Below are 60,948 nucleotides of genomic sequence, written 5' to 3'. Positions count from 1 at the left end.
ACGGTAAATAAACGTAAATTTCCCCGATCCATGATTTATGCCCGTCACCACCTTTCCCCATGCATCAGAAACACAGATCAACATAAATCGTAGAAGATTGACGACATATTAACCTAGAAAACGCAATTAACCAATCAAAAACGGCTGGATGTCCGAATTATCGGCTCAGTCGGTGTCAACGCCCGCAAATCCGATTAGAATTTCAGATCTGCGTACGTCGGCGACCATGATCTCACATCTTAACTCAGTAGCCTTCCCACAGACGGCGCCAGTTGGTATTTCACGAAACCAACATCTAAACTATAAAGTGAAATCACAAGCTATACCTAGTGCGATTGACTGAAGAAGATGAAGTAAAATGATCGGAAACCTTGCACGAAAGAGAAAGTAGCTGTTGTATTCAAAGATATGAGATAGCGTAAATACAAGACACGAGCTCATGCTCTATTTATAGAGTATATGGAAGGGTAAAATAGTGAAATCGGTGCTAGCACATTCATTTGGCGTGATCGAAGGGCATATCAGTAATTTCATCTTTACGCGGGAGGTTTCTCGCATTTCTGGTGACTCCGCCAACGGAGATGACTTCTCTGACGAAGATGACTTCTCTGGCGACGTAGACTTCTCTGACGAAGATGACTTCTCTGGCGATGTAGACTTCTCTGACGAAGAGTGATTTCTCTGGTGGCGTAGACTTCTCTGACGAAGATGACTTCTCTGGCGACGTAGACTTCTCTGACGAAGATGGCTTCTCTGGCGACGTAGACTTCTCTGACGAAGATGATTTCTCTGGTGGATGAAATTCCTCTGGTAAGAATGATTCTTCTGACCAGCTTGACTCCTCTGGTGAGGATGGTTTCTCTGATGGATACACTTCTTCTGTCATATTCGTCCCGCTGATGAGGTCGATTCCTCTGATCTGTATCCTTTCCCTATTCTGCACATATTACTCCTCATCAGGAGGCCAAAAGACAAATTTCTTTCCTGATTCCTTGCTTGATTATGTGGTTTTCTTGGACGAAGAGAAATAGTCGTAAGCACAAGGATATTCCTTTTCGTTCTTCTCATGTGATTTGGCAAGTTACTCACCATCTTCGTCTCCTTGTTACGGCGGGGAAACTCACCGATACTCATTGGCGAGGATGTGCTCCCCCGGTTGACATCATGCCACCAACTCTTCCCGTTAGGAGGACCCCTTCGCTCCACTATGATTTGTTGGATCCCCGTGGGTGAAGTTGAACATTGATGGATCCTACGATTCACAGACACGGCGTGGACCCGGTGGAGGAGTTGTTCGTGATAACACTGAAGCCCTTCTTATTGCTTTCTGCACCCCTTGTATACTATTTCCAGTCTTGAGGCTGAGTTAGCCGCTGTGCTTGAGGGTCTTAGGCTGGCTATTACTTTTGCTACTCATATATGGATTGAGTTGGATGCTGCAGCGATCGTTATGCTTATGTCTGCTGGGCATCACAGTCCTGCTAGTATCCGTCATACTGTTGTCGGGATCCGACAGCTCATTCAGCATCAGCAGGTCTGTTTCACTCACATCCATCGCGAGAGGAATCGGCCTGCTGATTTTATGGCGAGGAGAGAACAACAGGTTTCGATTTTGACTACTTTTGATTGTTTCTCTGCGCCCCGCTATATTTTAGAGCTGGTTAGGATGGACCAGCTTGGCTATCCTAACTTTAGGTTCATATTTCATGATGATAGTTAGTTTGTTTTGGTTAGCTTTCATTTTGATTGCAGCTCAGTTCTCTTCTAATTGTAGTCACTTTTGGGCTTTGGTAATGTATTTCATCTGTCAGTTAAATTTATATTATTCCTTGTTGATTTTCATGGGCGTTGTCACTTTTGGGCAGCGTCATGTATGGGATATTGGTTGATGTTATTTAATGGTTGGGGTTTGCCTAATCCCTCACCCTTTGGGTGTTTAAAAAAAAATGAGCGAATTCTTATTTTTCCCATAACTTTTGAATTTCTTATAAAAATTTATAACAGTGCAAACGATTTATAATTTTCCCTTAAATTGAAAATTCCTCCAAATTAATGCTTACGCCAACCAACAATTACACGTAAGCAACATCGTCCAGCGAGCACAGTGACTTTGTTTAATTCACACTTAAACGTCGTCGTTTTGGTGTCAATTCGTGGATTAAATTAGAAATTGAACAGTTTTTTTTTTCAAATTAGGGTTCTTCATTTTCAATTCCAAAAAACTCTCAAATTCGAATATGGAGTTCCTATGTCTACCTCACTCTCATCGTCAGGCTCTTGCTCTCATCCCGACGCGCGAATACTCGGTGACCATGGGCTTCCAGCTCTGATTCGAATTTTGCGCACAGAAAAATTCAGAGCGTAGATTTCATGCATGTCCTCGTGCTTCATAGTGTTGATATAGTAGAACGATTGTGGATTGCGGAGTTGGAATATGGCTTCTCAATAACAGCAAAATGAAGGAAAAACCAAATATTGAAATGGATTGTGGAGAAGATGATTCAGATTTGAAGACTTTGTTGCAAGAGCTTGAAGATGAACTCAAGAAATTCGAAAGTCACGGAAAAAATAAAAACTCGCTCAAACTTGATGGATTTTGACGCTATTTGCTCTAATTAATTTAGTCTCAAAACGACGACATTTAATCCTAATTTAATCTACTCAACATAAGTATGACACGTAAGTTACACGTCATTAATTTTATGACCGAAAAACGTCATTAAGAAAAAATTACAAATCAATTAAACGATTACAAATTCGCCAATTATTGGGTGCGACCGTCTCACAGGTGTGCGACGGGTCGACCCGGCTCCAAACCCGCCCTCCTGACCCGGAACCCTGACCCGCGTGGGTTTGACCCATACTCCTAATTATTACATTTGTTTATAATAATTGTTACTTTTAATAAACATAATATATACATTTGTTCATATAAATGTATATTGATATGTATAATGTTTTATATTGAATGAAGGTAAATATTTATATTAATATAAGTATTTATTTGTGCGACCAAATGTATATCTTATGCTTATTAAAAGTAAATACTCCTATTAGGGTTTAGTGGTCAGACTTAGGGTTTAGTTTACAGGGTTTAGGGTTTAGTGTTCAGGCTTAGGGTTTAGTTTACAGGGTTTAGGGTTTAGTTTATAGAATTTAGGGTTTAGAAAATAATACTTTATATTAAATGAAGGTAAATACCTATATTTATATAAGTATACATTTGTGCGAACAAATGTATATTTCATGCTTATTAAAAGTAATAATTATTATAAACAAATGTAATAATTTAGGATTCAAGATTTTGGGTCTGGGCACGGGTCGGGTCGGGCGCGGGTCGGGGCGGACCCGTCGCATTGGAGTGAGACCGCCGCATGCAAGACCGGCCCCTACAAATTTTTACAAGGAATTCGAAAAATTATGAGAAAAATAAAAATTTGCTCAAACTTAATGAATTTGACGGTATTTGTCCTTAAATTTATCCATAAAAAAAACACCCTATAATTAAATGACATGAAACGACAATGATGTTCTTAAAATGATAAAAACTTATGTAACCGTTCATAAATCGCTCAGTGGGACCATATAAATATATAATTCTGCTTGAGAGTTATGACTATACATGAGTTTATACTACCTAGCTAAATCTTCAATATAGAAACAAAAGAAATATTTCCGCCTATTCAAATTATACGTGTTCCAAAACTTTGACACATAAATAAATAAATTATTATTATTCAAATTAGTTTTAATTAATATTTCATCCGTCTCACAAAAACATAAAATTTTGTAAATAACACAAATTTTAAGAAATGTTAGATAAAAGTATATTGTGAGTGGAAAATGAGTCTCATTTTCATACAATAGAGATAAAAAGTAAATAGACTCTGATAGGGTAATATGCGAAAAGAGAAACATAATAAATGTCTATGTTTTTGTGAAATGGTTTAAAATGACAAAAAAAAAATTATATTTTTGTAAGATGAATGGAGTAATAATTATTCGGTTTGGACAAAAAAAAAAACTAATTAGTGAGGAGTTGAACACATGTTTCAATTATTTGAGAAGCAATATTATGCTTTGAACAATTAACGAGGACTTGAATAGGGGGGCAAATTCGGTACTAAAGCCAAAACGATTAAAAAATTATCTACACCCAATTTAGTGGTCACGCAAATTTTTGTAATACAATTATGGGGCAAATTCTATTCTACCCACCTTCCTCAAACCACATTTTAAAAATACCCACTTTTTGAGATACATTCAAGCCATAACCATTTCATTATTTTAATATTTGTTTGGTTCCCAAAAGATGTGCAGGCAATCATTAGGAGTAAGGTAATGATTGAGATCGAGTGTACCCGCTTTGTTTTCCGTGTTGAATATAAGTTCTATTTCTTGTACTTTGTTTCAGGTTTTTCAAAATACGGAAATTGCGCATAATGTGCGCATTGTATATGTTAATTACCGCATTTATCTCCTAATGTGCGCATTTTATTGGATCCCCGAATTTGCGCATTGTATATGTTCTCAATTCCATAATTTGCGCATTGTATGTCCTTATGTGCGCATTTTATTTAATTTCCTACTTTGCGCATTCTATTTCCTATGAATTAAATGCGCATTTTATAAGATTAAGAGTAATATTGTATATTAAATGCGCAAGTCATTTTATTTAATTTCCTACTTTGCGCATTTTATTTAATTTCCTTCTATTAATAGCTTAAGCGAAGGTTCTATTTGTGAAATAGGAAATAGAATGCCCACTTTATTTAAGCGCATTTTATTAAACCTTATAGAACCCCACTTTATTAAACCTTATAGAACCCAACAATTTTTTACATGAATGCGCATTTTATAAGGTTCTACTAAACCCCACTTTATTAAACCTTAACACATCCCACAATTTTTTACATGAATGTACATTTTATAAGGTTCTATTAAACCCCACTTTATTAAATCTTATAGAATCCCACAGCTATCCAAGGTTCTATTAAATGCGCACTTTATTTTATTTCCTTATTTCCTATTAAATGCGCATTCTATGTACCTTGCTTTTGATTTTCTTTGCTCGTGAAGATGTACTATAGCTTACACTATTTATCTTGTGAATGAATTGTCCACATCAACAAGTACACTTATCTCACGGGTGAGGTATTTCATGCTTTCATATATTGGTTTGGTGGTGGGTATGGGAGACAACCTCGTTCTTTTGAAACATAATAAATGATGTGAACTTTTATCCGAAACGTTCGAAACACAACAAATTTGAAGTTTCTACCTTTGACGAAGTGAAGAGATTTGGTGAAGAGGTGATTGTAATTTAATTTAGTGGTTATTAAGCAAGCAAATGTTGTTTTTTAAATGACGCTCGTTTCATTTATTTTTATTTGATTTTACCATGCTCGTTTTTTTTATGTGCGATGAGGATACATGTTTTTATTTTTCACATAGTGTGGATACATGTTTTGCATGTGGATAAATGTTCCTCGCCAAGTAAACGTGTTATTAGAATTTTAGTAAATAATTTGGACACAATTTAATCGATTTGAAATCAGTCTACGAATTTGCGCATTCATTTGTATAAAACTATGCGCAAGTAGAAAATACAATGCTTTTAGAACCAATCTCAGGCAATTTGAGCATTTGAATCTAAATACCTCAACCAATTTGCGTAATCATTGTAGTTTATGTTTGTTAAATTTGTGCACTATTTGATTGTAGTAGATTTTAGATAAAACTTTGCTATATTTAATTTTGTACCTTTTAATGCGCATAAATGTTGTAGTACCTTTTAATTATTCGCATAATCAATTTTGATGGTAATTGTCCTGTTATTTTCGTAGATGACGGAGTGGAAGAATATTATTGTGAATTATGGAGGATATTGGGATGATATTCTTTATAATGGTGGGAGTGCGACCTATTGCTATGTTCGAGCTGATAATATAAATCTTTTGGAGTTAAGACAAAGTATCAATTATTATTTGGTTGCGAACTCCTTCAATCCAAACTACGATCTGTATTATTTGTCAAGAACCCGAAGTGGTCGCATGATTCGCTCTTTGTTAAGTACCGATGATCAACTTCGCCGATTATGCATTAATGAGGTTGAGCCACAAGTTTTTGTGATTGAGAACAGAAGGAATTGTGCACCGCAAACAGGAGTTTACCGACCTTCAATGGATATACCTACTTCGTCCACCTTTGAGCAGACTCCAGCACCTGGTTCTTTTGATGAGTCCATCGCACACCAGATGAGCGAATTTGATTGGTTAGCAGATTCAAGACATAATTCGGGCCTGAATTATGATGTTCCACGAGCGTTTGCTGAAGATGACATTGAGGATGATGAATACGTCCCATCAACAGAATCCGATGGGGATGACGAGGAGGAAGAAGAAGAATCCGATGAGCGGGAGTTTGTTCGAGTTGATTATGGCACTTTTGCAGAGCATATTGTGTGGATACGCCGAGAGGGGGGAATTGGCGAGCTTATGGCTATGATAATGCAAACAAACCCAAGAGGTCTAGCTGCAGATTTAGGGGAAGAAACTGCGCAGGAGATGAGCAATTGGTTAGTTCCTGTTATTCCAGAAGATTTTTCAGAGAACTTGTTTGCCAGTAAGCTTGATGAAATACCAGATCCTGATGAGCTAAGCGAAGGTTCTATGTTTGAAAGTAAAGAATTGCTCAAAATAGCTGTGGGGTTGTGGCATGTGCAACGTCGAGCAGAATTTGTCATCCCTCGATCTGACTTGGATAGGATTAGCTTCAAATGTAAATATCAAACTAGTTGTCCTTTTCAGATTAGAGCAACTCAACAGGGATCTTTTTGGTTTATTCGCAAGTTTGGCCCAGCGCACACTTGCATTGGGGACTTGGTAAATACCGGCATGCGAAAGGTAAATGCTCGAGTCATTGCAGCGCACATTGCAAAGAAAATGCGCGAGGATGGTGAAATTGTGAAGCCGAAGTCTATTATAGCCGACCTACAGAGGGAATATGGTGTGAAGACCAGTTATAGTGTGGCACTGCGTGCCCGTAAGGTTGCTGTGGAGATGATTTATGGGGGGCATAAGGAATCTTATCCATTACTCCCCGGGTATTTGCACATGTTGCGGACGTGCAATCCAGGCTCGCTGACGGACTTGGAAATTGATTCAAATGGTCGGTTCAAACACCTTTTTGTGGCACTCGGTTCATGTAGAGTTGCATATACTATGTGCTTAAGGCCAATCATTGTGGTGGATGGCACACATTTGAAGGGTCGTAACAAAGGTATCTTATTTGTTGCAGTCATGAAGGATGGCAACGAACAAATCTTCCCATTGGCATTCAGCGTGGGTCCTATAGAGAATGATGAATCATGGTATTGGTTTTTGTCTCGGGTCAAGACGGCTTATGGTCAGAATGCTGAGACGTTGATTGTTTCTGATGCACATATTAGCATACAAAATGCTGTAAATGCGGTATTTCCTGGTGCAACACATGGTTTGTGCTACTACCATCTACTGAACAAACTCACTCGGTTTGGCAAGGCAGTAGTTGCTCTATATCAGAAAGCCGCTTATGCATATAGAGACACTGAGTTTGATGCTGCGATGGCTCCATTAAGGAAAGCCGTAAACTTATCCATCTCCGCTGTCGAAAGTAGAATGGGTTCTCCAGATGCCGCATACGGTGACTCCAATACTTGTGATGGGAATCTCTGACGTGTACTTCTCCTAGGCAATACCGGTGTCTCAACGCGTTGGGATGGCTCTCTAAAACTAGCCAACTCCTATTGAAATACAAAAATAATGGAAATAAACACATAAAACAATAATTGCTTTATAAGCTAATATTATATTTATACCTCTCCCATGAAATCCAAATATACTCTCATTTGATCAATTGGATTGGAGCACCGAGGGAACTCGGCATCAGTGCCCAAATAAGATGTGCTACCAAAATCAAATTGAGAAAACTGTGGCACATATGGCGATGGTGTAACATTATCAACACGAGGAACATCGCCTTCCTCGGTGCCCTCGTCGGGTATATCATCACTCTGTCTTACATCGGGTGCCGGTGTAGGTCGATGAATAGGAGAACGAACAGTCGTAGCTCGGACACTCTTACAACTAAAAAAACCCTTCAACTCCTCGAAAAACCCCTTCAATGTCCCCTTGACCCGTTCATGTAAAGCATCGCTGTGCCTTTTCATTCTCTCCTCGTGTGCCTCATCCATCCTCCTCACAACTGTCTCCATATATTCACGGTCTACACGCCGGTTAGCATGATCGCCGCTACTAGATGATGAAGATGTAGTAGGTGGCCGAACACGCTTTTCCCTAGCTCGTCTACGACGACCCTCTTCATGGGAAGATGAACTCCGCGCCCATGTGTCCATCACTGTCGCAGCCAAATCATGCGCAGAAATAGGTATATCATGCAGAGCTCCTCCTTCCTCTTGTTCTTGCTCTTGAACATGAATGTCGTGTGAAGGCCCATATGGGAAATCCTGATTAGGAGCTTCATCATGTTGTGCCCCCATATACACACGAGGTTCATCATGCTGTGCCCCCATATACACACCAATGGTAGATAAGTAGTACATAGTGCTGACTTCAAATTCGTCCGCGACCAACTCCAATATCTCTTGCTCCTACATAAAAATAAAAATATAAAGAATCATTTCTGTTTAAAAATTAAAAATAACTCCTAATTTAATTTGTAAATGGACTTGGTAATACATCATGGCATTAAAATAAATCTCTAATTCAATTTCTTGAGTAATTTCGAATTTCTTATTTTAATTTCTAAACGAGGACTTCGCATTTCAAACATGAAATTTCAAGAATTTAAATGCCTCACATATTGCAAACATTATAATGGCCTTTTCTGTCAACTAAACAAAATAAATGTATTTATAAGAAAAATTAGTGTAACAAAATTCTATTTACAAATATTTAATCGCACAACAAATGATTACATAAATTAATAAAGAAAACATCTAAGTACCTCTTTCTCGAAGAAGGGCCGTAAATCCTTCGTAGCCGGTCTACTACGAAACTTCCACTTCAAACATCTAGGGTGCGCAAACTCAGCAACACAATTACCGACCACATTACCTAAATCGGGCATAATCTCAAGCGACCACACATGCAACGCCCAAACAGGTCCATACAATTTATGATGTTTTTTAGACTTGCACTTTGTCGTATAGTAACACAATCTATTATACGTATACGCCCCCCACGGAAATTGGTTAAATGCATCAAAGATCATCTACCAATGCCCAAACCCAATGCTCAATTGTTTTATCAGTCTCATAACCTACAAGCATGCCATATAGGACTATAATGTAGGCAATCCTCAAGTATAAACTACCATTCTCATCATCAATTTCAAAATTCTAAAAAAGATCAATGAGGGTTGATAGTTTCACATGAGACTCACCACAATTAAATTTATTAAACACTTCCACTCCACTCAAATTATGATTACGCGACATATCTACATTAAAATCACCAAAATTAAGACCAGTCACTAAAGCATAATCCCTCTTTGAAAAATGAACTATCGTATTATTCAATAAAAAGAAAAGACCATCACGGCTTGACTTTATTTGGCGAGAGACTACTTGATGAACGGCCATTGCACATTTCGGACCAGGATTCCAATCCAATAAATGACCAAAACAACCCCGTAAAAATCTATTTAACAATTGTTCACCACCTTTATCCTTTAAATTTTTCTTCACTTTGTCTAAATACTTGATTTTATAATAAGTGCCCACGTCCGAAGTTACATTAATAGTGCTTCGTCTCAATAGAGCCCCCTGTTACAAGCAAAAAAATATTTGAATAACAAAAATAACTTCGAAAACATTTCCAAAACAAAATTCAAAATAATGCGCAGACAATACTATTCTGCGGAAACAAACAATGCGCATAAATTATTAACTATGCGGAAAAATCATATGCGGAAAAATTATGTTACAAATCAATTCAAAACTATGCGGAAACATCTATGCGGTAAAAGTAAACTATGCGGAAACATAATTCGGAAACAAATCAAACTATGTATCACAAATCAATTATTTAACATCTATGCGGAAAACAAATCAAACTATGCGGAAACATCTATGCGGAAACATCTATGCGGTAACATCTATGCGGAAACCTTGCCATGTTCTTCAAAACAAATCAAACTATGCGGAAAATCTATGCGGTAAAATTAAAAACAAATCAATTATTTAACATTTATGCGCAAACAATCTTCACCAAATTTGTTATAATAAAATCCCACAATTTAGCCAAACAATACGCAAAATGGCAAGGATTTGAGAATGGCTAAAAAGGTATTGACTAAAAAGAAAAAAAAGCACAAACAATACGTAAAAAAATAACAATCTTCAACCCATTAGTAAAAAAATCACAATTTTAAATTGTTTAAAAATTCACAACACCCACTTGCGGAAATCATATACAATTTCTTCTGCCCATTTTTTCCTATGTAAAATTATAAAAAGAAAAAAAAAATCACAAAATAAGCATTCAACTAATTCACAAACCTCTTCAACTGCGGCCATTATCTCAAACGTCGTCTGAAATGAAAATAAGTCGTTACTCTAGGTTTCAAGGAAACAAGAAATGAAATGGCAAGGATTTGGGAATGAAAGGGAAATAAAATCGCGCAAAACACCGCAACTATGCGGACGAAATGGAGTGAGCAATTTAGGGGCAATTCAAATTCAGACATAGTAATGACAAATCTATCTACCAAATACTGTTCCCAATAAAGCGGTCAAATGAGAATCAATATGTGTCAGTGTATTTCGTCCACTACTATGCGCTACAATACTATGCGCAGTACTTGAATGTATGCGCAAATTACATAAGTTCAAATTCAATGTATGCGCAAATTGACAATGTATGCGCAAATTCACTGTATGCGCAAATTCACTGTATGCGCATAGTCCAAATTCAATTTATGCGTGACAATTAAAATTCAATGCTTGAGAAAAACTCAATCTATGCGCAAATAAACAAGACAAAACTAACTACCCACCCCTTTCACAATTAAATTCGGTCAAAAGTAAATTCACTTTGTCAGTGCACATGCTCCAAAGTCAGACATAGATATTGGTGAAGTAAGGCAAGTACCGAAATAAATAGTTAAATATTGAAATGGTTATGGCTTGAATGTATCTCAAAAAGTGGGTATATTGTAAATATAGATTGAGATAGTTGTGTAGTCTTGTATATTACCACTACAATTATTGTAGCGATCATCGTATGCAAGAGAATTAAATATTCGGCTCATTAATTGAATGGGTTGTATCTGGGCATCAAGGTTGGAGGTAGATCCAAAAGTGTGGTGGATTGGAACTACCTTGTTGATAAAGTGAAGAAGAAGATTGATGGGTGGAAGAACCGGAAACTGTCGTTGGCAGGGCGTATTACTTTGGTAAAAGCAGTTTTACAAGCTATTTCAATTTTCCAGCTTTCTTTTTCTTTCATCCCAAAATCCATTGTGAGATCTATTAACTCTCTTTGTGGGAATTTTCTCTGGGGTGGGCAAAGGAATTCGACGGCGATTACTTGGGTGAAATGGAGTGACTTATGTCTCGACAAAAGTGAAGGGGGGTTGGGCTTTAGGAATTTAGAGTGGTTTAATCATGTTCTGGTGTTGAAGTGGATTTGGCGATACTTAAATGGGAAAGGTTTACTTTGGGTTAAAGTCGTGAGATCTATTTATGAGGAGTTGGAGTGGGGGGAAGGGGGGCTGAGCTGGGCGAGGAAAAGTAGCCGTGCAACTGGATGGCGGGCTTCAGTGTTGGCGAAAGGGGGAAGCTCGGAGGAGAGGTGGTTTTTGGATAATATCAAATGCAAATTAGGGGAGGGAAAACAAACCAAATTCTGGATCCATCCATGGGCAGGGACGACACCTCTTAGATTTTCTTTTCCTAGGTTATTTCATCTGTGTGAGAATAAGGATGTTTTAGTGAGCGACTTGGGCAGGTGGGAAAGTGGCAGGTGGATTTGGGAGCTGAAATGGAGAAGAGAGCTCTTCGATTGGGAGCGGGGGGCGACTAACTCTTTACTTTCTTTCATTTCTGATGTTTGTCCAAGTGCAGGAGCCGATGATGAGTGGATTTGGTGTGGTGCTAAAGATGGTAGATTTTCCACAAAAATTGCTTTCGCGGCGATCAAGGCCTCAAGGAATGTTAGCGCGCCAGCGGTCATCAACGAGAAGGAGTTGGCAATGGTGTGGGACACACCGGCTATTCACAAAGCTCGAGTGAATGCGTGGAGGATACTGAGAAATAGAATACCGACATGCGACAATCTTGGGAAAAGAAGTGTGCCGCTGACAACGGAGGAGATGACGTGCAATGCTTGCTTTCATTCACCCGAATCGGCTAACCACGTCTTCTTGTCGTGCCCGAAATCCGAAAGGGTGTGGGATATAGTGCAAAGTTGGATGGGGATCACCTCAGCGAGACCTAGGCTTATTGATTCTCACTTCGTTACGTTCATACACATGGAAAGGGGGAAAAGAATTGAGAAGTTGCTCAAGGCGATTTTGATGTGCACCAACTGGATTTTGTGGAAACGGAGGAACGAAAGTCGCTTTGAGGGTAGGTCGTGGACTATCAACAGCGTGATTTCGGAAATTAAAGCTAGGATTTGGAGTTGGAATTATGAGTTTTGTATCGTGGAGAAGGGGCTGAGTTTTTCCTCTTGGAGCTCTAATGACCTTCTTCCCAAGTTGATGTAGAGACTTTTTTTAGTACCTCTGGTACCACATATTTATATACCTCCTTTTTTTCTGATAAAAAAAAAAAAATTGAATGGGCTGTATATATAGTACTCCATTCGTCCCAAATAAAATATCTTGTTTTCTTTTTTGGGTTGTCCCATTTAAAATGTCTTATTTTTTTTATGAAAAAAATTATCTTCAAAAAGTACAATTTTTGAGACCCACATCACTTTTTCAACTCTACACCACACCGCTTAATAATATAATTAATATTTTCCTAAATAACTGTGCCGAAAAAAAACAAGATATTTCATTTGGGATCGAGGGAGTACGAGTTAATTCGAAATAATTGAATGGGCTACATAGTACCAGTTAATTCAAGTTAATTGCTAATAAAATTTCATTTTTTTTTTATCTGTGGTTGATACGTCTATCTTTTTTAATGATTAACTTAAAGTCTAAAAATTAATGATTAAATAAATTTAATTATAGCTCGAGATGACGAGGTTTTCGGCCCACTAAATCTGACTACATCAAGGTAAAAATGATGAAACTCTCTCTCTCTCTCTCTCTCTCTCATGCATCATAAGTTGAAATTAAAAATGATAATGAAATTATATGGATTGAATCTGCCCAACTAACAAAACAAATTTGGGCCCTAACCAAAGTATTTACGGAAAATAGAAAACCGTCGTTTCTTCATATACTGGATCGACGCAACTGTACATAAGGCCCAAAGTTGTCCCACTTTAAATTTAAATATTTCTATTTAGGACTGAGACTCAAACATAGGCTTATTTATATAGGAAGAAAATTAAGTTCTGATACAGGAATAAAAACATAGGTTTTCAAATTTCAATCAATCCCAGAAAAATATTTTTTTTTGTGAATCCCAGAAAAATATTATTATCCTAGAGTTTGAATGTTTTACTATATTAATCTAAGCTAATAAAAAGAATATATTTTGATTCTTTACCTATATTTGACAAGTTAATTTTAAATTGGAAAAGACATGTACGAGTTCCGTTGACAATTAATTAAAAATTATTAGAAATAAGAAGGATTCAAGGTGTAGGAATGTTTTGCCATATCTATACAATCTATATAATATATAAAAGAGGAGTTTTTTCCTCCATTCTTTCCCTCTATTTTTTCTCTCTCTTCTTCCACCAAATTTTTCAATATTTTCTCTTCTTTTTTATAATTTTAATTATTTTCTAAACATCAAAAAATTTTATTTATGAAAAAAATATTCAATATGCATCTTAAATTAATTTTGTGACAAATTTTTTAATATGGTGATTTTTTTTATCAAAAATGAATTTAAAATGAATAAGTTATTAAAATTTTAAGATATTTTATTTTCTCTCTTTACTAAAATTTTATAATTTTTTTATTTATCTTAGTCCACTAGAATATTTATTCATTTAATATGTCGTGTAATACTCTATAATAATAAGAGTGGATTTTTAAAATGGCCACTTTCATATTGTAAAGATAAAAAATGTCCACTAAAATAAAAAACTTAAAAAGTGCCCACTGTTACCAAAATACCCTTCATATTAAAAATTAAAAAAATGTCCACTTTACATCACCCCTTTAAAAAATCTCGCAATTCACAACCAATGTGAATTCACAACCAAAAGTTTTTGGTTGTGAATTCACACTGATTGTGAATTGTGAATTCACAACCAATCGAATTCACAACTAGAATTTTTGGTTTGTGAATTCACAACCTAAATTTAATTCACAATAAGAATTTTTTGGTTGTGAATTCAAAATCAGTCGAATTCACAACGAAAATTTAATTCACAACCGTAAACTCTAATCCCTAAACCCTAAACCCTAAACTCACTCTAAACCCTGAACCTTAAACAGTCGAACTCACAACAAGAATTTTTTTATTGTGAATTCACAAGCCTAAGCCCACTCTAAATCCTAAACCCTAAATCCACTCTAAATCCTAAACCCTAAAACCTAAAACCTAAACCCTAAACCGTAAACCCACTCTAAACCTTAAACCCTAAAACCTAAACCCTAAATCCTAAATCCACTCTAAACCCTAAACCCTAAACGCACTCTAAACCCTCTCTAAACCCTAAAACCTAACCTAAACCCTAAACCCTACACAGTCGAATTCACAACAAGAATTTTTTGGTTGTGAATTTACAACCAAAATTTAATTCATAGCCAGAATTTTTTGATTGTGAATTCACACTGGTTGTGAATTCACAATTCACAACCAGTCGAATTCACAATCAGAATTTTTTGGTTGTGAATTCACAACCAGTCGAATTCACAATCAGAATTTAATTCACGACCATAATTTTTTGACTGTGAATTCACAACCAGTCGAATTCACAACCAGAATTTAATTCACAATAAAAAAAAATTGGTTGTGAATTCACAACCAATCGAATTCACAATCAGAATTTAATTCACAACTAGAATTTATTTTGGTTGTGAATTCAATTAGTTGTGAATTTGAGTTTATAAAGTTTGAATTCACAATTAAAATTAGAATTTATTTTGGTTGTGAATTCGAGTTTTAGTTGTGAATTCATAAATCTAGTTGTGAATTCAAGAATATTAAGTTATAAATTCATCGAGCTTGTTGTGAATTCAAGAACATTAAATTATGACGAGAGAGTAAACAAGTAATACTTAAAGAAACAACATAATCATTTATTACATAGCAAGCTGTTTCAGCTTACACATTTTTTGTCGGAATACAACCAAGAAATTTGGCTGAATCATTGTCATTACCCTGCACAAGCCCATTCCAATAAAAAATGATAACTAGAAAAAACCTTTGAATGGCATGATAAGATTGGATAACTAATTGTTTAACCGATGATGAAAGATGACATTTAAAGTTTCCATTGATGTCTTCCTCAAAACTATTTTTCTTTCAATTGAGAACGAAACGAAGCATTTATCATCTGCTCATAAAAAGGGATAAAAGCTGAGAAGCATCCATATGATCATCGTTTAAGTTCGTCTTTCATAGTAGACTATGGAACATTACAAATATACAAGAAAGATTCATATTCAAGATTCCTATCTTACTCAATACTCATTCTGCAGGATGGAAGAGTCTGAACTTGGCAGATACATCACAAACTATCAATTTGTATCACAAAACTAGAGATTGGTTCAAACGGAGACATACAATACAAGTTGTAAAAAAAGAGATTGACATGTTGTCAGTCGTGTAATCCATGAACTTCGCTCTCGTGTACCGCTCAATATCGTGGGAATCATAATAACCCCAGCGAAGCTGCACATCAATCCAGTATTTATTGCTGGCCTTCTGGTCAAAAACATCCTTCGACTCTGCCACAAGACTTGGTTTTGACATGGGCCATCTATGGGCAGCAAACAACAGGATATCAGAGCATGAGCTGTTCATTTTGTAACTCTTTCGAGGGTGAATTGTTTCTTTCTGAACAGTCTCAATTTCCAACGCATCCAGCTCCTGATCCAAAACTTGACAGAGATCCATCACTACACTCTCATGTATCTGGATCAGAGATATCTTCAGAGTTGGTATCTTCCCATGCATAAAGATCCCAGTGAGATCCAGCTGGACTTGGAAACCAACATACACGTTTGCTCTGTTTATAGTCGGCGACCACCAAAGTGTAAATCTTCTGTTAGGAATTTGGTTGAGACCAGATCTTTGTGCATTAGTTAACTTCTTGTACTTCATGGACTCCTCAAAACCAGAAGCCTTCTCCCAGAAAAGACCCTCCCATGCTGGGAAACTGAAAAATCACATGATCATAGTAAGACAGGATAACAATCATATGAACTTAGAAAGAAAACAAATGCATGCATCAATGATGTTATCTAAAACTATTGAAGACAGATACGTCAAAATACAAACTCCGGCAAGTTGGCAAACCAAAAACCAGAATGATGATAACCCAGTTACCGACAATGGGGAAAATAATAATTAGCTATTGTATCTTCCGGTGAAATTAAGATCTACATGAACCAATTAGGCTCATGACAACAATCTCTCATGTTAAACTTAATAACAAAGGCCAAACTATCTCTCTCAATCAACATACATTCTCCTTGTTTGGGATGAGAGATGGAGGCAGAAATAACAAAATAAATCAAGCTCAAAGGATCACAATTTTCTCATTGAAAGATCAAAACAGAATGTCGATATTGATCTACATAACAAAATATCATGCGACCAAGCTCAAAACATCACATGATTAGGAAACTGAGAACATTTCAAGATCATAATGGTAATCAAATTCCTTCTACACAGAGCCAGAAATAACAAAATTGAACAGCTTAAAAGATTATATTTGTGAAAGCTAGCAATGATGAAACAAAGGAGTAACAATTCACAATCAATCAAATTCATACAACGAGACAAAGTATCATTCAACCATAAAGAAAAAATTGGCAACCAAGCCCTAGCACATTATAACAATCACCTCACAAAAAATTGTCTTTCAGAAGAGAGTTCCAAAGAAGAAAAATGAATTACGCAGTGAATTGTAGAGAGAGAAAGGTTAGCAGCAATTCCCCCCATTCGAATTTGATTTCAGAGAGAGAGGCTTCGCCAGCAATTCCTCACCTCTGAATTGTGCCACCGCCGTGCCTCCACTTCAAGCTCAACCCTAGATCTGCGTAGAAGATGACCGGAAAATTGAAAATCGGCAACAAGGACGCCGAATCGCTGGCGGCGAAGGGGGAAAACCTCGCGGAACTCGAAGCGCCACCGCACTCATCCTCCTCTGCTTCGAAGGAATTGGTGGCGGGCGGAGGCTAATGTCGCGGCGGGGGATGAAGCAGGAGATGGCGGAGGCGACGAGGCTGGGGCAGCGGCGCTTCGCCGGCGATCTGAGCTCGAAGGAAGAGAGAGAGAGAGAGACGGGGGGAGGGAGAGTGAAACCGTGAAAGAGGGAGAGGAGATGAAATGGGCTATTTTAGGCTGAGGGGCATTTCTGTCCTTTCAACCACAAAGGGGACAGTTTTTATTATTTTTTATTTTAGTGGACATTTTTTATCTTTACAATATGAAAGTGGACAGTTTTATATATTTACTCTAATAATAATGTGTAATGTTAATTTTCATTATCAAAAAATTTAAAATTATTTAATAACTATGATTATCATTACACATTATACAAAGTTAAAATTTTTAATTGATGAGGTTTATCTTTAATTTATTTTTAAAATATATTTTGTATTTAATTATAATTTATCTAATATTTATATATTTTTATTTAAAACATGTGGTTGATTTCGATGTTCGTCGTGCATCGCACGAATGGTCATACTAGTACTATATAAAAGACGAGTTTTCTTCCTCCTTTTTTCCCTCTTTTTTTTTTCTCTCTCCTCCCATCATTTTTTTATTATTATTTATTTTATTTTTTTATAATTTTAATTATTTTTTAAACATTGTCAAATTTAATTTATAAAAAAATATTTAATGTTCATCTTAAGTTTAAGTTGGTCAGAATATCTTTAATGTATGATATAAAAATTACAAAAAATAAAAATAAAACGAATAGATTATTAAAATTTTAAAATATTTTTTCTTTCTCTTTGTTAAAATTTTTCAACTTTTTATTTATGTTTGTCTATGAAAATATTTATTTATTTATTTATTTATTTATTTATTTATTATTATTATTATTATTATTATTATTATGTGAAATACTCTATAATAATCGGTAATATTAATTTGCATTATCAAATAATTTAAAATAATTTAATAACTATAATTATCATTACACTTTATACATAATTGAAAATTAGGTTCTTAAATTCGGATTTTTATTGAGTAATTAGTTTATTTTTAAACCATATTTTTTGCATTTATTATATTTTGTTTCTATTTAATATTTATATTGATTTATTTAAATATAATCATTTAATTTCGATTTCGCCGTGCATCGCACGGATGGTCGTACTAGTTAGATTTATAAGTGAACTGTTACACACCATATATATTTCACTTTTTCAATCCATAAGTCGATCGAGAGAGAGAGAGATCAAGTGCACCGTTTTGAACTTTTGAGTCCACTTGTTTAATTAATTATGAAGCTGAACTCAAGCCTGACTGACTTAAAATAACTGAAATACATATATGTAAAGAGTTATTTGAAGTAAAGTGTTTTTCTTTAATATGAAGTGAAGTGTTATCATTACGATTTACGAGTTCTTCAATTTTAATTTTTACTAGTTTTTGCACAATTGACGAAAACCATTTTTTATATCATTATCTTTATATAAAATTGATATCAATTCAATTATTATATTGATAAATTTAATAAAAAATAATTTTAACTAAATATATTTGAGTTGAATATTGAAAAAAGAAAAAAGAAAAGAAGAAGATGAAGAAGAATTCACAATAACAAAAAATGATATTATGAAAAGGCAAAAAAAAGTTAAATAATTACAACTTTTACATTTTAATCAAATATTTACATAAAATATATCAAATTAAAGTTTTAATTTTTAATTTGACATGCATATTAAATATTTTATAATTAGTCGAAGTTTACAATTTTAGGAAAAAAATAGAAGAAAAAGAAATTAAAGAAAAAATATTGGTTACAATTAAATAATTCTTCAATTTTGTTATAACTATAAACTTACCACTTAATTTTAAAATTAATTTAAAATTGAACTTAAATAAAAAATTATCTTTTTAATATTATTATAGATTATAAATGTGAAAATGATAAACCCCGACAGCCACTACTTGATGTGGGTTAAAAAGGAATGAGTTGGAAATGGATAAAATAAAATAATGGGGAAAGAAGAAAAGACTCGAAACTCATGTTGAACACTATCTCCGTAAAATATTGTTCCACTATTTATTACTCCATCTGTCTCAACTAACTTGATAATTTTTTTTTTGGGATCATTTTAAGTAAGTTGATCAATTTCTTTATATGTAATAAATATAAGTAAGGAAACATCTAACCACTTATTCATTTTATTAACAAATACACTTAAAACACAAATTTTTAAATCTCGTGCCGAAAAGAAATTGGTAAACTTAACTATGACGGAGGGAGTAAAAAAAATTCAACAAACACCTGTAGACCTAAAACGAATCCTCTCATAAAACAGATTATTAAACAGCAATAGCAAGCACGTTATATAAAATATATAATTATATATATAGGATCACTAAAATAAAAACCCATTTTTAAATATAAAATAGAAATTATTTTAAGTCTTAAGATTATGGAGATTTACGGTTAATTCATCAATTTATTGAATGAATGATCATGAGTTTGAATCCCATAAATTAATAATGAAAAATTTAATTTTCACAATTCAGACATTTACACGCTAAATTCATTCGTGTTTTTATATGACATTCAAATATTTTATTTGGTTTATTTTAGAAATAAGAATAATAATTTAAAGTTCCACACTTTCCACTCAATCAGTCCAAAAAATAGTGAGGCGCACAAATGTTATAAAATATGGATAGTGGAAGTTATAACCGTCTCCAAATTGGTCTTACCTTAATAAGGAGGATAAGGGTAGGTAGGATATTTGATAAGGGGTAATTTACACTTTTATTTTTGAATGTACTGTTATTTTTATAATTTTATCAGTACTGTTATTTTTATAATTGTAACTAATTTTAATTATTTATTTTCTCATCAAATTTATCTTTTATTTTGTTATATTGTATATTACTGTTATTTTCATAACATCTGTTATGGATCAAAAGCAGAAGAAACAAGTAAGAAGATAAAGTCAAAGCTTGAAACAAGCAAGTATTGTGCAGTTTTTTAGGTTGAAGTTCAGGAGGCCATAACTTCCTAACTTGAAGCAGCCCTGATACAGTATTGTTAAAATTATTGTTCCAACATTATATTTGATAATCAGTCTAGTCTATTATCACGATCATAATGCACTCATCTACCACAATCCTTTATTTTTTATTCTCATAAGAGCATCAACAACGTGGGGTGCGAAGGCCGGATCGAACCCGGCCTATCGCACCTGCCACGGTTGTTGCACCCGGGTGCAATGGAGGAGGGGTGTATGGACGCACTCGGGGCAAAGCTGGAGCGAAGGAAATGGGTGTATTGCACGCGCCCATTTCCGTAATTAAAAAAAAATCGAATTAAAAAAAAAAATTAAACGGTCATTTGACCGTTGGCTTCTCAACGGTCTTCTCGGCCATTTTTTAATTTTTTTTTTCTTTTTAACCTATATATAATCACATATCCCCTTCCTCAATCACAAACACTACATCAAACTACTCATTTTCTCTTCAATTCTTAAAGAAAATATCTTCATCCACCAATTCTTCCAACAATAATTCTTCATCCGACGAAGAAGTTCATGTTGATCCCGCACAACTTCCTCCTCTTCCCGATCCTACTCAAGCCCCCGATTTATTTTTTATGAGATGTGCTGTGAATTTTATGACAGTGGCAAGTTCATATCGTTTCGATCCACCTCCACCACGCCCGAGGAAGAAGCGGACAGTGGTTCGTCGTGACCGTGAAGGTGGAGCCGAGCGCCTCCATCGCGATTATTTTTCTGTCGAGCCTGTTTATGGGCCACAATTCTTTCGCCGTCGATTTCGCATGAGCCGGGAGTTGTTTCTACGCATTGTCAATGCGCTAGAAGTCGATCCTTACTTCCAACAACGTCCGGATGCTATTGGCCGCTTAAGCTTCTCCCCGATCCAGAAGTGCACTGCCGCTGTTCGACAATTGGCATACAGAACTGCTGCTGATTGTTGTGACGAATATCTCCGTATAGGAGAGACGACGGCGTTGGAATGCTTGAAGAAATTCTGCAAGGCCATCGTTCGTATCTTTGGCGGCACGTATTTGAGGCGGCCAACAACTGCCGATGTGCAACGCATCACTGCAACGCACGAAGCCCGCCATGGGTTCCCGGGAATGTTGGGGAGCCTAGACTGCATGCATTGGGGATGGAAGAATTGCCCCGTGGCTTGGCACGGCGCCTACACTCGAGGGGATCAAGGCGAGCCAACAATTATATTAGAGGCCGTTGTTTCACAAGATTTGTGGATCTGGCATGCATTCTTTGGAGTCGCTGGGTCCAACAACGACATCAACATGCTCCACCAGTCCACGCTATTCAACGATGTTTTAGCGGGGCATGAAGCGGCTGTGCACTTCCTCGCCAACAATTCTCACCACACTCGAGGATACTACTTAACAGACGGCATCTATCCGGACTGGCCGGTGTTCGTGAAGAGCTTCCAGTTTCCGAATGATGAGAAGAAGCGGAGGTTCAAGGTGATGCAAGAAGCTGCAAGGAAGGATGTGGAACGAGCTTTCGGTGTTCTTCAGGCTCGGTGGGGTATAATTAGAGGACCTTCGCGTTTGTGGAAGGCGGAGCTAATGAGTTCGATCATGTTTGCATGCATCATATTGCACAACATGATCATTGAGGATGAAGGTGGAAATGCAAGTAATTTTGACGGTGACGACGGCGAGGGACCAAGTTCTACTCCTCAAACACAATTCAATTCCGGAGCACCACCGGAGTTCGCCGCCTATTTGGCACGGAATGCAAGCTTGAAGGATGCACGATTGCATGCTCGCCTCCGCGATGATTTGGTTGAGCATATATGGGCACGCTTTGGTCCGGTTGACCCGTAGTTCGACGGCTTTAAATTTTTCGAAAATTGGATGTTTTAAATATTTGTTGTTTTTTTTATTTGTAATGTTTGGATTTTTAGTTGAATGAATTTTATGTTGTTAAAATTGAAGTTGTTTAATTTAAATTGAAAAAAGAATAAAAGTAAAGAGAAAATGAAATTAAAATCTATTGAACCCGGGCGGGTCACTACAAAAAAACGCTAAATTTAGCTACGGAATTAGCTACGGATTTATTTCCGTAGCTATTCTGTGACGGAATCGCTACGGATTCGTGATGCATATATTTTGTTAAATTTCCCAACGGATTTGACAACGGATTTCCGTAGCAATTCTTTCGCTACGGATATAATCCATCACTAAAGTTTAAAAAAATAATAATTTTATTAAAAATTCTTAGCTACGGAATAACCGTAGCTAAAGCCGTAGCTAAACTGAAATTTTATCCTTAGCTACGGATTCTATCCGTAGCAAAATCAGTGTGACTTACTAGCTACGGAATTTCCGTAGCTAAATCCAAATATTTTCAAATCTAACGTCAAGCTTTTTCGCCCGATTAAAACCTAGTTTTTTCTCACTATTCCAGCCGCGACTGGTCTTCCATTTCTCCCACCGCCGTCCTCTCACCGGCGTCGCCACCGTCCTTGCTCAGACGCTCACCGTCGCAGCCGTCGTCGATTGGTAAGTTCTCTTCGATTTGAGGGGGTTCTCTTCTAGTTATGGGATGTTAATAACTAAGCTTTGTTATTTGATATTATACTCCCAATTTAGGGATTGCACTGCCCTCGCCCAGCCCTACCCCGTCCCGCGACTCCATAGCTGCGACAATTGGTAAGCTTCGTTATCAATGCAGCAAACTATTGATACCTTAATCTGTTTGATTGATTTCTCCAAAAATGAGCTTTTCTTATTTGAAAGTTTTTAAAGAGTAAACACACTATTATCTCCAAATTTTTTATACCTAAATTGTCGGTCATTTTTTTTTAACTTTCGGGGTTGAATTTATTATCTCCAATTTTAATGCTTCAGTATTTCAGTTTTGATCGGTTTCAGCAAGTATTGGGTTCTAAAAGGATTAAATCAAACCCATCATCATTTCTATGTAGTTTTTGGTACTTATTTAGTCGGCTATTTGATTTAAATCTGAAAGTATATAAAGTTGTGGAATCATCTCCTCATTTGGTTGAATGCATTCTAGAAAAGTCTGCTTCTAGCACTAATTAAACTCACTCGAGCTCTCACCATAGCAGACCATTCCACTGGTGTTGAATTCTCATGCAGCCATTGTTGTCACTGCATTTAATTCTGAAGTAGTTTCTTTTTCATTCATGTTTGAGCAAGAGATTATTCCAGTAATGGTGTCACACCCCAATTCTTGAATGAATAAATATAATCGAAGTGCAACTAATTCATAGAAATAAACAAGGGAAAAACCTTGTTATAACCGAAATAGGATTTGAAATTCGGGCTATGCCCCTTTGGATCACAAGTTTTGTTTCATGCTTCTGACAACCGGCATTCATTAGCATAAATTCAGTAGTGAAGAGTCTAAGCTCGGTCAAGTATATCGTTTGAAATTTTACATGAAGATCTTAAGTTGGGATAACAAAAGACGGATATGAGTGATTGCTACAGCGGAAGTCTAAAATAGGAATTTAACCCTAGCCTCAGCTCCGTCCCGTCAGCACCAGCCAGCCAACCTGAAAACATTTGAAAGTAATTTTGGGCTAAGTACTAATGTACTTAGTGGGCATGCATTTTTTGAAACATTTCATATTTTCGTAAAGACAGTTTATCCAATCATACTTGACATAACTTAGAAGGTTTTAAAATGAAAAAACTTCTAAGCATGTTAAAATAATTTCTTTCATTTGTGCGCACATGTCACACTCATTTTCTGTTACTCGCTGTGATCCCGGACCTCTAGCCACTGTCGGATCCATTTCTCCCATTTACTTGAACTGAGGGCGTAACCCATACAAGTTTACTTTGACCTCGGGACGTTACCCAGGCAGGCCCTTACATTACATGCTTCGGAACACATCCAGCAAGCACCATTATAACGCCTCTTAGTTAGTGCCCGAATGGAGATCAACCCACCGAGTCAGCTAACGGTGTACATAATTCTCAAATAATGTGTTAGGTTATAAGAGAACCTCAATTGATTCGTTGTGGCGAGCCTTAAACATAGCAGAGTGCACATAAACATTTTATTGGATAAACAGTTTGCATTTCATTGAATAAATAATTTGCATTTAATTGAAACATTTAGAGCTTAATAACTCAATCATACTTTATACATTTGGAAAGTAAGCCCACCTGGTTAGGCAAAGCCTGAAGATTCATAATTACACAAACTCGTCTCGGGAAAGCAGCGCTAATCCCCTTGGTCCATAAAGCCTACAAGAAGTCTATTCTTAATAGGTCTCCTCAATCTAATCTTAAGTCGTGGTGAAGTGCTTAACATTCTATGATTCACTTAGCCGGGTTTTCAAAATTTAATGAATAAATAATTGAAAACAATTCTCTTGAGTTAAGAACACCAACAATATTCTTACTCAACTTCCTTTAATAATTGGAATTATAAAAGAAACAAATTAAATCATAAATACTTTTATTGCAAAATAAGTGCAATTTCATGTCATGCTTAGCATATAATAAGTAATTACTTAAAATATGCACACAAACACACGCCGCCCAGCACCCCTTCACCCTTCTCCCTTTCTCCCCTTCTCCGGCAGCGGTAGGCATTGCCGTTCACGCAGCCGCACCGCCCTGAGCTCCATCTCCCTCTGTCTCCCTTTCTCACAACAGCTCACACATCCACACAAACTGAAATGCCACCGCCGCCTCCCTCAAAAACCCGGCGACAGCCACCACCATGGCCGCCGCGTGAACTCCCTCTCTCTCTTCGCTCGAATCGGCCGACAACAGCAGAAGAAGTGGACTGCCGCCGCGGCCTCCACCTCCCTCGGCTCTCTCAACCCTCCCCTGTTCACGGATCCGGCGGCCGCAGCAGTAGGAGCTAACCACCGCCGCCCTTCTCACCCTCTCTCTCTCTCTCTGCGCACTCCGGTCAACAGTGGCGCGGAGCCACCGCCGGCCGCCGCCTGCCCTCCCCTGATTTCTACTCTCACAGCAAGCAAGCACACACTCACAAAACCATAAGCTTCTTCACCCCTTTTATTTCAATTCAAAAGAAAAGACATTTTGTAATTGCTTTTACACACATGTATATTGTAGATATACAAAGATATATGCATATATATATATATATAAAGTTTGCATCTTTCTTAATTTGCAAAAGCTTGTATGGTATGTTGGTTCAGTAGAATAGCACATATAAAATGCTTGGATTATGCAATCGAAGCAAACGAGATAAGGGGTTTAAGAGGAAACCTTAAGAGGTTTCGGTTGAGATTTGTTCTTGTTGTTGCTTGAATGAGGAGTTGATGGTTTAATTTCTTAAAGAAGGGATAATGAATGTGCCGAGAAGGGTGGAGTAATCTCATCAATGGTGTTGGGTGATGACAGTCGAGAGAGGAGAGAGAGAAGAGAGAGGAAAGAGATGTCTGTTATGAGGGATGCAAGAGAAAGGCGTTGTTTTATTTAACCCTATTTACTTAGCCATCAAGTATTGGATAAATAACACATGCTTAATCATCCACTTGCATAAAATATCTATCCGTTAACTATGTTTATCCACTTGCTTCCTCTCCCTCTAAAGTTAGTTCCGCACCAGAGCAGAGGAATGGTGAGGAGTCACACTCGTCAGAGAAATCACCCTCGCCAGAGGAATCACTCGGCAGAGGAATCACTCGCCAGAGGAATCACTCGGCGGAGGAATCACTCGCCAGAGGAATCACTCGGCAGATGAATCACTCGCCTTTAAATTAATATGCAATGCACAAAATAAAAATTTAAATAACTTGAAAATTTACAAATGCTTTCGTAAATCATTTTTGTTGGAATTATATAATTTTTTTTTTCTCAATCCGGCGTGAATCATCTTAAATCTAAGTTCAAAATTATTCTAAACTTAGCTCGTGGGAACGGGGTATTACATCCCTCCCTCCTTAAAGAAAATTTCGTCCCCGAAATTACATACCTTGGTAATCTAGCTCGGGATACTTGACTTTCATTGAATCTTCAAGTTCCCATGTGGCCTCTTCCATACCGTGATGGTTCCATTTCACTTTGACAAGAACAATGTTCTTGTTCCGTAGAACTTGAACCTTGCGATCAAGTATCTGGACTGGTTTCTCTTCATAACTTAAGTCCTGGGCTAGGACTACTTCATCGTGCTTAATCACATGTTTTGGATCAAACACATACTTTCTTAACTGAGAGACATGAAACACATTGTGCACGTCTCCAATACTGGGCGACAAAGCCAACCTATAGGCTACGGGGCCTATCTTATCTAGGATCTCAAAAGGTCCTATATAACAGGGTCGTAACTTGCCCCTCTTTCCGAAACGTATAACTCCCTTTGAGGGAGAAACTTTGAGGAAAACTCGATCCCCAACATTGAATTCTAACTCTGATAGGCGTTTATCAGCGTAAGACTTTTGTCTATCTTGAGCTTCTTTGATTCTTTGCTTGATGTGGTCGACTTTCTCAACCATCTGTTGGACCAGTTCAGGACCTAACAGCTTTCTTTCAGCCACTTCATCCCAGTAAAGTGGTGATCGACATTTTCGGCCATACAAAGCCTCATATGGAGCCATTCCAATTGTTGCTTGATAACTGTTGTTATAAGCGAATTCCACGAGAGGTAACAAATCCTCCCAACTTCCACCTTTGTCTGCGACAATCGTTCGCAACATATCTTCTAGAATCTGAATTGTCCTTTCTGACTGTCCGTCAGTCTGAGGGTGGTATGCTGTGCTGAAATTCAGTTGAGTGCCCATGGCTTCTTGTAAACTTTTCTAGAAACGCGATGTGAATCTGGTGTCACGATCTGACGTGATAGATACAGGTACACCGTGAAGGCGTACTATCTCCTTGACATCTAAATTTGCAAGTTTTTCCAATCCAGAAGTCATTTGAATTGGAAGAAAGTGCGCTGACTTTTCACCAGAAAATTTTCTTTAAATTCTGGTGCATCTTTGTACTGCCTGAATGTGTAGTGTATGGAGTATCATGAGCATCGCTCATAATCTTGTTATTTAAGTCTTCATTGTGCGGCACACACAATCTTTTACCAATCATAAGCGCATTATTCTTTGCTTCTGTGAATCCTTTCGTTTCACTCGTTCTTACAGCAAGACGCATCTTCTCCAAGAATCAATCTTCTCTTTGTGCTTGCACAATTCTTTCTCTCAAATCAGGTTTAGCTGTCAGCGCAGCTACACAACCCGATACTGCGTTCGGAGGATGAATAATCTCTAAACTGAGTGAGGCGAAGTCACGAATCAGTTCCTTCTGCTGGGTGATGAAATATTCTAGCTTAGCCTTCATTTTTTGACTCCGAGCATCAGCTACTACGTTCACTTTTTCTGGATGGTAACTAACGGTGTTATCATAATCCTTTACTAATTCGAGCCATCTTCGTTGTCTCATGTTCAAATCCTTTTGCTCGAAGGAGTACTTTAAACTCTTATGATCTGTAAAGATCTCACACTTAACTCCATAGAGGTAGTGTCTCCAAATCTTCAGCGCGTGCACAACGGCTGCTAGTTCTAAATCATGAGTTGGGTAGTTCAGCTCATGGGGCTTCAATTGACGAGACGTGTATGCTATCACTTTCTGATTTTGCATCAACACGCAATCCAATCCTAGTTTCGAGGCATCAGTGTACACCACGAATTTTTTCATTCTCTTTTGGTATTGCTAACACTGGTGCAGTAGTTAGCCTTGTCTTGAGTTCCTTAAAACTTTGTTTACAAGCTTCGGACCAAACATACTTAGTCCATTTTCTTAAAAGCCGAGTCATTGGCCTAGCCAATTTCGAGAATCTTTCGATGAACCTTATGTTATAACCTGCTAGACCGAGAAAACTTCTGATCTCATTGACATTTGATGGTGCCTTCCATTCCTTGACTGCTTCGACCTTGGCGGGGTCTACTTTGATTCCTTCAGTCGACACTATGTGACCGAGAAACATAACTTCCTTTAACCAAAATTCACACTTGTTGAATTTGGTAAACCATTTCTCATTGTGCAGGGTTTTGAGTACGATGCGTAAGTGCTCTTCATGTTGTTCTTCGGTCTTAGAGTATACGAGTATATATGTCGTCGATAAACACTAAGACAAAACTATCAAGATACTGATGGAAAACTCTGTTTATCAGGTCCATGAAAACTGCTGGGGCATTTGTTAAATCGAAGGGCATCACTGTGAACTCGTAAAGTCCATAACGTGTTCGAAACGCTGTCTTTGGGATGTCTTCTCTTTTCATCCTGAGTTGGTGGTAACCAGATCTTAGGTCAATATTGGAAAACACACCGGCTCCTCTCAACTGATTTAACAGGTCGTCTATCCTCGGAAGAGGATATCTATTCTTATGAGCTTGCTTCAACTTCTTATAATCAATACACATCCTTAGTGTATCATCTTTTCTTTGACATCTTGAATTAGTGCTCCCCATAGTGACATACTATGTTGCATGAAACTAGGTCTGGTGAAAATTTGGTAATTCATTGGGAAAAATATCTTTGTACTCTCAAATCTGTTGAACTTCCTTAATTGTTTCCTTCATCCTAAGTCACCTTCTCAGATTGACTAGGGAATTCTAACATCAAACTTTTCTCATCGTCTTCGTAACTTTCACTTCGAGGATTAATGGCACTCTTTCTGCCATGTAAGCTCATTTTCCCATTTCCAAATGGTTATTTAATGGGGGTTTCTAAGTTTCCATTGTGGTGGCGTTCCAACTTTATTCTTGTTGTAGCTTCTAGCACTTTAGCCAAAGCATTCACTCTCTTAGCTTGAGCCTACTAGCCTTGGGGTTGGGTTATACCTTAAGTTTAGTTCTAGTGCTTTCCTTCCATTTAAGGGTTTCCTCTATTTCTTTCATTCCATTTCCTTTTTCTTTACCTCCATCTTGAGGTGGTGTACATATCTTGTTTGTACGTGAACTTTTTCTTTCTCCAATTGTTGTAGTGACTCGGTGGTGAGAGTCTCGTTCATTGCTTGTTCCTTCATAATATCTTCCTAGTTTACTAGGGGAATTGAAAATCTCATGCCGCGATTCATTTACGAACTCCTTTACGCATTTCTCATTATTGTCCACCATGTGGACCACATATTGACAGCTGGTTGAAAACTAATGACAAACTGAGTAATTCTAATTGCTACTATACTTATCGTGATAAAAGGATATTCTATTGTGACAACTATATAGTGCGAGTCTATATATTGGGATGATGCTCTACCTTGTGATCAAAAATCTTAATTGACAATCACCGAGATCTTAGTCATGTGGGCTGGCCAGACCCAACAAAACGAATGACTCAGTCAAATGGGAGCTTCGGCCCCAATCATGTCAACTTCTTATTCATGTAAGGCTCTGGTCAAACTTCTAACTTTAAAACACTTACTAACAAGTACTTCATCATCAGTTACTGATACCATGAAAGTCCATTCTATGTCGTTCTAGCAAAGCTATCACGACTAACATCATAATCATAAGCAACATAAGTTCTTATGTGAAAAACTTAATCTCACCGCTATTGAAATAACTCAAGTGAATCCTTAGTCTTAAGGCAGTGCCTCTATGTTGTAACATCTCTATGTTAAACATTTCTATCTTACCAGTCTTTACTTAAATCGATCAAGCGGTGCTATCACGATTAACATTCTCAAAGCATTCTTGGGTGGTACTCAAATGGTTTGTAAGAGGACCCATCATTCTAATCGTATAGGCAGCTAGCCTAAAACGACAACATAAAGCTTTCTCATTCATTCATACATACATACATACTTCTGTTTCTTTTGAAACCTTAACATATATGGACATTTAAAGTCCCTTTCATGAAAACTTCGCTTGTGCCGGAAAGATTCAAGGAATTTAACTCGACCATACATACATTGATTCGTTAAGGGCTCGGGTAGTCCCAAACACGAAACTTAGCTGGTTATATGAGTCGGAGACCCAAGATAACAATATGAAAGCGATTAGCAATTCATAACTTATAGCATATGGAAAGCGGTAAGCAATTCACATAGCATCATTTATTGAAAGCGCACACTTTTTCTTGGAGGCATTCATAACATCTGAAATACATATATGTATATTTTTGAAACTATTATCGTACCTTGGTTGCGGCAGTGTGACGGTGAGCATGAGTTTCCTTTCATGTTTCTGGTAACCATAAGCTTTTCGATGTCGAGTCTAGAATAGTATCTCTAGACTTCTAAGAAAGTGTGGTATCAGAGCCGAACCTCTCCCAGTACGGTGTGGTTCGGGGACGAACCAAGCGGAAGCTGGTGGGCCTGTGACGCCCGAGGACGAAGTACGGAGTGATCGCCGGTGCAAAGAGGCACGGACAAAGAGCGGCTCCGGTTAAGACTTCCAAGCGGAGGGGCGCAGGGATGAACCGGAACACACCCGAACGAGAGGGATTCCGAGAATATGCAGGTATGGGACTGCATATTCGAGGAGAGCTTAAAGGATTTGATTGGGCTACTCATATCAATAAGATGCATCTTCTTTTCTGGTGCCCACACGGAAGAAACTCCAAGGTTAAGCGTGCTTGGCTTGGAGCAATTCCGGGATGGGTGACCCCCTGGGAAGTTTCTCAAGGAGCGTGCGAGTGAGGATAAAACACGCTAGAAAAGACTCGTATTGGTCTGTGGGGACAGCCGTCAACTCTAGAGCCGGGCTGTTACAAATGGAAAATGGTGTTGAGCAGTTGTTGATGATATGCTTTTCTCTTTATATATCCACACATACTTTGTTGTTCTGCTATGCTTCTTGTGATAACATAGTTTTTTTCATTGTTGTTTAATTTGGTTTTGTGCTTTGCCTTTGTATGTAAAGGCAAGAATAGTTTACCAATATATCTCATGAATTAATTAAATTGTTTATTTTTGTAGGGTGGTAGGATCACACAAGAAGATGTCTAGTGTGATTACCACATCTTTCAAGAAAGTGAAGAACCCAACTGGCTTTAATTGGAAATTGACTCCCAACAGCATCAAAAAATTGTACTTTGATGAATTCAAAGTAAGTGTTATATATTGATTTATGTTATTTTACATTTATCTTTAATAAATATTAATGAGTAATTTTTCTATAGAAAGTGTACACATGGCCTGAAAAGTTTGAGAATCAAGTCTACAAAAAATGGTCTCAAAGGGCAGCCATGAGGTATAGCGACTTCGTGCACAACATGAAGTTAAAGAGGGATGATGCAGTTGAGGGATGAGGTATGCCTGGATACATTGACGAGGATGCATGGAAGGATCTTTGTGAATATTGGGATACCGAAAGTGTCAAAGCGAAGTTATCTGAACCTGATGGACCGGGCACCGGGATTGTCAAACATAAGGGTGGGTCAAAATCTGTTGAGGTTATCGCTCAAGAGTTGGTGAGTACCTAAAGTTAATATCATTATTATTATTATTATTATTATTATTATTATTATTATTATTATTATTATTATTATTATTATTATTATCATTATTATTTATCGTATATAAATGTTTGTTTATATCTTCATAAACAGGCTGCAGCGAAGGGAGTCCCAGTGTCGAGTGTGATATATGACTCTTTTCGAGCTTTACACGTGAAGAAGGATGGGACTTACACCGATAAGAAGTCTAAAAGAATCGATGTAAGTTATTTAAAATTCTTTAATATGAAAGAAGTTTTATCTCATTTTTATGGAATTAATAGCATTACAAACTTGTTTAATCTCACCATTCATTATCTTAAATTATAAGACTTCAATCATTAGTAGATAGGATGCAAATCTTTTACATCAATAGAGGGAGCTATTCATCTTTCTTGGAGCTTATTTCTTATCAAACATAGCCTTTCGTGTAAATGGCTTGGCAGCCTTGATTTGATAGAGTAGAGTGATTACCTGTCGAATCCACCGATAGACATAAGTAGAGATCTTGAATCCCTTGGAAGAATCAAATTTAGTGAATTAGCAATACTTTAATCATTTGAGTGTAGCTTATGAAATTTGTTGGTTGTAGATTGGTTGAAACAAGTATATGTCTTTAATAGTGTATATTTTAATATGTTTTATATAACATTTTTTATCAATTAGGTGGAGGTACAAGAAATTGCTGCAGAGATGGGCCAATCTAATCCTGATACGCCCGTGGATATGAACAAGATATATCTAGATGTCTTGGGAGGCGGTTTAGATAAAAAGCAAAGATTGTTTGGCACAGGTAGTCTCGCATCGACCTTGAAGACCAATATATCGGGAGAGAGTAGTACTTCAGCTATGTCCGACATTGACAAAGAGCAGTATGCCACTCGCCTAGGAGATGTAGAGGAGCAGCTTCAAGCGGAGCGATAAAGGACATCTCGATTAGAATAACAGGTTAAAGTTGCAATGGAGATTATCAAGCAGTTGCAAGGGCAATCAAGCAGCGCCACTAGCCATCCAAATCCACCATCACATGTTCCATGATTATACATGTGTTTTGATTTTGATATCGACTAACTCTAGGTGCTTGGTTTTGAAATACTTGTTAGATATGTGATTTTTAAACTATTTTGGTTTGTGACTACTATTTCTAGGTGTTTGGTTTTGAAATACTTGTTAGATACGTGATTTCTAAACTATCTTGATTTATGACTATTTTGGTTTATGACTTTGATATTGACTATTTTGGGATAATGAGTATGTGTGTTGGATATTGAAATAATATTAATTGTTGTTAGTTCTGCTAGAAATCGAGTATATAACATGTTGTATCTAGGTAAACAAAAATTAAAATTAAAATTACAAAATTTTAGCAACTTAGCTACGGATTAGCTACGGATTTTTCCGTAGCTAAATCCAAATAGCCGGTGAAGAAACTCCTGTCGCCTGATTCGGACTAGCTACGGATTTTTCCGTAGCTAATTAGCTACGGATATTTCCGTAGCTTAGTCCGTTGGTGACTGTTAGACGACGATTACGGCGACACATTCCAGCGAGGGATATTTCCGTAGCTAAATCCGTAGCTAACGTTAGCGAGGGATCGTATTTCCGTAGCTAACAATTTACCTACGGACGACATCCGTTCCCGATCCGTAGGTAAAACTGTTTAGCTACGGAATTAGTGTTTTTAGCTACGGAAATTTCCGTAGCTATTTTGCGCGAATTTTGTAGTGGGTGCAATACCATTGTTGGAGTGGGTGCAATAGAAGTGGGACCATGTCTATTGCACCCACTATGGGTGCAAGGGTTGTTGATGCTCTAACACACTCACGTAATATTTGTTAAAACACGTGTTGGATAAGGGTGTGCATACTATTTTGGGACTGAGGGAGTATATAGTATTATGACTATGAGATACTACTATTTAACACTGATATAAGTGACAATCGGCACCATTTTTTAGATAAAATTGGAAAGATATAATTCGAGAAGCTGGTTATGCATAGGACTGGGAAAAGTTTATAATTTCTTAAATCTTCCAATTTGCTGATGAAGATGTATGAGATATATACTGGTGCAATAATTGATAAGTCACGAGGCGAATAATTACATAAAATTTTCCCAAAAAAAAAAAAACAACAACGTTGATGCCATTCCATTTCCTATCGTGATGAAACAAGGAGTAAGAACAAATATATGCAATTAATTGTGGGTTAATCCACACACTACTACAAAAGTTTACATACATAACAGCAAAAACCGTTATGTATGAGCGCACTTTTAGGAATAGATAACGGTTTTTCGAAAATCCGTTATCTATGTAGTGTTGTCTAAATGCATAGATAACGGTTTGAACAAATGCGTTATGTTTTTTCGTTATCTATTAGTTGCATACATAACGGTATTACAAAACCGTTACGCCACCGTTATCTATGACCATCTTTTATAACAGTTATTTATAACGCTAAAGAACCGTTATGTATAAGAGTCATTTACAACGGTTTTTGAACCGTTATGTATGAGCGTCTCTAAAAACTGTTATGTATAATTTTTTTAAATTTTTTTAAAAATAATATTATATTATATTAAAAAATAACAAATAAATTGTTTATCTTAAAATTTGAATTTATTCCTAGATATAGACTTTGAAAAATAAAAAAAAATCATAACATTTGGTTCCAAAATTTTGTTCCTAGATATAGACTTTAAATAAAATCTGAAAATATTATTAGAAACCTAAATACCCAAAATTGAATAATAAAAATGAAACAAAAGAAAAAAGAAAAAGATTTTCGTTCCTAAAATTTGAAAATCTTATCAGCTCCAACACTTCTCTCTCTCGTTCGCCTCCCCCCAAATTCCAATTTGTCGCGCCTTCCCCGAGTCCGCCGCGCCACCCGATCTACCGCGCCTTCATCCAGCTCCCCCAGTCCATCGCGCCCTCGGTCTGCCTCCGTCTGCCCTAAAATCAGCGTATAATTCCCCACCCAACCAAACCCTAACACTCTCTTTCTCTCTTGTCCGCCACACCAGTCTGTCGTGCCCTGGTCTTCTGCGCCTCCGTCTGCTTTCCCCAGGTCCGCCGCGCTTCCGGTCTGCCTCCGTCCACGCCTCCTTTGTGAGCCTCCGTATGTGCGCCTCTGTTCGCGCCTCCACCCTGCCAGCAAGCTCTGCCTCGCTCCACCTCGGTCGGCCTCGCTCTGACTTGCACCGCCCTGCTCCCGGAATATTGACGCCAAATCCCAGATTTGTGGCCATGGTTTCTATTGCTTGGCTTTTAATCCCGCTATGTCATTTCTCTTCTCTAATATTGTTCTTCTAATTTTTATATGTTATAAATTTGCAAATTTTGGATTTATTCATGGATTTTCATAGTTGGGATTTGTGGTGTATATTGTAATAGTTCTTGAGTATTTCGTTTAATTACTTGGCAGCTCCAATACACTTTATAATCAATGAGAAAAATTTTGGATCCCCCTTATTTCCCCTTTTCGGCGATCAGTTTGATCTCTGGCTGTTTAATTTATTTGTTTGTTTTGGCAGATGGATTTCAGATGGGTGGAGACCGTGGAGTAGTATCTACAATTCCGAGTGAGCAGCTCACCATTTATATTTTTTTGAAGCTGCTCCAGTGTTGTTTGGTAAATAATGATATATAGACAAAGTTTGATTTCTTATGTATGTGTGCGTTTTTTTTTTTAGTTTGTAGTTTTCAGATTCGAACAAGGTGTTGACTTGGTTTTGATTAACCAAAAATTGTGAATTGGTGGTTTTGCAAAATATACCTGATTTATTGAGTCGGTTGGAATTGTTTTCATTCAGCGGTAATTGGGTCAAATGGATTACCTTTTTTGCATAATTTAGTTAGTTTTCGTGAATCACTGTATTTTAGCAATTATAGTCTTTATTGAGAGTAAGAGCATTCTTGTAATTCTAAATGTGATTGCCATTTCAAGGGGGCATCCATGAGAGGTTGAAGTTTGCGCCTGTGTACCTTTCCTGTCTTGTTGTAAAACCAGTCTGTAGCTCTGTATTTTGCTTTCACTTAGTTGTAGCATTTCTTATATTCAAAATTCACTCTGAGTAAGTTAAAGTGCCTTGCTTATCTGTCCTTGAGATGGAGAACTGATAATTGCGCAAACTTCTACCTCTCATGGATGCCCCTTCAACTGATAATTATCGAACCCTTTTTCTTTTTTATCGAACCCTTTTTCATTTTATGATATATTTTTTTTTAAAAGCATCTGATAGCTGAAATGGTTTATGGTTACACTTTGGACTTATGCGTCATTCTTTTCCTGAAAATTAGTTGCTTTTATTTTTGTATGTGAATATACTGAATATGTTCATTTGACTGTCTCCATGCTGATTTAATTTTTTTCTCTCTGTTGCTTGTTCGTCAGATATCTGGTGATGCTTCTGTGGTGAAGAAAGCTCTTTATCAGATTGCATCTCGGCTTCATGACATTATTCATTTCTTTTTATTGCAGCATTTGTTTGTTTTTATAGGTATGGTTAGTTCTGCAAGCATTTATTAGATTTTATATCTTCTTATTTACATCACTCTGAAATACTGCCTCAGACAGTTATGTATATTGCTAGTTATTGTTAGATATGAACTCTTAAGCTTTGTTATCTGCAGGAGAATTCTCAGGTATATCTTGTGAAAATTTTGTGGAGGTCACGTGTTAATGGAGCTCAAGTAATACTATATATATCTTTTGTATGATTGAGCTATGTAAATTCTGCAAATTTATATTAGATTACCGCCTGTTCATTTACTTGTTCAGTCTTGATACGATTGGAAGTCTTGATACGATTGGAATTATCTACAGGAGAATTCTCAGGTATATCTTGTGAAAATTTTGTGGAGGTCACCTGTTAATGGAGCTCAATTGTTTGATTATGTTTTCTTGTTGCTTTGACTTGTGCTGGGCAATTACAACCGTGTCCAATGACTAGGGTTAATGTTATTGCCACTTCTTCTTTTGACGAGAAACCCATTACTATCAAGTTTACGAGGTTAGTCCCTTTGTTTTTCTTGTAAGTTAGTCTATAAATGAGAATTTCACATGTAACATGTAATTAAAATGAGGGATGTGTTGCTGCAATGTGTGTGGGTTCATTGTGGGTTGCTACAACTTTGACACACTAACACAAGATGGCTGCTTGATTATCCTCTGAATATTTATGTATTCTCATACCCTATATTTATCTATTAATTTTCAGGCGGGGGTATGAAGACTGTGGATATATAACAGAGTCGGAAAGGTGAGACTTAAGAATTTAAGAATTGTGACTTATTTTGGATTATTGGACTGTCATCTCAATTTAAGAATTGTGACTTATTTTGGACTGTGTTGAGGATTATAAACTCTGAGTGAATTATGTATAGAATGAAAACTGAAGTCGGTTAATGAGTGGATATGTTTGAATCACATTTTGCTTCGGTAGTTTTAGCCCATCTCTTGTTTTGAGCAATTGAATTTGTGCCTATAAGAGTAGTGATTGTTGTTGGCAAGTTAGTGGCTGTTGTTTTGATTTTATGATTCAATTTGATTTGCATTTAAACTAGTTTATTAATTATTATCTTAGTCTGGTAGTCTTATAGTCTTAGTTTGGTGTTATTGTGGCTGTCCCATGAATATGATTTCTGTATTATTTGTGAGATAAAGTTTGGTTTATGCTCATGTTGTGGTTGCTTAAGTTTCAGCTTAACTTTTATATTCGATCAACTTTTCTAACTTGTCTCTACTGTCAAATGTCAACTATAGTCTCATCAAAGGGCAATAATCATGCTTTGGTTTCATTATTATCTTGTGCATAATAATTTGTCCAGTAGCTTAGTGCAACTTAGACATTCCTGCTTTGGCTTCATTACTATCTTTCGCCATGTGCCGAGTGCAGGTTGACAGCATACTTGGCGCCCGTGGCGATGCTTTTGAGCATGAGGCAACTAGAAGAATGCGTAATGAATTTATGGTAGCTTGGGATGGCTTGAGGTCAAAAGACAACCAGAGAATCATAGCAGGTTGATTAACTAGTTCTTGAAGACTTGGTGCTAGAAACATTGTATGATAGATTTTTGTTTTAGTTATAAGGTAGTTGGTATTTTCAATTTTGAATCGGAATATGCAATGATGATGTATACTTGATATTTGGTTAATTTGGATGATAATGTATGAATATTTTGGATGATATATAATATTGTTATTGTTGATTTTATCATTTTGTCGTTTTATAAAAATTGCAAAATTTAAAAATATACTACAATTATATAAAGTGCAAAAAAACCGTTATAAAAGGTGCAAAAACGGACAAATTCTCATATATAACGGTTATAAACTGTTATGTATAAGCATTATAGATAACGGTTTCATACCGTTATGTATAGAAAAAAAACTGTTAACTATGATAGGAAAAAAACAAAAAAAATACAAAACATAACGGAAAAATCCTCATACATAACGGTATAAACCGTTATGTATAATCATTATAGATAACGGTTTCATACCGTTATGTATAGAAAAAAACTGTTAACTATGATAGGAAAAAAAAACAAAAAAAATACAAAACATAACAGAAAAATCCTCATACATAACGGTATAAACCGTTATGTATAATCATTATAGATAACGGTTTCATACCGTTATGTATGAGCGTCTCGTACCGTTATCTATTCTCACATACATAACGGTTTTTAAACCGTTGTCTATGATACGTATCATAGATAACACCACTATACACAACGGTTTTTTTGCTCATAGATAACGGATAAAATCCGTTATCTATGAGCGTTTTTCTAGTAGTGACAAAATGGATGATTAACTAAAGTAGATTTCTGTAACACAAGAATTTGTGGAATTACACCGATGAGACCTTGCTCTAGTGGCAAAGGTGAGGCACCAAAGACTCTCCTTTATGAGAGATATTTGAGTTCAATCCCATCAGCATGTGATGATGTTTTCCCACTTTAGGTGGTGTTGCATTAATCCCGTCTGCATGCGGTGTTGTATTATAATTTGGTGTTGAGGTTCCACACGCAGGGCATTTTTCGCCTACGTACGGTGATGTTTTTCCACCGTTTGGATGGTCATGAGGTCTCACCTACGTGCGGGTTACATAATTAAAGTAATTTGTGGAATTACCTCTGAAAAAAAAAATTAAAAATTGTTGAATGATGATGAGATTATATGAGCTAATAAGTGTTTTTACCATAGTGGAGATTAATTAAAGTAATAACATGAGTTTTAGCATAAACAAATGCTTGATGATATGATGAGATTAAATGAGTTGTTTGTACTTGGCCTATTCTAGAAAAGCGTACTTTCCTATTCAAGTCAATTCTAGGAGGAGTCATTATACACCATATAAAGCAACTTTTTCAAGCAAATGACATTTTGTAAATGCAAGTGATTAGATAATACAAATGATTAGTCATTATTGTGTCATGGCTTAATTTTATTATTATTATTATTATGGATGAATGAATGAATGATAATGAAATAAATTTGATAAAAAATTCGACCGTACTCATGCATAAGCCTAAGCTATACATAGATGCTAGTCTAGAGTTAATATATCATGTAGAAATTCGGAGTCAATCTGCATTATTATATTATCAATAATTATTAGTATATAAACAAGTAGTATTATTGTAAAATATAAAGAATGACGATGCAAAAAATTTGATTGGCTTAATATATAAATAAATAAAAAATGATCAAATATAGAAAGAGTCACAAAACAATTAGTTGGGACGAGCTAGGTTTCGTCTGTGTATATATAGAAAGAAGCATTATTAATGAGGAAAGAAATCTTAATCATCCATTTAGCCTTATATATTGATCAGGTTTTGTTTATCCTACACTAGCAACGACTTCTTAACCCATTATCAAAGCCCAACCATAAGTTTAGGCGAGAGGTGCGACTCAAGGTTAGAAAGGGTCTCTTAGAAACACCCGTACCTATATATTTTATTCATTCTATTCCATTGTAATTTGGAAGTGGCAGAAAACTTTTGAATGCGAAAATTAAGGATAAGATGTAACTTAATTAAAAATAGTAGAGATTACACTTTTTCAAAGTTAAATTTTGTCGTTTATAGAAATAGATCACTTACAATGAGGCAGTCCAAAATAAAATACATACTTCCTTCGTCTCATAAAAACATGAAAGAGACGCCCCAACTCGAAAAAATATTCATATTTTTGTGAGACGGAGGGAGTACTGTTGTGCCAAAAAATAACACCGTGTGAAGAAAGTAACAAGAACACGAGAAAGAATATTGAAACGTAAAACTTTGTATTAATTTGTGCGTAAGGCTATGAGAACAAGTAAACAACGATTGTATATGAATTTTACAGTAGGTTTTACATGTATTTATAAGTAATAAATACGAATTCTAATAGGAGAAGAACTCTTGTTGGAGTTGTAATTGGACTAGGCTCTTCATGTTTATCGCGTCCTTTTCATAGCAATCTTCCAATCTTGGGTGGACGAAGAGATATTAGGCTCTTCGTAGTGAAGTGGGCTTCTTGGGATTGGACTCTGATAGCTCTGTGCAGTGGTGCTTTGGGTCCGTCAGTGTTGTTTTGAGCTTGGCGGCGCTGCCTTTCGTAGATCTCTCCTGCGTTCGATTGCTTTCCTCCGATATTGTAGGGATGCATATTTTTGTCCTCATCAAGTACCATTTTTAGTGGGATGGATGGAATATATATAAAGAGAGCATTAATTGAAATACTATATATATGTAGGGAGAAGTTCAAGAAAGAACCACTAAATAAAAGAACGGAGAACCATTTTCAGCCATTCGATCACCAAGATCTACGGTGGATGCATCATCTTGTTGGATGAATGCAGATCCTGGGTTCGAATCCTGAAGGGACCAATTCTTTTTTTTTTTTTTTTTGAGTGGGATGGGGTGACGAAAATATTAAATTTGTAAAAATGAAATGCATTTTTCTATTCAAAGTTACTCATTTTTGTGTCAAGCTTTATGCATTTTTATGTGATATTATATGCATGTAAAATATGTCTATTTTGAGAAAATCTAAAAAATTATTTTTTTTTTTGTATTTTTAATATCCAAAAAATATATTCCGATTTTATCTCTCTGCATATTTTGTCTTGGAAGGCCTTGGAAGCTCCTTGCCACGTGTCACAATCTTGATCCGCCACATGTTCAAAATGTGTGATTAAGATTGGGTACTACGTACTACTTTAAGATATAGTACTATGTGATCCTATTCCTATATATATATATATATATATATATATATATATATATATATATAGTGCGGTTATAGTGAGAACCACATTTATCGTGAGAACATAAGAACCATTAAAATCAATGCATCTACTATATAAATTAATGCATTCGCTATTAAATTTAATGCATCCGAAAATAATAATTTTTTTGCTCCCTTCAGGATTCGAACCCAGGATCTGCATTCATCCACCAAGATGATGCATTCACCGTAGATCTTGATGATCGAATGGTTTAAAATGGTTCTCTGTTCTAATTTTATTTAGTGGTTCTTATTTGAACCTCTCCCTATATATGTATATATATATATAAACATTTTACGAAATTGCGAAATGTTGAACAAATCAATAATTTCGATGAACATGCCAATAATTTTATTCAACAAACATTTTGATTTGGGTTTGAATTCTGGTGCGAGATTTTCAACAAATATGTTTCTTCATCAAATTTATTGATTTGTTCAATATTTCGCAAAATATTTAATTTCTCAATTGAACCTTTATCTCTCTCTCTCTCTCTCTCTCTCTCTCTCTCTCTCTCTCTCTCTCTCTCTCTCTATATATATATATATATATATATATATATGCCCACGTACATACACGAAATTAAATATTTTTATTTAATTTTTTTTCATTTTTTGTCATAATATAATACTCCATTCGTCCCAGCCAAGATGATACATTTCTTTTCGGCACGAAATTTAAGGAATTGTAGATTAGTGTTTTAATTGTGTAGTAACAAAGTGATAAAGTATGAGAGATAAGATAATAAAGTGATAAAGTAGGAGAGAAAAGGTAATAAGAGAGTGATTAATTAGTTGTAATTATGCAATTAAAATTTCTTACTCATTCTTTTCCATATTTAGAAATGTAGCATCTTCGTTGGGGCGGAGATAGTATATTAGATTTATTAATTAGTATATTACTAGTATTAGTTTATATTATATATTTTATTTAATTTTATTCTGTGCATCGCAAGCGGTACAGTACTAAGGGGACGGCTGGTATCAGGGGCGGATCCAGGATTTAATAATGGGGTGGGCTGAAAAATAAATATTTCGACACATTAAATTTTATACTACCAAAATATTTCGCTGTTCACATAAGTTGTGCCCTGCGAGATTTCAATACATAAAATTCATCAATAACTGAGTCTATATCTATATGTTTAACAAAATCTCTCTCAATATAAAGCATTAATGAATCTTCAAGTAAATCATCCCCCATCTTGTTACGAAGTGCCGTCTTCACATGTTTCATTGCAGAAAATGCTCGTTCAGTTGTAGCAGTAGAAACAGGCAGCGTCAAAATGAGATGAATCAATCTAGTTAACATAACATAGACCTTCGACCTTTCGCTCTTAGCAAGTAGTTGACTCAACTCAACAAGTGTAGAAACTTGAAACTCTTGCATCACTATCACATCGTGCTTATAATGTCTCAACTCATATTCTAATGAAACAATATCTTGATCAGTGAAATCTTCAAGATAGAATTTCCTTGCAAGCTTGCAAATATTATCACTGTCGAATGATTCAAAAGAATTTTTAGGATCTAAGGCCACACTGAGAGAAAGCAATTCAACTGACACATCATTAAACCTTGTATTCAACTCCATCAAGATGTAATCTATTGCTCCATTGAAAACATCAAAATGATAATGATGTTCAATTGTAGTTTGCCCACGAGAACGACCAACCTTGTATGGAGATCCCAAATCGGGGACATCAATATCATTCTTCAAGCAAAAGACCTTAACTTCTTCGAAAAATTCTTCCCAGCCACTTTCTCTCAATTCTTGAAGAATAGTTTTAGTAGTAGAGACAAAAGCAATAGCAGCCAAAATATCTTGAGCTTTTCTTTGAAGAATCTGACAAAGAGAATCAGTAACTCGCATAATCCTATGCATTAGGTGTAATGTGAATACAAATTCAAAGCTTGCCATATTTTTGTAAACTCCTTGAACTTCGGCCTTAGATCTTCCATTTTGAGAATGTTCAATGAGACATTCAAACACTTTACAAGTTGCAGGATACATACCTATCAAACTCCTCACGGAGTTATAGTGTGAACTCCAACGAGTAGCTCCAGCTCGCTGCAAATTACCAATTTGATTGGCACCACTTCCAGAAACAAGCTCTTCTGCAGCCAATAAACTCTGAATTTCATTTCTTTGAGCAGCGTGTAGTTGAGAGACACGCTTTGGTGAAGAAGTTATAATGTTAACAACATTATCTAAGTGAGAAATGAACTCCCAAACAACACCAATATCTTTAGCTGCAGAAACTATTGCCAATTGCAGTCGATGCGCAAAACAATGGATATAATAGGCATATGGGCAATCTCTAAGAAATAAAGCCTGAAGTCCATTCCATGAACCACGCATATTACTAGCACCATCATATCCCTGACCTCTCATTTTCTCAACATGTAGATCATGATGAGAAATAACACGACATATCTCTTTTTTCAAAGTTAATGAAGTGGTGTCACTAACACTTTTAATTGCAAAAAAGCGTTCAGTTAAAATTCCATGATCATTGACAAACCTCAAGATAATGGCCATTTGCTCTTGCTTGGAGATATCTTGTGCTTCATCAACAAGAATACAAAAATATTTATCTCCAACTTCTTCACGAATCATTTGACGTACTCTGTTGTCCATAATATTCAAAAGCTCTTTTTGAATTTCTGGAGCAATATATTGGGCATTTTTCGGAGCATTATCAAGAACAACTTCATTTACCTCCTTATTCATATTTGCAAAAGCCTTCACCAATTCAATAAAATTCCCACGATTCGATGAAGATGAAGACTCATCATGACCTCTAAAAGCACAACCTTGAAGTGCAAGCCATCGGAGGCTTGTGATCGAGGTCTTCAAGCGCAGTCGATTCCTCTCCTTCTCAATAATCGTTTGAGAATGCATCACTTTGTCTATATGCCCAACTGGTCTCATCAAATCTTTTGCACGTCTTAAGCACATAGTATGTGGTGATGTAGCTGCAGAACCAACATGAGTAAGGAATGCACAATTTTTTCCTTGATTTATTCTTTTCCAATTGTCAAATCCTTCCTTGACTAATGCAGAAGAGCCAGGCAGATTAACTTCACTGATGAAAAGAAAGCAATAGAAACAATATGCCTTATTTGTGGAAAGCGAATACTCCAGCCAATGAAACTTATCAAACCATCTCTTCTGAAAGCTACGATTTTGAGTGCCAAACTTTGTAACAGGATACGCTTCCATTTTCGGTTGATAAGGCCCAGCTTTTAGATATGCACGTCTTATATCATCTCGTGCATTAACAGAATATTCACACAATTGTTTCCTTTTACCCGGATCACGCTCAATACATGTAACTGAATTTTGCTCCATAGGAGGTGAAGGAGATTGATTAGTTTGATTTCCAGCGGCCATGGTTGAATTTGAAGGTTCCAAGCTATCTCCATTGTCTTGAGTATCTTGACGATCACGTTTCTTAAAGAAAGATGATATAAGTCCTTTTCCTTTCTTTGCAATATGTTGATGCTCCATTTAAATTATTGAAGAACTACAAGATATAAAAAAACATTAAGAATTTCATTACATTTATTTATATTTATTTAAAATATTAATTGCAATTTACAGGTGAGTTTCAAATAAAAAATAAGAAATTCTTCTACCTCTATTTCAAGTTTCAATTTCATCAGTATTCAGTAAAATTCAACAAAAATAAACTTAATTTTAATATTAAGGGTTCTTGAATTTACATACCTTGAATAATATGAGACGAGAATAAGTAAATAAATTGGAAGTTCAATTCTCCACAGCCACAATAGGAGAAATTATTGCTTTGCAATTGCTGTGTGCGTCACTCTTTGTCTTTGACGGTAGGTTAGAATATTTTTATGTTTTCATTAGATAGTTGGGCTGGGCTATGGGTAATTTATGAGGTGGGCTTGCTATTATATATTATATATATATATAGAAAAAATTTGGGCTTTGCATTGGTGTCACGACCGGTCTTAACTAAGGATAGGTAAGCCGGGAAATCGTGACTAGGGAAGGGAAATTAGGAGAGGGGACAGAAAAGGGGTGATAAATAATAATAAAGGAATTGAACTAAGATTGAGACATCATATGAAAAAAAAACACACATAAATAGATAAGAGCGAATAATCGGTCAAGAGTATCCGATTTAAGTGTTTATACAATAACTTGATTTGACAATCCAACATAATAGGATAATATGCATCATAACTGAGTGTTCGCAGCGGAAATAGAACGTGATACATGTATGAAGACATGTATCGCCAAGAGTTTATTTAGTAAATATGACAAAGCTCCGCACGACACCCCATCATCACTCATCACTGCTGAACCTGCACATTTAGAAATACATGCAGGGCTGAGTACAAAGTACTCAGTAGACATATGCCGAAAATCATATACATACATAATAAATGTAAATTGTCATGCCATTTCAATAGTATAACCAAGGGTTTTTTTTTTACTTAAAAAGGCCCTAAGCATACTAAATTCATTTGTGATTCTAAAGTTCGTCTGATCAGACTAAGTTCTTTTGTAATCTATCATATCTGGAACTGTGTGCCGGAGAGGTGGCCACCTCTCACGGTCACTTGACCGGCCAACCCGCTAGATGACTCACGGTCACTGGTGTACACTAGCCAAGGCAGGATAGCTATCAACTGCTCAAGACCCGAATTCGATTACATGATAACTGGCAAAGCCATATCAGATAGATATCATACTGAAATTAAAACATTTTATGGCAAGACAATACTTGAAATAACTTCAACTCAAAGATTTTGTCATGAAATAACTTGCTTGAACGTAACATTTAAGCTCATTTGATATATACGAAAGTAATGCCTACCTGATTGCAGTGTTTTGCTACTTAAGACAATGATTCTCTTTCCTTAGCGCGATAGGTTACTCAGGCGCTTTTGTTTATTTGAACCTTTGATAACACGAAACATGTGTTCGAGTGAATAATAGAAAAGATAACAACAAATGCAGTGAATCACTATTCACTCATTTCTCTAACTACCCATATTTCCTTAAACGACTGTATCTAACTCATATACAATCGTTCTTCTTTTATCGAAATACTTCATGTACCTTTGAGGATGTAGGAAAGCCCATTTTATATTATTCCTTTATTTATCCATTATAAATAAAGAATAATTTATAAAATATTTTCCTTTTCCCCATTTAATAATGCCAATCAATATATATATATATTGCTACTATTAAAAGAACTAATAAGTCATTAATAAATTCTAAACATTAATTCCTGATGAAAATTTCATTGTGAGATTTTAGGAACATTTGTAAAAATATTTTAAAATAATAAAAGGAGTTAACTATAAAAAGAAATTTTCGAGAAGATCTAATAATTTTAATATTTTAACCATTTAATTAATAAATCTTTAATATTTCATTTATCAACTATTCCATCTAATATAATTTTACCAACAAGTTCTCATGAAATCTTTCTCAGAATATTTATATATCTCAATAGCTCATTTATAAACTAAAAGTGATATTTTATCAACAATAAAACTTTAAAATCCTTAATAAGAATTATTTTGAATCATTTCCATCTCAACAAAACTGTATATATTCAACTTCAACTAATAAACTGCTTTTACTCCGAACTCGTATGGAGTCTAATTTTATATCAATAGAAACCTCTTTGAGTCTAGTTTAATTAAAAAAAAAAGTATGTTGAAAAACTCCAAGTAGTTTAAGAGATATAGCGATTTTCCCATCGCCTACCAGATTCGGCAGTTTCTGCCAACTGAAAGTCCAGATTTTTGAAAAATAGCAAACGTTACCTGAATGAGCTCAAATTTTATATGTAGATAGCTAACACATATATCTTCATAGAATAAAAATTTGAGAGCTAAATATCAACATATGGTTACTGAAATAATTAACCTAATCATCTGCCTCACGACAGTTTTAGCAGATACGGGCAGTAGACTTCTCGAATTTTAAAAGGGTAGTAAACGAAGTTCAAATGATATGAAACTTTGTACGAATATTTACCACACTCCCATCTATACCCCAGAAATTTCTCATAATATAATAGAAACGGGAATGCATCGAAATAAGGGCGTCAACTTACCCTTGTCCAAGTGAGTACTAATGGAAGTTGTTCGCCGGGGTTTTTTTCTGGTCGTCGTTCCGCGATGGGGTTTAGCCGCGAAGGTCTACGACTTAGTTTTCCTCGTGCGAGATAGATCAGGCTACACAACGATGGTTTCTCGATCCTTTTTCGTCGTAAGGATAGTGAGAAACGAAGGCCGTAAGTTGGCCGGTGGCTAAGTCGGGAATTCGACGTTGGCCTCCGAAGGATATTGTGGCCTTTGGTCGGGAAAATATAGAGAAGGTTTCGGCCTTTCGATTGTTGGGTTTGGTAGCCTAAAGATGGAGGAACGAGTACACGTTCTCGGTTCAGAGCCTAGTGGCCGGTCGACGAAGAAATGGCCCGGCGAAGGGAGCTCACTTGAGCTCTTGCAAGTAAAAAAAAAAATCTCCTAAACTCTCTCTTGCCTCACACCTCTTGCTGCACTTCTTCCTTCTGCAGAACTCTCCTCAATTTATAGAGGAGTTTCTGCAGACAACAGAATCAAAATGGTGGAAATTTTGGTACCGGGAGTTGCAACTTTTGAAGATTTGATCGTTGAAATTTGCATCCTTTGACAATTGTGATCTTGCCGTGAAATTTCTTTCTCGGCGTGCTGAAGCTTTTGAAAATTGTGGATATTGGCGTGATTTTCTTCTCCTACAGGAAACTTTGGGGTGTGATGGAGTTCAGATATGCTACAGGAAGAAATCTGCAATCTTTAGAAAAACTTCTGCAGTAATGGTGTATTGGAGGTGAAGGTGGAATAGTATAGGGAATAGTGTAGGGAATAGTGTAGGAAATAGTGTAGGAATTGATGTGTTGGATGAAAAATCGAGACATACGTGTAGTGCCGTGATCTAGTTTCTCCTAGTTCCTGTAATAATTCTCCAATTCTCGTTTAATAAATACTCCTCGTATTTATATAAATTAAATCCTCAATCTTGAGATTTAATACGTGAAAGTCGGAATTAATTCGCGACTTAATACCTTAACACATATAACGCGAAATAATAAAATTATTATGCATATGATCTCAAGTTATAATTCTAGCAATTTGATTTAAATAACACGATTTATAAAATCGGTTATAAATCTAAATTTTCTAATAATATTGATTAAATCAATAAACTGGTAAAACAAAGTCTCAAACGTATAGTTAAACCAATAAATTTAATTATTGGTTTCATTCATGACTGAATATTAAATCGCAGCTCTGTATCTCTTATACAGACTTTTGCTGAAATAATATTATCTGAACAAAATAATCACCATAAATAATTAAAAGAATTTTATAACTAATGCACATATTTAATCTAATATGTATTTAAAAGAGCGGGGCATCACATACTACCCCCCTTAAAATAAATTTCGTCCCGAAATTTGCATACCTTCGTTAAACAACTCTGGATATTTTTCTTTCATCTTGTCTTCGAGCTCCCACGTAGCTTCTTCTTGTCCATGGTGCCTCCAAAGAACTTTCACTGAGGTGATTGATTTATTTCGGAGTTGTTGCACCTTTTTATCTAAAATCGCTTCGGGTCTTTCTTCATAGCTCAGGTCTGGATTAAGGATCATCTCATTTTGGTGTATCACGTGCTTTGGATCGAAAACGTACTTCCTAAGTTGTGATACGTGGAAAACATTATGGACATTTCCTAGGCTTGGCGGTAATGCCAGCCTGTAAGCCACTGGGCCTATTCTTTCTAGGATCTCATAGGGTCCTATAAATCGGGGTCTAAGTTTCCCTTTAACTCCGAACCTAATGATCCCTTTTGATGGAGAAACTTTCAGAAAGACTTTTTCTCCATTCTCAAATTGTAAGTCAGTTCGGCGTTTATCAGCATATGACTTTTGTCTATCCTGGGCCTCCTTAATCCTCTGTCGGATTTGGCGAACGATTTCAATCATTTCACCTATTGTGTCTGGCCCTAGGATTTTTCTCTCGCCCACTTCATCCCAATAAAGTGGCGATCTACACTTTCTCCCATACAGTGCTTCGTAGGGTGCCATAGCGATAGTCGCTTGGTGACTATTATTATATGCAAACTCGATGAGTGGCAAAATGTGCTCCCAGTTTTCACCCTGGTCTAGCACTACTGTCCTCAGCATATCCTCCAATGTTTGAATCGTTCTTTCAGACTGACCATCTGTCTGTGGGTGAAAAGCTGTACTAAAATTCAATCTTGTGCCCAGTTCTTTTTGTAAACTGATCCAGAATCTGGATGTGAACTTGGAATCTCTGTCCGATGTAATTGACTTTGACACTCCGTGCAAACGCACAATTTCTCTAACATAAAGTTGAGCTAACTTGTCGGATCCATGGGTGATTGGGATTGGTATAAAGTGCGCACACTTCGTAAGTCTGTCCACAATGACCCATATAGCCGTGTTACCTCGCTTGGATCTTGGCAATCCTGTGACGAAGTCCATTGCTATATCATCCCATTTCCATTCTGGTATCTCCAAGGGTTGTAGTTCCCCGTAAGGCCTTTGGTGTAAGGCTTTCACTTGCTGGCAAGCAAGACATCGTTCAACAAACGAGGCTACATCTCGTTTCATTCCTTCCCACCAGAAATTCTCTTTTAGATCTTGATACATCTTAGTACTTCCCGGGTGGGCAGTATAAGGGGTATCATGGGCTTCGCTCAAGATTTTATTCTTAAGTTCTTCATCTTGAGGAATGCATATCCTTCCTTCAAAGAGTATGGCATTGTCTGGTGCTTCTTGGAAATCTTTGAGATCTCCTAATCTTATCTTTTCCCGTAATTTTTCCATCTTCTCATCCTTTCTTTGTGCTTCTAGCACCATTTTTCTTAAACTAGGTATTGTCTCAACAACGCCTGCTATAGTTCCAGGTGGTTTAATCACTTCTATCTTCATCTTGTCAAATTCTTTTATAAGCTCAACTTCTCTCGTGAGAAGATGTCCTAATTTTGACGAGACTTTTCGGCTTAATGCGTCGGCTACTACATTAGCCTTGCCTGGGTGGTAGTTAATACCACAGTCATAGTCCTTTACTAATTCGAGCCATCTCCTTTGTCTCATGTTTAGATCTTTTTGCTCGAAAAAGTACTTCAGACTTTTGTGATCAGTAAAAATCTCACACCTAACTCCATATAGGTGATGTCTCCAGATTTTTAATGCATGTACTACTGCAGCTAGTTCCAGATCATGAGTCGGATAATTCAACTCATGAGGTCTAAGTTGTCGTGATGCATATGCTATTACCTTGCCATCTTGCATCAACACGCAACCTAGTCCATTTTTGGACGCATCCGTGTAGATTACATATTCTTTGTCTGGTTCGAGGACTGCTAAAACCGGCGCAGTAGTTAGCATCTTCTTGAGTTTTTGGAAACTCTCCTCACACTCGTCCGTCCAAGTATACTTGATCCCCTTCTTGAGCAGTTGCGTCATTGGCCTTGCTATTTTCGAAAATCCTTCAATAAACCTTCGATAATAGCCAGCCAATCCTAAGAAACTCCTGATCTCGTTTGGATTTGTTGGCGACTTCCATTCCTGTACTGCTTCCACTTTAGCAGGATCTACCTTGATTCCTTCTGATGATACGATGTGTCCTAGAAATGTGACTTCTCTCAGCCAAAACTCGCATTTGCTGAATTTGGCGTAGAGTCGTTCATTCCTTAGCGTTTGTAGAGTGGTCCTCAAATGCTCTTTATGTTCTTCTTCATTTTTGGAGTAGATGAGGACGTCATCTATGAACACTAAGACGAACTTGTCCAAGTAGGGGTGAAAAACCCTATTCATGAGATCCATGAATACAGCTGGTGCATTTGTTAGCCCGAATGGCATAACTACGAACTCGTAGTGGCCATACCTTGTTCGAAAAGCTGTTTTGGGTATATCTTCTTGTCTGACCTTCAGTTGATGATAGCCAGATCTCAAGTCGATTTTTGAAAATACACTCGCACCCCTAAGTTGGTCAAACAAATCATCTATCCTTGGCAAAGGATATTTGTTCTTGAGTGTTAGCTTGTTCAGCTCTCTATAGTCAATGCACATTCTCAAGGTGCCATCTTTCTTTTTGACAAACAAAACTGGTGCTCCCCATGGGGATACACTAGGTCTGATGAAACCTAGGTCCAGTAGTTCCTGCAATTGAATTTTTAGTTCCTCCAATTCTTTTGGAGCCATCCTATACGGTGCCTTTGATACTGGCGCCGCTCCCGGTTCTAAGTCTATGGTAAATTCCACTTGCCTATTAGGTGGCAATCCTGGCAAGTCTTCTGGAAACACATCACGGAATTCTCGTACGATATCCACATCTTCAATTGCTCTTTTTGTCTCAGCTTTCCCGTTTAGGTACACGAGGAATGCCTGAGAGTCCTTCTTATTCATCATCTTTCTTGCTTGTAGGGTGGATATAATTGGTATTCTCCTACCCATTCTTGTCCCGTGAAATTCCCAAGCATTTTTTTCTGGAAATTTGAAAGAGATCTTCCGCTCCTTGCATAAGATTGTAGCGTAGTTTTCAGCTAGCCAATCCATTCCTAGGATTACATCAACGTCCGACATCGGTATAACATATACGTTGTTTGCTATGACCTCTAGTGATCCTATGTTCAATTCTAAGTTCGAGCAAACATGCGTTACTGTCATTGTTCCTCCTATTGGTGAAGAGATACTCATGTCCTGATTAGATCTTTCTATTTTGAGTCCTAGGGTGTCCACACATGCACTTGCAATGAAAGAATGTGAAGCACCCGTATCAAACAGAAGTACAACAGGTGTGTTGAGTAGCATGCCCATACCTGCCAGGTTTCCCTGGTTTTTCTCGGGCTGGTTCTGTTTGATAGCATAGGCTCTTGCGTGATACGGTTGCATCTTTTGTTGCTGCTGACGTGGCTGTGGTTGTGGCAGCTGTGGTTGATGTGATTGTTGAGGCTGCGGCAATTGCAGATGACGTGGCTGGGGTAGCGCTTGGATAGCTCTCAGATGTGGGGCTTGGAATGGTGGGTTTGGCCTTAAGCTCATCCCGTGTTGCTTATTTGGGCAACGATTTGCATAATGCCCCTTCTGGTTACAGATGTAACAACTATCACTGCCAGCCTTGCAGATTCCACCATGGTTTTTGTTGCACTTTGGGCAGGGTGAAGTTTTCTGTTGGTTGTTCCCCGCCTGATTAGGAGCAACTTGCCTTCCAAAGCCCTGTTGCTGGGGTGGTTGTCCCTGCCATGGTTTCTTCTCAGTTTGGCCATTGTAATTGCCTTCCCATTTTCGTTTCCCTTTGTAGTTCTGGGATTGGGCTTGTGGGGGTGGTGGCATAGGTGTTGCCACTGGTCTTTCCCATGGCATTGCTGCCTCAATGTCTAGAGCTCTACTGAGGGATTCAGTATACGATAACCCTCCATGACTAGCCAAAGCCATCCTGATTTCATGCCTCAGACCGGCACAAAATTTTTCAGCCATTTTCTCGTCTGTATCAACTAGTTCTGGGGCATACCTAGACATGTCGCAAAACATCCTATCATACTGTGTTACCGTCATTCTTCCCTGTTTCAGGTTATAGAATTCCATTTCTTTCTTTTTCCGGTAACTTTTGGGTATATATTTATCATATATCCCTATCTTGAACTGCTCCCAGGTGAAGTTTTCTAGTTGATCAGCTGTCATTGTCTTCATTCTGGCTTCCCACCAGAAGTCAGCCGATCCCGTTAGTTGGAAAGACACACAGGTTAAACGTTCCTGGTCGGTGCAGCGCAGAAAGTTGAAGATGCGTTCGATTGCACGCACCCAAGTTTCAGCCTCAGCTGGATCTCCTGTACCGCTGAATACAGGTGGGTTTTGACGTAAAAACAATTCCTCTATTCTACGTTCTGGCCGTATTGGTTGTGGAGCTATTTCTGGTTCTGGCCCTGGTTCTGGACCTCTTTCATCATTTTGTGGGATTCTTCTCCCACCTTTTGGACGTCCTCTCTTTGGTGGCATTCTGATAAGTCAATATAATATGTTTATTAGTACATGGTAGATGTATTCTAACACTCGTTCATTGCTTCTTCAATTCCTTGTACTAGCTATATCGTATGCAAAACTTTTAAATCAACGAAATATAATAAGTACTTAACACACGAATTTACTGAAGGCGTGAATTTATATATAAGTACTTAAAGATTCTGCCTCCTAGAGGCCTCTTCGAATAATATGGAGTTATAGAACGGTCCATAGGTAGTTACCGTTCCTGTAGTAACAACTTCCTAGATAGATGAATATTACAACCCACGAGTTCGAGATACATCATACAAGCAAATACAACTGCCCTAGACTATCGATCCATGGGAGCTAGCAGACTTGCTCTTCTCCGGATCCTCTTCTGGGTCTTCCTCCGGATCCTCTTCTGGGTCTTCCTCCGGATCCTCTTCGGAGTCGATATCCAGGTAGTAGTCCTCTGTTTCCTCACCCTCTGCCCCGAGCTGAACACGACCACCGAGAAGTCAGATTTTCACCACATCCTTGCAGGGCGTTCCTGCATCGGAGGTCGTAGCACCCTTCTTAAGGGAAAGAGGCTGAGCAGGTAGTGGCTTCCAACTCGCCTTGCCTGGAGTTTTCTTCCTACTTCCCCCAGTGTCATCGTGGGCTGGAGCTTTCCCTTTTTCAGCAGTCTTGAGTGCCTGGCGCAAGATCTCACCTTCATCGTTGTCAGTGCCTGCCAGGGCTTTGCCCTTATCAATAAGTTCGCGTGCTTGACGCAAGACTTCTTCTAATTGTTTCATGGCCGCACTGTAAATGGGGTCCTCTTCCCCTGGTGGAGGTGGCTGTATCGGGGGTGTACCGACTGGTGATTGGGGTGGTGGCGTCTCTTTCCTTTGGGTTTTTGGACGTGATGTCCCGGCCTCGAAGTCGTTTCGGCATCGACGACCGAGAACAGACAGTTGTGGGGAAACACTCTGCATTGGGATGGGTGGATCTGCTGTTATAGGAGCTTGAGTAGGCATAAGTGGGGTCCTTTCTTCCGGACGAACTCCAACAGGAGCAAGGTCTCCTGGCCTCATATATGGTCCCCTGAATGCTCTGCCAAAGGCATCATAGGTGTAGTGAATTGCTGCGATGAACCGTGGAAAATCGCCTTCTGGATCAAATGACTCTTCTGCAGTGTGTACGTAGTCACCTGCGAGCTCTGTAGCCCATCCCTGCCAGTCTGGTGGAAGTAATAAGATCAAGCGCATGATCCCGTCATAACCAGTGGCTCCATGGGGATGTGCAGCTTTCCACAGTCGATAATAATGGGCGAGGAACTCTCCTAGGTCATCTCTCCAACAACGTGTGTAGGTTCGGTATTCTCTGAGGATACTTTCAGGACTTGGTCGCCTCGTCATTTGCTTTCTAGCGGTGCGTCGTGTTCTTGCCATCTTTGAAAGAATGACGTTCTATAATTAAACTCATAATAAGTTATTATAGCAGTAGGTTTCTAATTACTCTCATGTATTAACAACACAAGTCGTGATCATATCATAAGTAATATTGGTCTTAATCTCTGACTTATGCATAATTAATAATTCTCAAGTCCTAGATCGTGCAGTCATAATCCCAATACTTACATATGTATTGAAATTTTAAGGGTTGAAAGAGATTCAACTCATTGCACAAATAGTAAATCATTCAATGCACTTTTGTCACTACGAGCTATATAATAAATAAATTTATTGGGTAAGGCAATAGTTGATATGTTTGAACAATTCGAACTATGCCCGTATCATCATGAGTAACACGCTCCGTCATGTCTCTATCTTTATACATCCTCGAGTGACGCCTGATTTTCTTTCTTCTATTGTGTTTTTTATTTCAACTGTAATGAATGATAACTAAACTCATGTATATGTTTTGCTTCTATGTTCTTTGTAAGAGTGATCAAACATTTCTAACGCATCTAAGTTCATCAAGGAATCTACTCAATCATATAGCATGAGATTTAAGCACTTGTACAAACATTTGAAAATACAACTTTCTCAACATTTAATAAATATTTACCTCTGTTTCTCTGTTGAGCAGGATGTTGTGATGAGGTGCTGAGCTTTTGTCAACTGACCTTTCTAACACTAGTATTCAGTAAAGAATAAATTTTGGGATAACTCTTGGGTTCAGAGCAACCGAACTGCTCTGATACCATTCTGTCACGACCGGTCTTAACTAAGGATAGGTAAGCCGGGAAATCGTGACTAGGGAAGGGAAATTAGGAGAGGGGACAGAAAAGGGGTGATAAATAATAATAAAGGAATTGAACTAAGATTGAGACATCATATGAGAAAAAAACACACATAAATAGATAAGAGCGAATAATCGGTCAAGAGTATCCGATTTAAGTGTTTATACAATAACTTGATTTGACAATCCAACATAATAGGATAATATGCATCATAACTGAGTGTTCGCAGCGGAAATAGAACGTGATACATGTATGAAGACATGTATCGCCAAGAGTTTATTTAGTAAATATGACAAAGCTCCGCACGACACCCCATCATCACTCATCACTGCTCAACCTGCACATTTAGAAATACATGCAGGGCTGAGTACAAAGTACTCAGTAGACATATGCCGAAAATCATATACATACATAATAAATGTAAATTGTCATGCCATTTCAATAGTATAACCAAGGGTTTTTTTTTTACTTAAAAAGGCCCTAAGCATACTAAATTCATTTGTGATTCTAAAGTTCGTCTGATCAGACTAAGTTCTTTTGTAATCTATCATATCTGGAACTGTGTGCCGGAGAGGTGGCCACCTCTCACGGTCACTTGACCGGCCAACCCGCTAGATGACTCACGGTCACTGGTGTACACTAGCCAAGGCAGGATAGCTATCAACTGCTCAAGACCCGAATTCGATTACATGATAACTGGCAAAGCCATATCAGATAGATATCATACTGAAATTAAAACATTTTATGGCAAGACAATACTTGAAATAACTTCAACTCAAAGATTTTGTCATGAAATAACTTGCTTGAACGTAACATTTAAGCTCATTTGATATATACGAAAGTAATGCCTACCTGATTGCAGTGTTTTGCTACTTAAGACAATGATTCTCTTTCCTTAGCGCGATAGGTTACTCAGGCGCTTTTGTTTATTTGAACCTTTGATAACACGAAACATGTGTTCGAGTGAATAATAGAAAAGATAACAACAAATGCAGTGAATCACTATTCACTCATTTCTCTAACTACCCATATTTCCTTAAACGACTGTATCTAACTCATATACAATCGTTCTTCTTTTATCGAAATACTTCATGTACCTTTGAGGATGTAGGAAAGCCCATTTTATATTATTCCTTTATTTATCCATTATAAATAAAGAATAATTTATAAAATATTTTCCTTTTCCCCATTTAATAATGCCAATCAATATATATATATATTGCTACTATTAAAAGAACTAATAAGTCATTAATAAATTCTAAACATTAATTCCTGATGAAAATTTCATTGTGAGATTTTAGGAACATTTGTAAAAATATTTTAAAATAATAAAAGGAGTTAACTATAAAAAGAAATTTTCGAGAAGATCTAATAATTTTAATATTTTAACCATTTAATTAATAAATCTTTAATATTTCATTTATCAACTATTCCATCTAATATAATTTTACCAACAAGTTCTCATGAAATCTTTCTCAGAATATTTATATATCTCAATAGCTCATTTATAAACTAAAAGTGATATTTTATCAACAATAAAACTTTAAAATCCTTAATAAGAATTATTTTGAATCATTTCCATCTCAACAAAACTGTATATATTCAACTTCAACTAATAAACTGCTTTTACTCCGAACTCGTATGGAGTCTAATTTTATATCAATAGAAACCTCTTTGAGTCTAGTTTAATTAAAAAAAAAAGTATGTTGAAAAACTCCAAGTAGTTTAAGAGATATAGCGATTTTCCCATCGCCTACCAGATTCGGCAGTTTCTGCCAACTGAAAGTCCAGATTTTTGAAAAATAGCAAACGTTACCTGAATGAGCTCAAATTTTATATGTAGATAGCTAACACATATATCTTCATAGAATAAAAATTTGAGAGCTAAATATCAACATATGGTTACTGAAATAATTAACCTAATCATCTGCCTCACGACAGTTTTAGCAGATACGGGCAGTAGACTTCTCGAATTTTAAAAGGGTAGTAAACGAAGTTCAAATGATATGAAACTTTGTACGAATATTTACCACACTCCCATCTATACCCCAGAAATTTCTCATAATATAATAGAAACGGGAATGCATCGAAATAAGGGCGTCAACTTACCCTTGTCCAAGTGAGTACTAATGGAAGTTGTTCGCCGGGGTTTTTTTCTGGTCGTCGTTCCGCGATGGGGTTTAGCCGCGAAGGTCTACGACTTAGTTTTCCTCGTGCGAGATAGATCAGGCTACACAACGATGGTTTCTCGATCCTTTTTCGTCGTAAGGATAGTGAGAAACGAAGGCCGTAAGTTGGCCGGTGGCTAAGTCGGGAATTCGACGTTGGCCTCCGAAGGATATTGTGGCCTTTGGTCGGGAAAATATAGAGAAGGTTTCGGCCTTTCGATTGTTGGGTTTGGTAGCCTAAAGATGGAGGAACGAGTACACGTTCTCGGTTCAGAGCCTAGTGGCCGGTCGACGAAGAAATGGCCCGGCGAAGGGAGCTCACTTGAGCTCTTGCAAGTAAAAAAAAAAATCTCCTAAACTCTCTCTTGCCTCACACCTCTTGCTGCACTTCTTCCTTCTGCAGAACTCTCCTCAATTTATAGAGGAGTTTCTGCAGACAACAGAATCAAAATGGTGGAAATTTTGGTACCGGGAGTTGCAACTTTTGAAGATTTGATCGTTGAAATTTGCATCCTTTGACAATTGTGATCTTGCCGTGAAATTTCTTTCTCGGCGTGCTGAAGCTTTTGAAAATTGTGGATATTGGCGTGATTTTCTTCTCCTACAGGAAACTTTGGGGTGTGATGGAGTTCAGATATGCTACAGGAAGAAATCTGCAATCTTTAGAAAAACTTCTGCAGTAATGGTGTATTGGAGGTGAAGGTGGAATAGTATAGGGAATAGTGTAGGGAATAGTGTAGGAAATAGTGTAGGAATTGATGTGTTGGATGAAAAATCGAGACATACGTGTAGTGCCGTGATCTAGTTTCTCCTAGTTCCTGTAATAATTCTCCAATTCTCGTTTAATAAATACTCCTCGTATTTATATAAATTAAATCCTCAATCTTGAGATTTAATACGTGAAAGTCGGAATTAATTCGCGACTTAATACCTTAACACATATAACGCGAAATAATAAAATTATTATGCATATGATCTCAAGTTATAATTCTAGCAATTTGATTTAAATAACACGATTTATAAAATCGGTTATAAATCTAAATTTTCTAATAATATTGATTAAATCAATAAACTGGTAAAACAAAGTCTCAAACGTATAGTTAAACCAATAAATTTAATTATTGGTTTCATTCATGACTGAATATTAAATCGCAGCTCTGTATCTCTTATACAGACTTTTGCTGAAATAATATTATCTGAACAAAATAATCACCATAAATAATTAAAAGAATTTTATAACTAATGCACATATTTAATCTAATATGTATTTAAAAGAGCGGGGCATCACAATTGGGCTGGAGCCCAGTGCAGCCATAGCATACATCCGCCCCTGGCTGGTATGCAGGAATGGAATATAAATGGAATGGAATGACTTTAGTAATGGAATCGGAATAGGAATGGAATGAACTAAGTAATAAAAATCCTATGACTGGTATTCATAAGGAATGGAATGGTAAATCCTTATTTGATTCCATTCTCATGGATGGTAATGGTAATGAAATACAATAATTTTTTTTTTCAAAAATCAAATTTACCCTTGCAGGGAATCAGAAACGAATATGTAAACAAAAAATCAAACTTAAATTTCACATATTCGAAAGATGCAGGTCAAGAAATCGTACCAGGATTTTGCAATTATGAAGTTGAAAAAAATTGAGGCAGAATTTCGTTTGCGTATCAGTGCGTGTGGAAGATATTACTAGGTTTGATGTTTAATTTATCATAAGAATAAATAAATAGGAAGATTTTTATCCAAAATTAAAATAAAATCCATTCCTTAGAATTAGGATTACGTAATACCATAGGAGAGAAGGGAATCAGTAATACCGTAAATAAGGGATTAGTAATTCCCATGGGAATAGCTATTCCCAACTGAATTAAATCACCAGCCGTAAGTTTAGGAATTAAGAGCACTCCCAGCAGATCACCTAAATGCATCACTAACTCTAAATTTAGGCTAAAACAATTGAAAATGAGATAAAAAATGCATCCAGCAGATCCCCTAAATTGGATGGGGCCCACAAAAAATTTTACACCCACCTAAATTCAATCTTAAATTTACACCCACCCTAAATTTATTTTAAGCTTATAATTAGTAGGGCCCACACATAATTATTATTTTTATGTAGAAAATAGGAGATCTGGTGTATGCATTTATAAAATCGAGATCTTAAAATTAAATAGGGAAGCTTTAGGGAGAATTATAGGAGTATAATTTTGGGATTTCTGTTGGGAGTGCTCTAATAAAGGAATGGGTATTCCATTCCTACCTCATTACTAGTTACCAATGCTCTTTGCTATCTGTCCGAAAGTTGGGGAGTTTGAAATGAATTTGAGTAGCACCTTAATTTGGACTCAATTCAACCCACTACCTATAACTTTTCTCTGTATAATATTCATAGGTAGGTCACATATTTGGTACATGAATAATTGCAACCTGTTTTTATCAACATCTAAATAATTATATACACTTCTTTTTCATGTCTCCCTTTCTTTTGCTGGCTTGATATATATAGTTTTTTTAATAATTGAGTTGGCTTCAGGAGTAGTCGAATAGCGATATGAGTTAATTTGGTGTTATTGAGATTATTAAACTATATATATATCTTTTCGAATTAAAACTTTTATACCATAATTTTTATTTTTTCGATCTGAATTGACAAATCTCATTTCTAGCAAGAGTCTTAATTAGGGGGTTTGTTGGCTATTCAGTTCGGGACATTAATCAAAAAAAAAAAAATTCGAGCTAAATTTTGATCTCGAAACCTCTTTATTTTCGGTGGTTTCAAAGCATAATAATTACTTAATTTTAAACTGAATTTAAAATTCCTAACTAATTATACAATTTAAGAAACTTTTAATATACGACTAAGAGGGTGTTTGACTAAACTTATTTTAAAGAACTTATAAGTTGGAGTAGATGAACTTATTTTTTGAGAGCTTATGATGTTTTAAAGCTTATTTTTCAACTTATAATTAAACAGTTTAAGGTGTTTTAAAGAACTTATAATGGATCCAAACATTCTCTAACTGTATATTCGCTACCTACCCCCAAAAATAGACTCCTTGTCTGTGGGGTCAACTCCATAAACCAAAAAATTGAATGCTCTCTCTTTCTCTATATATATATATATATTGGGTATTGCATGAAAAACCTCATATCGCATCTTGAAAAAAAATGGAGAATGGAGGTGGGGCCGTGCCTGTTGAGAATCCCAAACTCAGTGCCACCATTCCCACCTTCTTCAAAAACAATTA

The 60,948-nt window shown here is 36.6% G+C and overlaps 6 protein-coding genes across 11 annotated transcripts in view; 3 read left to right on the top strand and 3 right to left on the bottom strand.

Annotated features, from left to right (window-relative positions):
• Window positions 1–7,570: 7,570 nt before the first annotated feature.
• LOC130990916 (uncharacterized) lies at window positions 7,571–9,804 on the bottom strand. Its single transcript, XM_057915144.1, has 3 exons — window positions 9,007–9,804; window positions 7,859–8,650; window positions 7,571–7,783 (listed from the first exon to the last, which is right to left on the bottom strand). The coding sequence occupies exons 1-3, from the start codon at window positions 9,271–9,273 to the stop codon at window positions 7,571–7,573; spliced, it is 1,272 nt and encodes a 423-aa protein (XP_057771127.1). The 5' UTR covers window positions 9,274–9,804.
• A 5,768-nt stretch (window positions 9,805–15,572) lies between these two features.
• Window positions 15,573–17,673, bottom strand: LOC130989539 (pre-mRNA-processing-splicing factor 8A-like). The gene is made up of 2 exons (XM_057913516.1): window positions 17,354–17,673; window positions 15,573–16,520 (listed from the first exon to the last, which is right to left on the bottom strand). The coding sequence occupies exon 2, from the start codon at window positions 16,463–16,465 to the stop codon at window positions 15,890–15,892; it is 576 nt and encodes a 191-aa protein (XP_057769499.1). The 5' UTR covers window positions 16,466–16,520; window positions 17,354–17,673; the 3' UTR covers window positions 15,573–15,889.
• Window positions 17,674–21,188: 3,515 nt separating this feature from the next.
• Window positions 21,189–22,403, top strand: LOC130990915 (protein ALP1-like). Its single transcript, XM_057915143.1, has one exon. The coding sequence runs from the start codon at window positions 21,189–21,191 to the stop codon at window positions 22,401–22,403; it is 1,215 nt and encodes a 404-aa protein (XP_057771126.1).
• A 13,552-nt stretch (window positions 22,404–35,955) lies between these two features.
• On the top strand, window positions 35,956–38,154 carry LOC130989538 (uncharacterized). Of its 5 annotated transcripts, XM_057913515.1 has the most exons (6): window positions 35,956–36,464; window positions 36,598–36,657; window positions 36,746–36,802; window positions 36,918–36,977; window positions 37,185–37,226; window positions 37,863–38,154. In XM_057913515.1, exons 2-6 carry the CDS (start codon window positions 36,647–36,649, stop codon window positions 37,939–37,941), a joined length of 249 nt encoding a protein of 82 aa, XP_057769498.1. In that variant the 5' UTR covers window positions 35,956–36,464; window positions 36,598–36,646; the 3' UTR covers window positions 37,942–38,154. The 5 variants fall into 5 exon arrangements, 4 of the variants coding, with proteins under 4 accessions (XP_057769498.1, XP_057769496.1, XP_057769497.1 ...); XM_057913513.1 differs by having other exon boundaries at window positions 36,598–36,802; XM_057913514.1 differs by having other exon boundaries at window positions 35,956–36,657.
• Window positions 38,155–42,320: 4,166 nt separating this feature from the next.
• Window positions 42,321–44,759, bottom strand: LOC130990914 (uncharacterized). Its single transcript, XM_057915141.1, has one exon. It carries the CDS (start codon window positions 44,757–44,759, stop codon window positions 42,321–42,323), a length of 2,439 nt encoding a protein of 812 aa, XP_057771124.1.
• Window positions 44,760–60,836: 16,077 nt separating this feature from the next.
• LOC130989537 (aquaporin NIP2-1-like) overlaps window positions 60,837–60,948 on the top strand; it is a 3,369-nt gene continuing 3,257 nt past the window's right edge. For both annotated transcript variants that reach the window (XM_057913511.1, XM_057913510.1), the window contains exon 1: window positions 60,837–60,948. This exon is cut by the window's right edge and continues 22 nt beyond it. In XM_057913511.1, the coding sequence (XP_057769494.1) occupies window positions 60,869–60,948 (80 nt within the window). In that variant the 5' untranslated portion in view covers window positions 60,837–60,868.

This window comes from Salvia miltiorrhiza, chromosome 6 (genome assembly GCF_028751815.1).
Source record: "Salvia miltiorrhiza cultivar Shanhuang (shh) chromosome 6, IMPLAD_Smil_shh, whole genome shotgun sequence".
Lineage (NCBI taxonomy): Eukaryota > Viridiplantae > Streptophyta > Magnoliopsida > Lamiales > Lamiaceae > Salvia > Salvia miltiorrhiza.
This window is presented reverse-complemented; position numbering and strand designations above follow the sequence as displayed.

Bases quoted from the DNA above. Each gene is read 5' to 3' on its own strand.
- LOC130990916 (XM_057915144.1), bottom strand. From the start codon at position 9,273: ATGATCTTTGATGCATTTAACCAATTTCCGTGGGGGGCGTATACGTAT. The intron at 8,651-9,006 runs GTACTTAGATGT...ATTTTTATGTAG, and splicing joins GGCCCTTCTTCGAGAAAGAG to GAGCAAGAGATATTGGAGTT. The intron at 7,784-7,858 runs GTATAAATATAA...GTATTTCAATAG, and splicing joins ATTTGGATTTCATGGGAGAG to GAGTTGGCTAGTTTTAGAGA.
- LOC130989539 (XM_057913516.1), bottom strand. From the start codon at position 16,465: ATGAAGTACAAGAAGTTAACTAATGCACAAAGATCTGGTCTCAACCAA.
- LOC130990915 (XM_057915143.1), top strand. From the start codon at position 21,189: ATGACAGTGGCAAGTTCATATCGTTTCGATCCACCTCCACCACGCCCG.
- LOC130989538 (XM_057913513.1), top strand. From the start codon at position 36,681: ATGATTGAGCTATGTAAATTCTGCAAATTTATATTAGATTACCGCCTG. The intron at 36,803-36,917 runs GTATATCTTGTG...TCCAATGACTAG, and splicing joins ATCTACAGGAGAATTCTCAG to GGTTAATGTTATTGCCACTT. The intron at 36,978-37,184 runs GTTAGTCCCTTT...ATTAATTTTCAG, and splicing joins ATTACTATCAAGTTTACGAG to GCGGGGGTATGAAGACTGTG.
- LOC130990914 (XM_057915141.1), bottom strand. From the start codon at position 44,759: ATGGAGCATCAACATATTGCAAAGAAAGGAAAAGGACTTATATCATCT.